At 56.0% G+C, this 69,544-nt stretch overlaps 2 protein-coding genes across 2 annotated transcripts; both read right to left on the minus strand.

Moving 5' to 3' along the window:
* Window positions 1-18,494: 18,494 nt before the first annotated feature.
* LOC125351719 (proline-rich protein 2-like) lies at window positions 18,495-25,871 on the minus strand. The gene is made up of 4 exons (XM_048346682.1): window positions 25,793-25,871; window positions 20,846-20,913; window positions 19,985-20,068; window positions 18,495-19,277 (listed from the first exon to the last, which is right to left on the minus strand). Exons 1-4 carry the CDS (start codon window positions 25,869-25,871, stop codon window positions 18,495-18,497), a joined length of 1,014 nt encoding a protein of 337 aa, XP_048202639.1.
* Window positions 25,872-42,952: 17,081 nt separating this feature from the next.
* Ets2 (ETS proto-oncogene 2, transcription factor) lies at window positions 42,953-57,526 on the minus strand. The gene is made up of 10 exons (XM_048346225.1): window positions 57,473-57,526; window positions 53,533-53,604; window positions 51,474-51,585; window positions 49,918-50,037; window positions 49,297-49,497; window positions 47,339-47,422; window positions 46,575-46,796; window positions 46,037-46,300; window positions 43,971-44,089; window positions 42,953-43,810 (listed from the first exon to the last, which is right to left on the minus strand). Exons 2-10 carry the CDS (start codon window positions 53,602-53,604, stop codon window positions 43,595-43,597), a joined length of 1,410 nt encoding a protein of 469 aa, XP_048202182.1. The 5' UTR covers window positions 57,473-57,526; the 3' UTR covers window positions 42,953-43,594.
* Between the last annotated feature and the right edge of the window lie 12,018 nt (window positions 57,527-69,544).

Raw genomic sequence — 69,544 nt, forward strand, 5'->3', positions numbered from 1 at the left:
GCCCTTCTGGGCTAGAACATTCCATCTTCACTTGGGAATGGACATTTTTCACTTACTCGTGTTGACTCTGTGTGTGTGTGTATATATATATATATATATATAGATATATGTACCCTATCTCTCTCTCTATATATATATACTATATATATATAGTGAATGCAAGCACTTATTTTTATGACCAAAAAAATGAAACCCCCTCTTATTCACACTAGAGCAGAAAAGATTGAACTCAGGACCTGAGCACTGTCTCTTAGCTTTTCTGCTCAAGGCTGGTGCTCTACTACTTGATCCACAGCTCTACTTCTGGATTTTTGTGGTTAACTGGAGATAAGAGTCACGTAGACTTTCCTGCCCAGGTTGGCTTTGAACTGGGGTCCTCAGATCTCAGTCTCCTGAGTAGCTTGGATGACAGGCGTGAGCCACCAGTGCTTGACAAAATCCTTGGTTGTTTTTTTTTTCCCCCTGGTCCTCAGGCTTGAACTCAGGGCCTGGGCTCTGTCCCTGAGCCTCTCTGTGCTCAAGGCTAGCGCTCTACCACTTGAACCGCAGCGCCATTTCCAACTTCTTTTTAGTGGTACTGAGGAATTGAGCCCAGGACTTCAAGCAGCTGGGCGAGCACTCTACCGCTAAGCCACATTCCCAGCCCCGAATCCCTGTGTTTGTTTGTATTGGTCTCGTTCTTGAACCCTCACACCCCCCTGGCATGGCAAATCTACACAAGATCAAGGGGGCAGAGCTGGGTGAGTTCAGTTTTGTGCAGGAACGTGGGCCCCTGGCGGACAGGGCGTGGATGGGTCCGCTTCTTTGGGGGGGGGGTGGGAAGAGGGCCGTCATCCCCTCCCCTCTCTGCCGGACCCTGGACCAGGATCTGCCCCCCTTCTCAGCAGCTGATAGCACAGGGCAGGGACCAGGCTCCTGACATCTCTGTATTCATGGAGACTGCACTGCCATGAGCCTCACCAGCATTTAGAAACTTCCAGAACTCTGCCTGCCTCTGTGTTATCGAGTGTCACCGTGTGACGCTGTGACATGTCTCTGACCCTCACAGCCCGGGGGTGGGGGACTGCCGGGAGGGACACGGAGCAAGGCACACGGGGCCTGGATCTGGAGCAGCTCAGCCGGCCGTTGGACAAGTCACTCGGAGGTCCGTGGCCTGGTTCTTCATGAATGAAACCCCAGCGTTTCCTGTGGGCCAGTGGCTCCCACCTGTCATCCTAGCTGCTCGGGAGGCTGAGAGCTGAGGATCAGACCAGCCTGAGTAGACAGATCAAGACTCCTATCTCCCATGGAGCAATCAAGCAAGCAAAAAAAAAAGTCAGACATGGAGATGTGGCCCAAGTGGTAGAGCACCAGCCCGGAGTGGAAAAGCCAACAGGGCTGAGGCCTTGAGTTCAAGTCTCAGTAACTGCGTGAAGAAAAACACTGCCTCAGGGAATTAAAACAAGGGAGTTCTAAATCTTTAACGCTACGGTTAGAGAAGTACGGTGTCTCACGTGCGGCGTTTGAGACGCCGACACAACCCAGATGTTCACCGCCCGTGGACAGACAGACCCGGGGGCGTCCCGCGTGCAATGTGAAGGGCCGCGGACGCGAGCTTCAAAAACGCTTCCGAGACGATGGGGGAGCGGAGAGACGGCTGGTAGCTGGGCTGTGACAGGCTGGGCCCCACCCGCGGGGTCCCGACATGAACGATGCCTGGCCCCATGGGGAACCGAATGGACGAAGGAACCAAGCTGCACACACAGGCGGGATTTCTAGGAGCTGCCCCGGAGGTGCGCTGTTCTCCATTCCGTGGTCAGCCCAGTGGCCATCACGTTGTTCTTGTTGTTTGTCTGTAGACCCAGTCTGGGAAACTGAAAGGACACAGGGGTTTACAAGTGGTGGCCCTTTACCTTACCTTACGAGTGCGCCCCACGGCTATGGCTGCTGCCTGCGGCTTGCTCGTGGGCCGGGCAGCTTGGGAAGGGGGGGGGGACACCTCGCCCCCACGGGGAATGGTCCCCCCTGGGCCTCTACCCGGCTCTGCTCTTCCTACCTGCTGGACCTGAGCGAGCTCCTTCAGGCTCTGTGCCTGGAGGCTGGGAGGGTGGGGCCTGCCGCAGGAGGGCGGGGCCTGCCGCAGTGGGGAGGGGCCTGCCGCAGGAGGGCGGGGCCTGCCGCAGGAGGGAGGGCCGGTTCCCAGCGGCCTTCTGCGGATGCACTTTGAATGGAGCCTGGCGAACTTTCAGACATTTTTTTTTTTCTCTGAAGATGGCTTACCTCGTACAGTTATTTCAGATAGTTTATTGCTAGAGTTCCGCGATTGTTTTTGAGGATTGTTAGCCTCGCACGCTTGGTCGTCATAAATTATTTTGTATTAACCTTGTTTTTAGTTAAACCTGGTCTGTTTTCCGCAGTTGCACGGAGGAGGTTCAACCTAACGTGCCCATTCATATGTACAAAGCATCTTAGGCTTAATTGCTTTTTAATGGGGAGTAAAACCTAGGGTTTTGGGAATGACAGTATAATGAAGTGCCGTGATTAAGAGCTGAATCACGGTTGTTTGAAGCAGGTGTTGTTATAGAACCAATTACAGATGCTAAAATTACCCCCGGTGCTCCTCCGCGCGAGTGGCCAAGAGGCTCTGCACGGCACTGGGTTGCTAAGCGAGAGATGGAGAGTGTGAGGGGGGAACCTGTCTGTGCTGGAAGCAGCAGGGGTGCACAAAGCTGAGGGCCAGCCTGGGGGACGTCACCGGTGGCTGGTGCCGGCGGCTGGCGACTGGCGTTAGCAGCTGGCACTTGCGGCTGGTGCTAGTGGCTGGCCCTGGTGCTGGTGGCTCGCGTCAGCCGCTGGCACTGGTGGCTGGCGCTTGTGGCTTTGGAGCTGGCACTGCCGAGGGCTCCGGTTGTGACTAGGACTCCGAGCGGAGGGCTGCTCGCCTCCTGCCTGGCTGATTAGATGCATTTCTGTGCTGTCTACAAATAATGGGAATTATCCACTTAATCCTTGGCACATGGTGCTGATCGTGTACTAATTAATGACTAATTAGGAGGATTTTTCCAGAACATTAGGTTCTGGGAGGAAATCTTCATGGCGAACCTTGCCTTTCGTCTCTCCCTGTCTTCCTGTGGTTTTCTGCCCCCCCGCAGGCTTCCAGCTGGGGGTGGGGGTGGTTTGTCTGAGCTCTGGAGGTGTGTGTGAGGGGGGGGGGGTGTCTCTACGCAGGTGGTCAAAGCTGGTCTTCCTGAAGCTGGAGAGGGAGACCTCCGCCGGCTTCCTTGCTGTCCCGAATCCCCACATGCTAGTCGGACCTGGGAAGCCAGGAAGGCCGAGACCCAGGGGTGAAGCGTGGGGAGGAAGGGCTCCCCTTGCTGCAGCAGGGACCAAGCCCCGCCCCCCCCCCCCCCCCCCCGCAGAGCAGACTCCAGGTGAGGAGGCCCAGGAGGGCGGAGGGGGCTGCCAGGAAGCTGCTCCTGCGTTAATGTCTTTGGAAAAGGAAGTGTGGGGTGTGTGTGTGCGGGGGGGGGGGGGGGGGGGCCGGGGGGGCTGAGCTGGCAGATAACTACTTGTGAGCCACTGTGGAATTGGGGGGGGGGCACTCCCCAAGTCCCACACCGCCCGCATCTCCAGGCCCGGCGCCCGGCTTCAGGACGCAGGAGTCTCCGTTTCTGTGTCTCCGTGGTGCGGCTCACGGCGACAGGGCTGTTGGCATTTGGGACCGGGTGTGAGCGTTGGGGGCTGTCCTGGGCGCGGCGGAACACCCGGCAGCACCCCAGGCCTGACCCCCTAGGTGCCAAGGGTTTTTGTTCGTTTTGAGGGCCTAGGTGCTGTTCCAGAGCTTTGTTTTTTGGCGTGTGTGTGTGTGTGTGTGTGTGTGTGTGTGTGTGTGTGGTTGATTGGAGATACGTGTCTCCCAGACTCTCCTGCCTGCTCTGGCCTCAAACCGTGACCCTCAGATCTCAGCCTCCTTCGTAGCCGGGATGACAGGCGTGGTCTGCCAATGTCCTTGCAGACGGGAGTTTTATCCCTGAACGGGGACAATTAGAGATGTCTCCGGGCACTGCCAGTGTCCTGGAGGGAGGGAGGGAGAGAGGGAGGGAGGGAGGGAGAGATGACCACCATGGGCACCACGGTTTAATAAAGCAGGCAGTGAAACGGATCAGCGAGCGTGCATCCCGTTCAGTGGAGACATCAAGTGTGTGTGTGATGAGGCCATGGGGTCGTGGCTGCTCTTTGCACACGGCCCCTGCCCAGCAGCCTCGGCGAACGCCCGTGAAGCCCTCCGCGGGCCCCAGACGGAGGAGGCGCCCTGCCGTCGAGGCCTTGGGGCACAGGCCGGGCCGGCGCAGACAGCCCAGGGCCCTTCCAGAGCACGGCTGTGGGTTCCGGGACCGGCGGTGGGCTCTGCGGGGCCGCTCCACGCACCGCTGCTCCGAGGCGAAGCGGTGGCTGGGGTTCCCTGAGTGGGGCTGGCCATGGCCCCCCGACGTGCGGGCTGACAGCGGCGTCAACACCGTGCACTCAGGCGGGCTGTGCTCCGGGTCCTGAGAGGCAGAGACCTGGGGGAGGGGGAGGGGGAGGGAGCCCTGCTAGTGAGATGGGGAGGGGCGGGTTCCAGGGCAACCAAGCGAGCAAAGTCAGGGCGGTGTGTTTCCTTTGGGCTTTTTTTTTGGGGGGGGGGTTGTGTCCTCCCATTAATGGACGGGTGGTGTGTACCCGACTCAGGATCCATCCAACCTCACCTCTCCAATGCTTGCTTGCTGCTCCCGGATACTGGCCTGCAAGGCGTGCCAGTAAGAACTGCGCCATCATCCATGCGGCTCTGGGTTCGAATCCCGCCTTGTGCCGCACGGACAGGGATGAGGGGGAGCCATGCTCAGCGGTAGAGCGCTTGCCTAGCGTACATGAAGCCCTGGGTTCCATTCCTCAGCACCACGGACACGGAAAAAGCCAGAAGATGAAACGCAAAATGACACACGGCGCCACCATACCGGTTCCGGACTCAGTTCATGAAGGAGGGTCCTAGTTCTCCTTTGGTACAATTAACTGAAACAGAGCTGGGTTTTAAACAACCACCGTGGTTTCCGTCCTGTTGATCAGATGTCATGAATTCGGTCTTGAGCCTCTACCACCCCGTCCAGACCAGGGCCAGGCCTCAACCCCCCCCCCCCCCCACCACTGTCCTATCTTTTAGCATCACTTCTGAGCACTAGAATGACAGACATAGAGGCATATCAGTGTTGTTTAATTCTTAATTTTCTTACCTTTCTGGACCTTTCTTACACAGATGCATGGATGGATGGATGGATGGAAGTATCTATGTCTGTATCTGTCAATCTCTCTCTAACTGCAGAACTATCTATCTGCCTGTCTATCTGTCAGTCCGTCAGTCTCTGCCCTTTTCTACCTACCTGTTATTTTTTGGTGTGTGCCAGTACTGGAGCCTAAACTCAGTGTCTCTTGGCTTTTTTTGTTGTTGTTGTTGTTGTTCAAGGCTGGCACTCTACCACGTGAGCTACGGCTCTCCTTCTGACCTTTTGCTGGTTCACTGGCGGCAGGAGTCCCACGGACTTTACTGCCTGGTCTGGCTTTAAGTCGTGATCCTCACATCTCAGCCTCCTGACTCGGTAGGGTTCTAGGCCTGAGCCACGGGCACCCAGCCTGACCTGTGTTCGAGTGAGGCGCACTGGCAATCTGACCTTTTCCTTTCTGGTGTCCTTAGGTAACCGATGTCACGTTTGTGACCGTTTGTGAAAGCTGGGAACCACTTTCCAGAAGAGGGTGGTGTTGAACGTGCCGGAAATAACACCCACAGGTAACGGAGGCCCCTTGACGCGTTGCGTCGCCTTTCGACGTGTTGCATCGTAGCCAGAGCAGAACAGGGCGGTGGGCGGGGCAGAGCTCCGGGTGACGGGGTTCCCCCGTGAGCCCCGCGGAGGTGCGGCCGTCTCTGAGAGAGGACCTGCGGCTGCTACGGCCCAAGCCCCAAGTCCCCCAGCACAGCCAGCGACTGTCACCTCCGCCCCCACTGGAAGGAGATGACGCCATTCACGTGCTTGCATGCTACCGAAAATGAACGGGATTCCTTCCCCCCCCCCCTTTCCTATTCAAGTCCCTGGATCCCAGTTAAAAGCCCTTCACCCCTTTCTCCTTCTGCCCTCCTCTTCTCCCTCCTTCCCAGGTAAGGACAGGAAGGGCTGGGCTGCCGTCCCAGAGCCAGAACCCTTTGTGGAATAACCGGAGATTAGATTCTACCGGGCCTTCTCAAAGGCCCGGTCCGCGGAGTGAACGGGGGGACCTCAGAGGAGGAGAAGATCTCACGTCGGGCGGGGGGCAAAGGGGGGAGCCCCAGGGTTCCCCTCAGTATCTCTCTCACCAACTGCTAGGTGGCTGTGAATGTTGTGAGGGCCGACATGTGGGACTGGCCAGAAGGGACTCGGGACGGTGGCACACACGTGGCCACACGCAGGTCCTGGGCCCCGCTGGCCGCCAGTGGCAGCGCTGCGGACTCCTGAGTCAGAGCTGAGTTAATTAAAGACCCGGCACCGCGCGCGCTGGTGCCACGGGGGGGGGGGGGGGTGATGGGGTGATGAAGAGGATGCCGGGCGCAGAGAGTGGGGGCGAGGCAGGAAGCTTCCGTCCTGTTGCCGGGGCAACCGTGCCTGCAGCCAATCAGAGGCGCCGTCTGGGGCTTGCCGTGTGAATGGGGCCCCGGCTCCGAGTCCTCCCGCGGCTTGGAGACGTCATCTGGAGACCACAGGGTCTATCTGTTGCAACGAGTTTAAATAGAATCCGACGGGGAGAGAGTCAGAGAGGGAGAAAAGCCAAAGGCAGATGGAGATCAGAGGGGCGCTCCGGGGCTGGCACCAGGACGGGGTGTTTCTCTGGCAGATTTTCCGCCCCTGGAGGGAGTGGGCTGTCTCTGCCTCTGTCTCTCTGTCTCTCTCTGTCTCTACCTCTGTCTCTGCCTCCGTCTCTGCCTCTCTGTCTCTTTCCATCTCTCTGATCTCTGTCTCTCTCCGTCTGTTTCTGCCTCTTTCTCTCTGCCTCTGCCTGTCTCCCTCCCTTCTCCCTCCTGCTCCGGGCCCTGCTATCGGTCATTTTTTTTACCAAAACCAGAGAAGCGGCTCCCATCAGCCCACAGTACCCAAGGCCCGCATCGAGGACCTTCCTGTGCCCGGCACCAAGCCACCAGCGCGTGCCTTCCCCTGGGGGGGGGGGGGGCGGACCTTGCTCGCGTGGACCAAGCACCGGGTGGGTGGCCGATGCCTGTCCCCGCCCGCCCTCCCCACTCAGCTGGGAGGGAGCTGTGGGTGGGCATGTGCGTGGCTGCCAGGAGCAGACGGGCCCTCAGAGGTGAACAGAAACACGACGGCCTTCGGCCCACACGTACAACGGGGAAATCAAAGAGGGTGTTGCGTGCGCTGACAGGTACGTCCTTGTGTAAGAGCGAGCCAGGTACGTGTGCAAGTCCAAGCACGGGTTCCAGATAGCGAGAGAGGAGAGAGGTTTAGGGTTCTTTTTTCCCCAAGTAGCCCCCACCCCCCCATTCTAAAATGAACTGAAGCTCACCCCCCCCCCAGCCTTGAGCACCAAAATGAGCACGCGGCTCATCGGCTCAGGCGGCAGAATGCTTCCCCAGCGAGGACAAGGTCCTGAGTTCAAATCTCAGTACTGCCACACACGCACACGCACATAGCTTTTGAGTTAAAGGGACACATTTGCTCAGCGACTGGGGATCCCGAGTGTGAGCAGGGAGTCCGCGCGCCTGATGGGTTTCCACGACCGCTTCCTCCTCCCCAGGCCCGGCAGCAGGCCGGCTCTCGGGAGCCAGGCCCGTCGTCTCTGGAGACTCACGGGAGGGAGAGCCGCCCCGGCCCGGCTCTTCTCGGCAGTCACGGCGGCACGCATGGGGGGGGGACGAGCCAGCCGTCCCCTCCGCCCGGCCACGCAGAGGTCAGCGGGGTCCTTGAGAGGCAATGGCGACCTCTCAGGACCTGCAAAGTGGGGGGGGGGAGGGGAATCTGGAAATGTCTTGGATCTTGGCTCGTTTCCTGGAAGCAGTTCCGGTCTGCTTTCGCGTCCGTAAGGAGAAACTCGGGACCTATAAAGGGAGCGCGTTCTGCCTTTTAAAGCTTTTATTATTATTATTTTCTTGGTTTGGTTTTGCCTGAAGGCAATTTACTGAACTGGGGGAGCAGAGACGAGGGTGGTCTGAGAAGGAATGCTTGGTGCTCCCCCGCCTCCGGACGGACTGTTCTAGAAGGACGTCGTGCACGCCGTTAATGATGTGTTAGTGGCGGAGGTCCCTGTGAGGGCTTCTTGGAGCCGTTCTTGAAAAGCAAGCTTTAAAGAAAGAAGGTCTGCTGGGCGGGGCGAAACCTGCCCTGTGACCTGCCGGGCTTCGGGGACAGGAGGCGGTGACAGAAGGGGCCACCTCACGCCAGAAGCAAAGACGGGCCTGGTCCGGGGGACTCGGCCTCACGGCGAGTTGTGCAAGCCCTGTGTGGCTTGCATGGGACCTAGCGCGTTGCTCAAGGTAACACCCCCTTCCTTTATCCCGGCGTTACCCCCCCCCCCAGTACAGTTATTTATTTGCGTATTTATTTATTTTGTGGTCCTGGAGCTGGAACTGAGTGTCTTACGCATCCTAGGCAAGACCTACATCCCAAACGCTTTCCCCAAAATTACCCTCGGGTAAGCGGCCTGGTGCTCCTTGGGTGTAGCCGAGTCGGGTCTCCCGGTCGGGTCACCTGTTCTCTCAGGCAGGCTGTCAACGAGAAGGAGTGTGGCAAGAATTCTGCCTGAAGGTGGACCGACACCCCTTGCCCCCTCCCAGGTAGGCCTGGGTCCCCATGCCGGGGACCTGGGAATCTATTGCTTTCATGGCAAAGGACGCTTTGTAGCTGGCATTCAGTTCAGGATCTTACGGTATGGGGAGGGGATCCTACAGGGTCTCCCAAACGTCCGCGTGTTATAGGCACGGTGCTCAGTCTCAGGGGCCACTGGGGGATGGGGGAGGCGGACCCTTCAAGAAGTAAGGCCTAGCGGAAGACATAAGTCATTAGCGTGTGCCCTCGCAGGGGATTGTGGGACTCCTTCCTGGCCACCATGAGTCACTGTAGCTTCCTCCACCACTTTCGCCCTCCACGATGTCTGCCTCACTTACCCCGTGCCTCAAAACCTCGGGGCCATGGACTGTATCTTCCAGTCTCCTCTTCCTTCCCCAGGCCCTAGCCGTGAGGCTTTGCCCCACCATGCATCGCCGCCATGACGCCCCGCCTCGTGGCGGAGACAGGAGCCACACCGCGCCCGCCGTGGGACCCAGAAACAAGGCGGCTTGAGGGACCGGTGACAGAGATGGAAAGCGAGGTAAACTTTTTCCCAAGAGAAAAGCCAATCGACTCACACGAATTGGATTTCGCCCCGCGGTGGGCGATTGATATTAGATCGATATCGATATTACAGGGCGCCGTTCTGTTGGATGCGGTGGCGATTGAGAGGGCCACGATGACACAGGAACTCTGCCTGGCTCCTGACATGGTCTTTCTTTCCTGTCCGGCTGAATGTGTGATTGTGTCTTTCGTCTTCATGCTTCATTTACTCACTCTTCTATGACCCAAAACATGAAAAAGTCCAACCATTTCAATAAAATCTTTCTTCTTAATAGCCGATGCTGCTTGGGCCTGGCCAAATATTTTTTTTTTTAATTGTTGTTCTTCTAGAAACTGCTGCTGATATGATATCAACAGTTGTACTTTCATGGAAGACTAAAAATAAACACTCGTGTCCCAGAGCGGTAGAGGTCATGTTACACTTGTTTGGTGAACAGGACTGGTTCTGAGCTCCCATAAGCGGGGTGGGGGGGCAGGGGTCCGGACGACGAGAGGTCAGAGGCGGACAGTTTCTGCCCTCCCAGATCGCTCCGTGCTGGGACCTCACTGAGTGAGATTTGTGTCCCCTGTCACACAACACACACACACGGCCCGTGACGATGTTAAGGGACCGTCCTGTGTGCGCGCGTTTTGAGGACGGTGGAGCAGCTGGAGTCTGTTAGAGAGGAAATCGCCCGGGGAGGTCTTGGGAAACGACGCTCGCATCGCAGGAAGGTCGGACGTCACGCGCGGCAGACGGTGTGGCCACGAGAGCCTTTGAAGTGCTCACCAAGTGGAAGGGCTCGTGGGTATGGAGACTCCGTCATGGCCGTCTGCCCTGGCGTTCAGGAGAGGGTAGGGACGGCGGGGAGGAGTGGAAGCCGGCGTGGGCCAGGCGGGAGGACCTCCCTTCCCCTCTCCCTTCCCCTCTCCCTCCCACGGCAAAGACTCTGCGGGTGGCGGTGCTGCTGCGAAATCCAAGGCTCTGGAGTCACTGGGGGGCCACGCCTAATCTAGGGCAGGGGGTGGGAGGTGTGACCTCGGAGGAGGAGGGCAGGTAACTGCCTCCAGGTGTGCCAGTTACCTAGGTAACTGGACTGGGACTTAAACAGGTGGGGGCAGCTGCAAGGAGCCCTGGTGGGTGGGGGTTGGGGGGGGGGGAGACTTTACACGGGTATGTGAAGAATGTCGCTGCCGTTTCAAGAAAGCCTCAAGAAAGCCGATTACCCACCTTACCCACCCGGGCCCATTCCGAGGTCCTAGGGGTTAGAACTCCCATCGATGGATTTCGGAGAATACATGCAGCTCTTAGCAACTGTGCTGTGTTAAAACGTTGTTGCTACGTCTATTTAAGTCTCCCTCCCCCACCCCCTCCTTTTTCTAGTGCTGGGGTTGGACTCCTGGCCTCCTGATACTCGCCGATGCTCTGTAACCGAGCCACATCCCCGGTGTTTTTGGTAAGGGTATTTTTAGACATACTCCTTTCTTTGAGTTTGGGAACTCTGACCGCCAGGTTTAAGAGGGGAGAATTTCAGAGGGAAAAGGAAAAAAGAAAAAAAACCCTGCAGTTCCAGGAAGTCCTTCAGCTTGAGACCTCAAATCCAGTCACAACCCATGCGCGAGGCTCCGGCGGCGGGGGGCTGGCCCAGCTCCCAGAAGCTCAGAGTGGCCCCAGGACCCAGGCTCACTGGCTCGTCGGTGAACTGCGGGGTTCACCCCTCGTATACCTCACCACCCCCCCCCCCCCCGCTTCTGTGTCGGATGGGCCTGGGCCAGCCAGCCAGCCAGCCTAATGGGTGGAAGACGCACCCCCGAGACTGAAATAGAACCTCCTTTGTTTCCCAACGGTCGAGGATCAGGGAAGGTGTTTAATTGTGAAGGGAGCGGAGCCAGCTTGGTGATGAGTTCCTTAGACCGCAGTTCTTTCTGTCTTTCCGTGGAAGGTGTGGGTGAGGCCCGGTGCCCCCGAGGACGGCGTGCTCCGTCACGTAGTGGCTGGAGGCTAGCCGCTTCCCCGTCCCCTCGGTTGGATGCCAGCGGCTCCTCCGCCTGCCGGGAATGAAGGCCTTCAGGGATGGACGGTGTGGAGCAGGGAGAAGGTCGCGCCCCGCCGGCCGCGGGAGAGTGCTCCGCCCTTATCTGACAGGGGTGTGTCTAAGACCCCCATGGGTCCTCGGAACAGACGCCGGCGCCTGGCCTGTGCGTACAGACAGCGACCTTGCACACTGATCTGATGACTGAGACGGCTCCCGACGGCAGGTGGCAGGCTGGTGGCTATCTAGACGCTGGCCGCCCCGGCCGAGGGTGAGATTTGGTCGCTTGTTGTCCCGAACGCTGCGAAGCGCAGGAAGCGCAGAACGACGGGGCGGGGGCGGGGGGGGGCTCCCCCCCCTCTTTCCTCCGGGTGGAGGGAGGCCCGGGAGTCCACCAGGCTGCCCTGCCTGCGTCTCCTCACGGCTCTGCCCAGCCACAGGGGTGCTCCCGGACCAAGGATGGCCGGGCGCCCTGTTCCTCCCCCCTGCAGAGCAAGGACAGCCATGTGGGCACCGTGGGAGTCGGCAGGCCTTTCCCAGGTGTTCCCGGGGTCCAGTTCTCCAGGCAGGTCTCACGGGGGGTGGTAATCTGGGCCCCTGCTCTGGATTTGTACTGGATCAGGTGGTACCCTTGCCAGGCTGGGCCACGGAAGAGCCCTTCCTCACGTGGCCTCCTGGGAACGGGCGGTGCTGGTCCCCTGTGCCCCCAGGGCCCTTGGCGTGGAGGGGTCTGGACCCTGGAAGGGGGAAGGCAGGAGGACAGGAGCCCTGGAGTCAGGGAGAGCAGCCCGGCCGGGCCTGGCTTCCACTGCCAGCGTGGCCTGCCTGTGCGTGCGGTGAAGTCAGGCTTCGACGGTCCCTGCGGCACCACAGTCTAGAGCTTTAGGGATTGAAATACACTTCAGTGGGAGACTTTTCTGGACCTTACCTTTGGTGACTCATCCAGCGTACATGTCTTTTAACACGCCATCCTGAACTGTGTAACGCACCTCAACACCGTGTGTGTGGCTGGGGCCTGGAGGCCCTTTCAACACCCAAGTTTTCGAAAGGTCTCCATGGCTGGCTCCTCTTTCGTTTGCTTATTGTATTTCAGCCTCAACCGCTAGAACCCTTGGAGGTTTGAGTTTAGTGTGGGCCCTTGTTCTTGAATTGATGACATGATGTGTTTTATCGGGGAGCAACGGTTGCTTTTTTATAGAGGCGTTATCTTGAGTTATCTCACAACAGCACTTCTTAAAGCCTTGGGCTGGCGATGGATGGCTGAGAATGGAAGGCTTGGTTTGGGGGGGGGGGGATTTTATGGCCAGGCCGCTTTGATCACTGGGGGGGGGCGCCTTTGACCATTTATTACAAAAGAACAAAAGGGGAGGTGTGTGAACTTAGGAACAGGGACAATAACTGAAGACAATCACTGGAGCCACTAAATTGATTCCCCCACCCCACGGGAGTTTGGGGTGGGGGTGGGGAGTCTGCCCTTCACCCCCTTCACTGAACAAGGTTGCTCATTTCTGTAGTTGCAGGAGGGAAGTCCAGCCAAGGTGCGGCTTACAGACGCCTCCTAGAAGAAACAGCCCATTTTATTGTGGTAAGGATCTGCATTCCATAAAATCCACCGTTGTAACTATTTTTTAACAGTACTACAGCTCAGTGCTACAAGCACATTTACCTTGTCATACAGCCAACCCCAGCGTCCAACTCCAATGCCTACTGGTCAGCTGATGCCCCCTACCCAGCCCCTAGCGCCCGCCCTTCGGTGCTGTCCCTGGGAGTAGGACTGTCGGAGGGGCTGGAGAGAAGCCGACCCGCCGGATTTGGTCTCTCGTGACCGGCTTGCTAGTGGAATTTCCTCGGTGTTGGTCTGTACGAGTAGCCACTGTCAGAGTCTGATTCCCTTCCAGGCTGACTCGCAGAGATGGCCGCCAAGAGGGCCGCAAATAGAGTGGGTGCTCTGGCCGAAGGGGTGATTCCCGCCCAGGCTCAATGGCCACCCCTGCCTTGCTGTGCCGTGTCCTCTCTCTCTCTGTCTCTCTTTCCCTCTACCCTTCCATCCCTCTCCCTCTCCTCTCCCTCTCCCTCTCCCTTTCCTCTCCCTTCCCTTCCCACTTGGGCTTGAGTCAAGGTCTGGGCACTGTCCCTGAGCTATTTGCTCAAGTCTGGTCCTCTACTACTTGAGTCACAGCTTCATTTCTGGCTTTTTTGCATGTTTGCTCGTTAGGGGTAAGAGTCTCATCGCCGTTCCTGGGCTGGCTTCAAATTGTGATCTTCAGATCTCAGCCTCCTGAGTAGAGGAACGACAGGCGAGAGCCACTGGCCACATTTTCTGAGTCACGATTCTTCGGACGTTGTGGTAAAGGCAGACTATTTTTTTTTTTAATTCCAGCCCCACCTATGAAACAAGACTAATTCCAAAGAACATTTTAAGCACTTTCCTGAATCTTTTCCCCAACCTCTTTAATCCTGTGCTAGAAATAGACCATGAAATTCAGAAGTAGTAGGCAGCAAGCATCTATTAGCTGCAGCGAGTGAGTAGATGGGAGGCACGCTCCCCTTGCCGGGGTGGATTTCTTTCTTCTTTTCGCTTTGTTGTTCTGGAAGAACACTGAGGCACCCAGTCTACGTTTTAAATAGAATTTATGACTTTAATCATCTTGACAGGGAGCACAAATGCCCCAAACAGCCTCTGTGTAGTCATTTCTTAGAGTCTAAGAGGAACGGGTTTCAGACAGGAGTTTTCTCTTCCTTGAGATTTGTTTTAAGACGTCCACGGGCGCACGAACGCAATGCCCCGAGCCGCAGAGCTGGGAGGTTCCTCCGCTGCGCGGATGGGGGGGAGGGCGGGCGCCGGGCAAGTGTTCATAGCCGAGCCAGGCAGAGAGCAGCCCCGGTAGCCGGGGCCTCTTCAGGGTCCCAGCTGCGGGCAGGATCCCCCTTCTCCAGTGTGCTCTTGGTCTTGAACTTTAGACCGAGGGAAACGCGGGACAGGGATCTCGGGGAGAGAGAGGTGAGACTTTCCACCGGGGAGGGCGGACACGTACTGTGGTCTTAGAAGGAAGATGAGAGCGTGGTGGGGTTTGTTTGGTGAAGAGAAAAGCCCCCCCCCCCCGCCATGTCCTGATACGCGAGGGCGGAGGAAAGCTGGGCTGTTGTGGGGTCCGCGTTGTGGGGTCCGCGGATCAACAGGCAGTGAAACACTCCATTAGAACAATTTTCAGAAGATGTTATTGAGCGAGAAAATACTGGCGTGCCAGGCCACCTCAGAAGGCTGCACCTAAACCCCCTGAACTACAGACAGGAATTGTCCCTTTAGCTTAACAATGGGGGCTTGTTACTTCAAGAGGTGTCAGTCACAACAGGTGGGGGGGGGAGGGTCTTGATCTTCACTGGAGGACCATTTAACAACCAGATGGCAAAACAGGATGGAACTCTGCAGGGGTGGGGTGGGGGGTGGGGGGGTGGGGGGTGGGGGTGGCAGGTGTGATCAGTGCGGAGCCAAACAAGTTCAAAGCAAGTTGGGTGGGTGCATGCAACCTCCAGAACTTTACAGCCGGGGCCAGCTTCAGAAACGCTTTCCGTGGAACGCGACGCGACGGTATCAGCAATACGACAGACAGCCACTCCATCAAAACCTAAGTGCCCGAATCGAATGACTCCCCGCTCCCCTCCCGTCCCCTACCACGGAATGACGCGGTACCACCCGCCAGCGCTCCCCCAAGCACACACGGATCATTTATTTGTACTAGAGGCCAATTACACCCGTGACCCTATCGGACCCTATCAGAAAACCCAGACACAGACGTTTCTTCGGCCGTACCAGGTGGGGCCCTCTCACCTGGGACTGTGACAGGAAGAGCACCCCAAAAACTGAGAGACGACATGGCATGAGTCAGTCATCAGGTCGTAAGCCTTGTCAGGAACACTGTCACAGCCCAGGACTTCCGCACCCCCCCCCCCCCCCCCCCCCCCCCCCGCTCCGGGACTCCATCCAGCGGAGGAGCTGCGTTTCTCCTGCCTGCGACACCCTGAACGCCATCTGCCACCCAGATGTGCATTTGACAGCTCCGCCCCTTGAACAGCTGTGTGCCTGCCGGAGGCTTTCAAAACCTCTTATCTGTCCCTGACAGAGACTTCTCCAGTGCGTCTGTCTGCGTTCTTCTGCCGGGCCCAGAAACCTGTACACCCCAGAAACCTGCGGCCTCTTTAACCCTTTCTCTACCACTCGCTGTTGTGATGGAGAGCTCGTGGGCCCTGGGACTTGGCACGTGAAAGCCAATTAAATTGTTGGGGCTGGTGGACTTCCTGTTACTCGATGAATTCGACGTCCCAGAGGCCCACAGATATGTCTGACTGACACAGCTCGTGGATGACGCGTGGGTGGAGTCTCCCCTGGAGTTCTGGAAGACTGGGGGAGCTGTCTGGGCTCTTTGCCTTTGGTCTTTGGAGTTGTTTGGAATCAGACCCTGCGCTATGACCGGCTCCTGAGTACCCACAAAGAACCACTGTTTTCCTTTTTTGGGGGGAGGGGGTGTCCCAGTACGAGGGCTTGAACTCAGAGCCCCAGGCCCCGCTGGTTGTACCACTAACCCCTACTTCCAGATGTTTGGTGGTTCATTGGAGATACAAACCTCGCAGTCTTTTCTGCCTGGACTGGCTTTGAACAGGATAGCATGCGGGGGGGGGGGGGGGGAGGGCATGCCCACCTGCCCGGCCCCCCTGGTCCCCAGGAGAGGGGCACCTGGGAGGTCAGTTGGGCTCCGTTTACGACATCTGCCAGAAGGCAGTTTGTTTCCCCATCTAATTGTCACCACTGTGTCTCCCAGAGCCCCGAGGCCTGCTTTGAAATCCAGACAAAGCCCTGCGGGCATCTTTTCTACCTTCTTCCTCCGGGGGAAGCAGACCCCGATTTGATAAGCAGCTGATGATGAGGAAATAGTCTGAGCTCAGGCCGCCTGCGGGGAGGGGAGAGCTCGCTCTGCTTAGCTGAGTCCACTGCTTTCCTGTTGAAGACCTTGATTTAGGTCTTGAAAGCAGAAGGTTCTAGAAATTGGGGGTTTGGAGGGAGGGCTCGTTCACGGCCCAGACTGTCCAGTGGGCTCAAGAGGAGGTCGCTGGCTACCCTGGGTACGGAGTATGGGAGATGGCGTCTGCCCAAGAAAGACAGTTTGGAAAAATTGATCGCCATGGCTTGCAATATTTTACTTTCCTTAACATCAAAAGCAGAGTACGTGTGAGAGCAGGAAAAAACAGAGGAGTGACGGAGGAGGGGGAATGGTAGCGACCTATGGGTATCATTCTCCCCCAAATTGCTTTTGATTTGGGGGGAAGCTGCCCGTAGAAGCTTCTCTGATTCCTCCTCCTCTACGGATGCTTTTGTTCACACTCTTCACCCAATTAACGGTGCCAGGCGCTCTCACCCCTGCAGCCGGACGGACGGACGGACGGACGGACTCAGTCAGCCAGCCCTGGTTTGAAATACTTTCCATCCTGGAAAATGAGAATTTCCTGACTCTCCCACCCCATCGCGGACAGCTGCCCAGAAGTGAACTCCTCGAAAGGTTCCCGTCTTCTCAAGAGGTCACCCACCGAAGGTGACAGGCTCTCCCTGTTTGGATTCAGGCAAGATGAGGTAGGAGAGTGAAAGTCACGTGGAGGTTTGCTGGTTGGAGAAAGGCGGCCCTGGCCTTGGGGGGTGAGGAGTCATGAGATGGACGGGTAACCAATTTCCAGGCCTGGGCTCCGGCCTACAGGGCTAGGTCACTGTGAAGTACCTTGGCAGCAGGTGTCATGGCTTGGCCTGCCTTGATCCTTAGGTAGGTGGGGACTAGAAGCTCCCGGGTCATCCCTGACTCCGTGGGCTGTTTGGATGCGAATGGAGGCGCCCCCCACTCCTGCCGTGAGCCGGGGGTGGGGGGGGGGGTTAGTGACAGTGTCTGCTGTTCTCAGAGCCCTTGTGGTCTCGTCCCTTGTGGGGTCACTCACGGCCGATGGCGAGCCCCTCCGTGGTGGTCACGCATGGCGGCCGGCCCGGGTGGACGCCACCCACACCGGACAACGCCCCGAGACGCGAGTCTCCTCGAGTGCGATGCTTGTGATCATTCGGGGCTTTAGCAGGTGGGTTCCAGGTCGGAGAGGAGAGCGAGACTCCACCTGGCATTGTTCTCAGCAGTGTCTCTTAGTCTTGCTCCTTGAAGGCCAAGGGACCCTTGGTCCCCTCCTGACTCAGAATCCACACTTCTGTAACCTCCCAGCTATCCGTTCGGTGAGCTCGCTAAGTCAAAGGACCAGTCTCCCCTCCCCTCCCGCCCGTCCCCCACTCCCCCCCCCCCCACAATGTGCAGATCACCAATTGAAAGTGGTGGAAGAAGGCAGGCAGCTTGCAGGCCTGTTTCACTAGATCCTCCAGACGAGCAACCCCTCCCAGGAGGCCCCCCCACCCCTTCCCCTCCCCTCCCCCTCCCCCCCCTCCAGGACAGTGCCACCATTTGTTCGGCCATGGGGACCCTGGAGTCAAGAGGTGGGGGGGGGGCCCTTACGTTGTGTGTATGTGGTGTGGTGTGTGTGGGGGGGGGGGGTTTGCATAGCACATTGAGTGCGCTGTACGTGCATTTCGTGTGACATGTGTGGACTTGTATGTAGCGTGTGGTGTGTGTGTGTGTGAGTGTGTGTGTGGCGTATGGCGTGTACTGCATGGTAGGTGAGCTGTTGGTGTGTCTTGTGTCTGGATGTGCGGTGTGGGGTGTCTGCTCTGTGGGGGCGTGGTGTGTCTGGTGTGTGTGTGTGTGTGTGTGTGTGTGTGTGTGTGTGTGCTGGTCCTGAGGCTTGCACTCAAAGCCAGCGCTCTACTTGAGCCACACCTCACTTCCGCCCTTGTGACCGTTGATGGGAGCCGAGGGCCCCATGGAGCTTTCCTGCCTGGGGTGGCTTTGAACCGGGTGATGTCAGTCCTCCTGAGCAGCCCTGCTCACTCTTTCGGAAGGGGGAGGGGGAGGCAGTGTGTGAACGGACAGGCCTCCTGCTTCTGTGAGGAAGGTGATCACAGTAATAGCTGATGATGATGATGAAGTCACGGCGACGGAGACGGCCGCGATTCCCACGGGGCAGGAAGTCATCACGGGGAGCTGACTTTCACCGGCCGAGTGGGGAGGCCCGGATGGCCGGGGGCGCCCTTGCCGTCCACGGGGGGGCCCGGCCCGGCGGCGCCTGGGTGGATTGCCGGTTCGGGGCCCGTGGGTTTCGTGGGCTCGGGACTCCCGGGGGGTGCTGGGAGCCCGTGAGCCTGGATCTGGGGCAGATCCGGCCGAGGCTGCTTTGCATCAGGCAGGGCGGGGTCACCGGGCGAGCCGGTTTCTTCCGGGAACACCGCTCCGGTGCCGGGCACAGGGCCGGCTTCCACCTGGCACCGGAGAGCCAGGGCGTGGCTTGTCTCTCGCACCGGAGGATGCTGGGAGAAGCCACGGGAGCCCCGTGGCTGCTTCCTGGTCCCTGGGGTGCTGGCCAGGTGCGGGCAGAGCGTCCTGGAGATGGCGGGGGACGGGGGGGGCCTTGGGGGCCGGCAGGACGTGGTGATGAGGATGACGACGCCCGCCGGCCTTGCCTTCCCCACGCGGCCCCGCGGCCCTGCCCGGCGCTGCCCATCGTGGCCCTCCGAGCCGCTGACTCCTCTGCAGGCTGCCGGTCCTTCGGGGCTCGTTTGTGGGGCTCCTGGAAACGGGCCCAGTGGCTCTGGGGGGGCGGGGATCCCTCTCTCGAAACGTGAGCGAGCCCAGCGCTTGGGAGCTGGAGGCGGGAGGACCTGGGTGCGAGGGCACACCGGAGGGGGCGTGATGAGGGCATCATGGGGCGCCCGGGGCTGTGGCTCACGTCTGTCATCCCAGCTACGCAGGAAGTGGACCTGGGGGGATCACGGCTCACAGCCGGCGCAGGCCGATGGCCGGCGAGACCCCATCTCCACCGACAGCCGGAGCGTGCCTGTCCCCCCAGCGATGAGGGAGGGAGGCTGCGGGGAGATCTCAAGTGTGGGCTGGCCCTGGGCAGAAAAGCAAGGCTGAGAGAGAGAGAGAGAGAGAGAGAGGAAGTGGCCACAGCCAACCAAAGGGCAGCATGGCGCCTGCACACTGTGGAGCCCAGGACGACTCCTCCTCCTCCTCCTCCTCCTCCTCTCCCCTCCTCCTCCTCCTCCTCCTCCTCCTCCTCCTCCTCCTCCTCCTCCTCCTCCTCCTCCTCCTCCCCCCTCCCCTCCTCCCCCCTCCCCCTCCCCCTCCCCCTCCCCCTCCTCCCCCTCCCCCTCCCCCCTCCCCCCTCCTCCTCCCCCTCCCCCTCCCTCCTCCTCCTCCCCCCTCCTCCTCCCCCCCCCCTCCCCCTCCCCCTCCTCCTCCTCCTCCTTCTTCTTTCCTGGGACTTGAACTCAGGGCCTGAGCACTGTCCCTGGCTTCTCTCTGCTCAAGGCTAGCACTCTGCCACTTGAGCCCCAGCGCCCCTCCTGGCTTTGGGGGGCACCCAGGCGATGCTCTAGCAGCCAGTCGACATGATTCTGGAGTTGGGTGACTCGGTTTCCCGCACGTTCCTCCGTCTCCTCGTGCCCTCGGATGCCCAACCCACCGCGTGGGAGAAACTGGGCTCAGGTCCCAGCGTGGAGCCGGGCTCGAGCTGTTCCGGGAAGCCCACGTCGGAAGGCCCAGCGGGCTTGTTGAGAAAGGGTCAGGGCCGTGGGTGCCTGCTGTCCTCAGCCGCAGGGCAAGATGGCGGCTGGATGGGAGGCCTCGGCAGGCACTGCTGATGGGCGCCGACGCGGCTGTCCGTGCTGCGTTTCCAGGAAGGCCCCGAGCCTGCCAGGCGCCCCCGATTACAGCGCGGCTCGGGGCCCTCGGGTGTCCCGTGAGCCAGGAAGGGCGGGGTGGGCGGGGTTGTAGAAGAGGCTGGTGCAGAGGTCCTGGGGAGCACAGACAGCAGCGTGGGCGCCCACAGCGGCCGCTGGGTCCCCCCGACTGGAGATGGCCACGGGGGGACCCCGGCCCCGAGAGGAGGAACGATCTCAGGCGACTCCTGTGGGTGACAGGACGAGCCGCTGCTCCCGTCCTGGGCACGAGAAGATCCCGCCGCACACACTTCTCCACGGGGGGGGGGGGTGGGGGGGGGGGCGGCGTGTGCTCCGTGAGGACCCTTCGCCAGTGTTCGCTCAGATTGTTCTAGAAGGCACGCACGTCGCTTCCTCTCTCTTGGTACAGAGTCTCAGGTGCTGCCGGTCCTGTGGGCCCCGCCCCCTAGTCCTCTTCCAGTGACACTGGCTGGCCCGTTTCACCACCTGCACTTTATATAGGAAGGACCACGGGCAGGGGCTGAGGCGGGGCCCCGGCCCCACGCGTGGGTTAACGGCGTCCTCCCCGCGGGAGGCTCGCCTCCTTACGTCGGTGAACTCCTGGACTCATCCCTGAAAACAAGAAAGCAGGGCCTAGGACGTACCGTGGAGTGTGTCACTGCTGTGGTCTCAATGGGTCCCCCCCGAACCTCTATGTTGGGAGCTCGACCCCCTGTGGGAAGGGGTTGGGCGGGTGGAGGGTGGGTCACGGGGCTCTGCCCTCCTTTAAGGGTTGCTGTCACCCCCAAAGGGGCAGGTTGGTGAGATGAGGGGGGTTTCGGAGCGGCTTTGCCCCCTCTTCCCGCTTGCCATGGGGGGTGGGTGACGCGGCTTGGCTTGCACTGCCGGACTCCAGGACTGCAGGCGGGGTTTGCTCCTTCGTAAGCGACCAGGGCCGCGGTATTTTGTCACAGCAACACCAACGGGCTGAGGCTGTCTAGCCGTTCCCTGTTCTCTCCCGGTCTCTCTTCTTCTCCCTGCCTGGGGTGGCTGGCCGGGTGTCTGCCCCAGCCCGGTGGAGACCGGGGTGGAGGGGGGCGGGGGTGGCTTCCTCTGTTTGTACCTACTCCCGCGTCCCTGGGTTGTCAGTCGGTTCCCCTATCATCAGCCTGCAAATCCTGGCAGCCGATAGGAACCGGCATTCCGTGCCGGGACTCCCCTTCTGTGAGCCCTTCTGTGGGGGGTGGGAAATAAGAATTCTGGATCAAAACTGAGAAACCAACCAATTCTGTATTCCGCCCCCCAGGGCACGGGGAGACTCGAACACGGAAAGAGCAGAGAAGGGCCCTCGGCTTCTTCAAGGTACTTCCGATCCACCGGCTCCGTGACGTGAAAACAGAACAGATCCACACAGCCCGGGCTCCACTGGAGATTCCTGGGCAGGAAGGGAGGGGGCCGGGGGCCTGGGAGCCCCTGGGGGTGGGCGGGGTGCTTGCGGTGTGGGAGGGGCGGCGGGCAGGGCGGGTCCCGGCAGGCCGCGGGAGCCTTTCCCGGACGCGCCTGGCATCCTCCCCGCACCCGGCCCCCCGCCGGCTGCCCGCCTCCCTCGCAGGGAGCCCGGCTGGGCCTTTTAATCTCCCGACACGATCGGCCTGGCGCGGCCTCTGTGCTTATTCTCGGGTGTAGACGCGCTCGGGAGCGGTGGCCGATGCGTTGGACCTGCAGGGGCCTGTCCCCAGTCGCCCGCTTCCTCGTCGTCTCCAGCGAGTTACGGGCAGAGCAGGAGGAGACAGACCTCCAAACCCCCGCAGGGCCGGGCTTGCTCTGAACCCCAGGGGCGTGGTACGCAGTGGGCACCCCGCCACGATTTGGGGAGACCGGGTCCCCTGCGGCGTGCAATGCCTGGGGGGAGCTCGGCCCGCAGCCGGGCGTTTCCTGCGTGGCTGTGATTCTCCTGGGGCCTAAAGCCCTGAGTATTCGGGATAGCACAGCGAACTCCCCGCGGCCCGGAGAGCCCCCCCCCCCCCCCGCAAAATGGTGCGATCAAACACAAGCCCATCCTTTGGGTGAGGGGTTGCCATCCGCGATGCGTAGTCCGATTCAAGGGCCAACTCTACGGGGGAGAACACCCTGCGGACATGATGTGCTTAGAAGGCTTCACGAGCGTCCTGGGCACCCCGTAGCCCAGTCAAGTGGACACACGAAACGAGCCGCTGCGGTGTCCCCGAAACGGGGTGACCGCTGAGGTGCCGGGGATGAAAGCCCCAAGGGGGGACCCCAGGGATGGACAAGGACGGCCACCCCCCCCTCCCGTGGGGATCTGTGCTGTGCTGAGCAAGACTGGGCCTCGGGGTGACAAGACAGCGCGGGCCCCGAGCCCCTGAGCAGCCCTGGGGGACCCCGAGGTCTGTCCTATGAGGTTTGTCCCAGGGGTTAGTAACCTCAGCCCCAGGGGCTCCTTAGACAACGCTCCTCATCTCTCACAGCGACACGCTACGACCTCCACCACTCGCGACCAGCAGCGAACCCCGCGGCCCTAACGCACTTGATTTTCCCGGCGGATCCGCGCGCAAGGACAGGACGAGGCCGCTCGAGCGCTCTCTGTCAGTTCCCTCTGTTGATGGGGTCACGTCCCCCGAGCCGGGAGGGAGGAAGAGCGGGCGGGCGGGGGACACGGGACGAGGGACCCTCCCCACCGCGCGCTGTCGCCACGGCGTCCGTGATCCCGGATGACCTCGAGGAGGACCCGCCGCAATAAATATGCACGCTAAGGGAAGGCGTGATTGTGAACACGTGGCAGTGTAATCCCTGCTCCAGTCAGCAAGCATCACGGTGGAAGGAGACCGTGTGTCAGAGCCCCCCCAGCCATGGCACCGAGGGCGCGGGCGGGTGCTGGCGTGCTAGCTGCGGGCCTGTGCTAGGGCAAAGGCAGGCCTGAATTCCAGTGTGGGAAACGCTGGCGTCGACTAATGCCTATTATTGCCTCATAGGTGTGTATCTGCCATCATTGGGGATGCTGTCACAAATCTCCTGGGACTGGGTAATTATAAACAACGGAAATTACCGCTCAGAGTCCAGGAGGGGGGAGGGGCCGAGGCCCAGACACCAGCAACCCCAGACGTGACCTTCCTCACCTGTCCTCCTGTGGAGAGGGCGGGGTGGGGGGGTGGAGCTCAGGCCTCTTTAATCCTAGGAGTCTCACCCCGAAGGGTACAGCCCTCCCGGAGGTCCCACTTCACAGTCCTGTCCTCTGGAGGGTCACATTCCAATAGGTGGATTCGGGAAGCACTGACATCCAGACTTTAGCAGTGTGAAGCTACACAAACACGCCAACGCAAACGCTAGATAATGGTACATATATGCATGTAATACATGTGCATCTGCACACACATCTATGTATAGACACACATATGCAGACATGGGTATATACATATGTATACACACATATGTATACATATATGTATCATATATACTGTTAATGCTGAGCAAATTATAATGTCCTTATTCACTAAGTTATAGGCTTCTTTATCCCTTGTTAAAAATCAGGTTATTTGGGTTTTCATAGATGAGTTATGTTATTTTTTTTTTTGCTTGCCTTTTCTCTTTGTTACCTTCTAAATTTACTGAGCCATTGTATCAGTTGTCTCTCTAGTACCCACCACAATATGTAATCAATATGTGTTGGGATTTTTAGCTTAAAGACTCACACCCTGTTGACTTTATTAAGATAATCCAGACAACCTTAGAAGTAGAGCTGTTGCTATTTTTGGTTTATTTCTGTGTTTGCTGTTTTGTTTTTGATAGGCAGCAGCTCTCTGGTTTGGGATTTGACCTTATGCTTTCTCAGTATGTTGATCTTTTGAAAAATGCAGGATATTTATTCACAGGTGTTTTAAGCCAGTGTTTCTCGAGTCTGGAAATGATCACAAACAGTACAGTGAATGGGAGGAGTTAGCGGAGCTGAAGTTGCTGCAGTAGGTGGTCTCCGCTAAGAAGTATTTACAGCCTTAAAGTCTAGAACATTCTGTGCTATCAACTCCCAATGTTTTCCTTCTCTTCAGAAGCTCACAAGACATTTCGTAGGGAATAATCAGCGCCCAGGGGGCAGGAGGAAGAAACAGAGATATTTTTGTTTGAAGATGAAATTTGTTGGCATCCATAGAGAGACTATTTGAGGCTTTTAAAACACCTTGTTCCCCTTCCAGTTTCGTCAGCCAGAAGCGTGATAAATTTATGTTCTCTTTGAAAGAACACCTGCAGAGATGCCATCTGCATTTTCTTTCATTTGTTTCTAGGTAGACCAGCCCGCTCAGGAGGCCAGGGGAGAAAGTACCACCACCGCTCAGCCAAGCTCTGTCAGAGTCGGGGCTGAGGCGGTGCACTGTGTTCTGGAAAAGTCTATCTATCCTCTGTGTGGCTGAGAGAGCCATCATGGAAATCTTTAAAATTATCTACAGCCAAGGAAGGATTAACTTCCAGTGGATAGATTTTAAATGCAAGCCAAGCCAATTCAAGTGTGTGTGTGTGCGTGTGCGCGCGTGCGCGTGTGCGTGTACGTATATATATTCTTATCTAAAAAGTTATAGGCTGAGTGTGGTGGTGTAGGTCTGTAGTCTCAGCTACTCGGGAAGAACTGGAGAACAGGGCAATTCAAGGCAAAAGGGTACCGAGACCCCATCTCAACAAACAAGCTGGGTGTGGTGTTGCATATCTGTAATATTTATTATATGTATTTATCATATCATATGTAATAAATATATATTATATGATATGAACATTTTTCTCATCCATCAGAAAGCATGGTGTCATTGGCATAGAAGTGCCTGGTCCTGGAAGAAAAAAATCATGTTGAGTGAAGGGAGTGAACCTCAGAGAGACAAAAGGAGTACATGTTCTCTCCTACGCGGGAGTTAGATCTAAAATGTAAACATATGAAAGCACACACAGGGCCATCTACGTATGTATGCCCAGGCAACCAAGCTGACTTGCAGGGGTGGTTCCCGTGGTGGAAGCCCTCTGGACCGTTAACGGACAGGGGAACACAATGAATACCAGGGGGGCTGGGGATATGGCCTAGTGGCAAGAGAGCTTGCCTCATATACATGAGGCCCTGGGTTCGATTCCCCAGCACCACATATACAGAAAATGGCCAGAAGCGGCGCTGTGGCTCAAGTGGCAGAGTGCTAGCCTTGAGCAAAAGGAAGCCAGGGACAGTGCTCAGGCCCTGAGTCCAAGGCCCAGGACTGGCCAAAAAAAAAAAAAAAAAAAAAAAAAAAAAAACAATGAATACCAGGAGTGGGGGTGGGGCTTGGCGGGAGGGGAGCGGGGAGGGGTGGGGTGGATACAGTCATTAGTCCATGACCGCCCATGAACTAGAAAACTTGAGGAGACAGGTGGAGCTGGGACAGAGGAGGGGAGGGCGGGGAGAGCGATGGAAGGAGTGACTGTGGTCAAGGCGTACCTTCAGAGCAGCCTGTGACTCGGAGAGATCAGCCAGCACCTTCCCTGCTGTCATGGGAGAAGCCATCATCTGCAGAACTTCTAGGCCAGATCCTGTTCTAGGAGTCTTAATTCAGAAGAGCTTCCAGAACCTTCCAGGAGAAGCCAGGTACCTGCCACCGAGCCCACACAGACCTCCAATCTCCCTGAGCACAGAGACTGGTCATACTGCACGTATGCTGCTAATCTCATGCGAGCATGTGGTTGGCAGAATCAATCCACATCCAGAACCTGTCCTGGGGTGTGTGTGTGTGTGTGTGTGTGTGTGTGTGTGTGTGTGTGTGTGTGCGCGCGCGCACATGCACATGCCAGTACTGGGGCTTGAGCCCCAGGGACTAGCACTCTTATTCAGCTTTTCTGCTTACTGGCTGGTGATCTCCCACTTGAGCCATACCTTGACGTTTACGTTTTGCTGCCTAGCTGGAGAGAAGGGTCTCTTAGATTTGTCTGCCTGGGCTGGCTTTGCACCACAATCCTCAGCTCTCAGCCTCCTGAGAAGCTAGGGTCACAGGCGTGAGCCACCAGTACCAGCAAGGTGATATAATTTATGGTACGGGACAGGGTCTTCTGTCACCTACTTGTTTCTCTAGGGCTCTGTCAAGAAGGCGTGTTCAGAAGTCACAATACCATCTTAGAGCAACTTGAAGGATTTTCCTACCTATCTCTTCTCCCTTCGAAATGTATTTTCTCAAGTCAAAGGTATAACAAGCAATCTCTCTCTCACCCATTCGTTTTTAAAGTTTCCACCTCTAGTGAAAAATGCAAGTCTGTGGGGGAGAGAAAGGAGAAAGAAATTGGGAATTCTCACCACCAACGTGGTAGAAAAGCAGCTACCCAGCTCCTGGGTCAGTACTCACCCTGTGTGTGTGCAGAACTGGTGCAAGGCTGGCTTTGAGGAAACCATTTGGCCTGCTTAAGGACGTTTGGAATAAGCTTCCTGTGGGAAGAATGGTAGGGTCAGTCCTAGGAGTTTATAAAATTATAAAAATCACTTCCACATTCTAAGAGGATATTCTTCCTTGGTGGGGGATGAAGAGGATTCAGGGCTGTGTAGCAAATCATGTTGAAGCAAGGACGTATCTACATACAAAAGAACACAGTTGGACCATACCTCACACAAGAAAGGCAGCTCAACACCAACTGCAGACCCAAGTGTAAGAGCTAACTGGGGAAAAAAAAAAACCCAACAAACCACCAATAGGCATATAAATTCAGCACCATCAGTATTTCCAGAAATCCGAATCAGAACCACCGGTGATACATTTCACAACTGCTGGGGCAGCTGGGTGGGGATAGGAAGGAAAGAAGACAAAGTCTGGAAGTTTTGTAAAGATCTAGACACATCTGAACCCTCATCCACCAATGGACAGGAGTTAGAACAATGCAGTTGCTTTGGAAAACATGTTGGCAGTTCCTCAAAAAACGAATTGTAAAGTTACCATAGGACCCAGCACTTCTGTGCTGTGACTACTGAACACATGTATCCACACTAAACTTCACACCGACATGTTTGTAGCAGCATGATTCCTAATAGCCAGAGAAGTAAATACGCATGCATTGGTGAGAGATAAACCAAAGGGGGCTCTCTCACTATAAAAGAAGAATGGAGCCCGGTGCCGGTGTCTCACGTCTTTAATCCTAGCTACTCGGGAGGCTGAGATCTGAGGATCACAGTTCAAAGTCAGCCAGGGCAGGAAAGTCCCTGTGAGACTCTTACCTCCAAATAACCACCAGAAAACTGGAAGTAGCACAAAGTCATAGAGCACTAGTCTTGAGCAAAATTGCTCAGGGACAGTGTCTAGGCCTGAGTTCAAGCCCCATGATTGACCAATTAAAAACAACAACAACAAAAAGCATGGAGTTCTGGTGTATGCTGAGAATGACAGATCTTGAAAATGATAGGGCAAGTGGAAGGAGCCAATCACAACACTGATTACTATAGGATTCCATTTATGTTACAGGTCCATACTAGGCAAGTCCATCAGCACAGAACACAAAGCTTAGAGGAGAGATATTTAGACCTACTTCTCATATGTATAGTGCCACGTATAGGGCTTGAACTCAGGGTCTGGGCACTGAGCTTTTGAGCTCAAGACTAGCATTTTACCACTTGAGCTACACCTACCTCCACTTCTTGGTGGTTAGTTGAAGATAAAAGTCTCATGGGTTTTCCTTCTCAGGCTGGCTTGGAACCGTGATCCTCTTGGTTCTCTGATCGCAGCTTCCTGAGTAGCTAGAGTCACAGGCCAGTTTTTCCTTTGGAATGATAAACGCATTCTAAAATGGTAGAGGTGCGATTATGTGACTCTGAATACATAGAACCCCCCCCCCCACTGAACTGTGCATTTCAAAAAAGGGGACTTGTGTGGTATATGAATTATATCTCCATAAAGTTGTTCTTTTAAAAAGTAATGTATAAGGGGCTAGGAATATGGCCTAGTGGTAAAGTGCTCGCCTTGTAAAAAGTAATGTATAAAATTGTTTGAATTTTACATAATCACTGCTTAGTTTAACACAGAGTTGTCTGTGATATTCTCTTTGAATAGCTTATTTAAAATTCTAAAAATTAAAAAAAAATAACTGAAGTTCCACACTAAAGACAAAAGCTTACAAACCAGCCACATAGTCATCAATCTAGCCTCAAGTCACGTAGCTGCCTTCCAAAATAAAGCCCAGGACTCTATAGAGGAGCTGGTCCCCATCTAGACCCAGAAACACACCACTTGTGGTGTTATGCCAAAACCCACAGGATCCACAAAAAGTATCCAGTAACTGGGAGAGAAACAAACTGGAAATGACAGAGATGGTGGAATTCACGGGCAAGAACGTCACAGCAAATGCTATCCCTGCATTTAAATACTTCAAAGAAAACAGACAACATAGTGAAGATAGAAATACAACAAATTCTAAATTACCAAGTGGAACTTAAGGTCACAGAAAGTGCTGAAATGGATATAAAAAACAGAGGGAAGGGGGCTGGGGATATAGCCTAGCGGCAAGAGTGCCTGCCTCAGATACACGAGGCCCTAGGTTCGATTCCCCAGCACCACATATACAGAAAACGGCCAGAAGCGGCGCTGTGGCTCAAGTGGCAGAGTGCTAGCCTTGAGCGGGAAGAAGCCAGGGACAGTGCTCAGGCCCTGAGTCCAAGGCTCAGGACTGGCAAAAAAAAAAAAACAAAACAGAGGGAAGAACAGTCGTAGGTTGGATCTTGTGCAAGGACCTGGCAGAGAAGTAGATACAGCCGTAGAGGATGGAGGCATGGCTCAAGTGGTAGAGCACAAGACTTATTGTCATCCAAAGTGAGAGAGAGGGAAAAAAACAGGAACTGAACTTCAGAGACTTATTAAAAAGAAAAAAAGTCCCATCATAATGTAAAGGAAAGCTCTAGAGATTCTAGAAAAAAATTAAGTTTTTTTTTTTTTTTTTTTTTTTTTTGCGCCAGTCCTGGTGCCTTGGACTCAGGGCCTGAGCACTGTCCCTGGCTTCTTCCCGCTCAAGGCTAGCACTCGCCACTTGAGCCACAGCGCCGCTTCTGGCCGTTTTCCGTATATGTGGTGCTGGGGAATCGAACCTAGGGCCTCGTGTATCCGAGGCAGGCACTCTTGCCACTAGGCCATATCCCCAGCCCTAGAAAAAAAATTAAGAAGTACTTATGTTTCCAAATTTGATTAAAAAAAATATTATCAGAGATACAAGAAGCTCGACAAATCCAACACCAGAGAGAGAGAGAGGAGAGGTAAACGTGATGATAACATAGTTCAAAACAACTGAAAAGTCTTGAAAGCAGGGAGGAAGTGAGCAGAAAGGGAAGAAAGTAGGAACGACTACTGACTTTTGATCAGAAACTATGAACCCTAGAAGATAAAGAAATGCAGACTGAGGTGTAAAGTTTGATGGCAGATAGATGGCTAGATATCAATGGATAAAATCCATCTAGCTATATGGATATATATGGATAGATAGATGGATGATGGATACATAGATTGTGCTAGCCAATATTGTATATTCATGGGAAATAATCTTCTGAAAATAGAAATAAAATCTTTTTCAAATGCAAGCTGCAGAATTCATTTTCATAGGACTTATCCTATAATAAACTTGGGTCACTTAAGCGCAGGCATAAGAAACTTATCACCACAAGGAACTTGAGTCTGTAGACAAAAATAAAATGCTGGAATGATAAGTATATGGGTAAATACGATGTCTGTACCCCATCAGAAACTCCTTTAAAAAGCATTTGAACGTTGTAGGCATAGATAGCGAACATTTATCAAGAGGTTATAATTTTATGAGAAAATGCGCATCCGTGCTGGGCTACAGTGACGCAAGGCTCTACAGAGTCGGGAGGCAGAGATCTGGGGATTGTGGTTTGAGCCCCAAGTTTGCAAGGTTCACCTCAACCAATGGCTGGAGCTCTGTGGTATTGACTGCTGTCTCCGCTACGGGGGCAGCACAGTGGCTTGGTGCAATGGTGTAGACCTGCACCCCCGGGGACACCTGGAAGGACACTCACGCATTAACACAACAGGAAGCAGGCAGACTCCTAGAAGCAGAGTGTTCTAAGAGCTGTACGCTATTCATGAAGTGACCGCGTGCGTTCAACTTGGGCTATGTTAAATAAAAGTTGAAGATTGTGAAGCTTACAAGAAACCACTTTAAGAGTAATGAAACAAAAGGAGATAGCTTATCATCTACTGGTGAATACAAATAAACCAGTAACAAATATAATCCAAAAGAAAGTTAGAATTGAGCAAGAACAGAAGTGTAGGAGGATTGGGACAAATGGAAGAAAAAACAAGATGGTCGATCTTTAAACAATTTAAAAAATTATCTTAACTAGTGGGACAAAGGGTATTCAGTTCCACAAGTCAGACATTAGCACAATGAATCTCGATCTGTGTAACCACTCCCGTGGTTTTCCCCATCTTTTCCCTTCAAAGTCCAAAGTCTTGATCACTGTCAACCTTTTTACCCCTCTTCTCTCCCAACACCATCCAGCTGTACTTCTAAATGCTGGCATTTAGAAAGCGAGAACGCCAGAAGAGTGGAGGAGTGCTATTACCAACTGGACTGGTGTGTATAAACACATCTCCCAGCAGCTGCAGAATGTCCACTATTTCAACTTCTCCGAGAGACGGCATGCAGGGCCGGAGAACAAGGCTCAACAACTCGAAGAGGGTTCAATCGTGCAAAGCTTACGTCCCTGCCCACAACAGAATGTAATGTCAACAGCAGAAGAAGCTGGAAAGTCCCCAACTATTTGAAAATTAAACAACATACTCCTAAAATAACCCACAGGTCAAACAAGTCCCAAGAAGGATGAAACATGTTTTGAACTAAATAAGAACAAAGACATCTAACATTAAAATTTGCAGGGTATGTCTAAGGAAAAAAAAAAAAAGACCCTAAATTTCTACCTTAAGAGGCTGGAACAGAAAAAAAAAGACAAATTAAATGCAAAAATAAAAAGGAAATGAAAGTAGACAACAATATGTTAAACAAAAACACAGCTAGAAATCCAAGTGACAATAATAACATACATGAATCCCACAGCTGACTCTTTGGCTGGAAATCAGTAAGATAGATTGAATGCTCAACTAGACCTGTTTGGAAAAAAGGAGAGAAAAGCCAAATGAAACAGAATCCAAGGACTCGAAGACATCAAGGAAGTGTTCTGACCAATTTTATTTCAGTTACTTTAGTACCTCAAATGCAATATGTTTTTTTGGTATAACGCTACTGCTCAGATTAGAAAATGCTTTGTTCTTAAAGATACATGTGGAATTTTTTTAAAACATATAACTCAGATTCCAAATACTTCAGACTCAGAATGGTGGAAGCAAGCACACAGTGTTTCTAGAAGTTTTCTTTGCCGTTGTGTCCCCAGTTGACCCTCCGTTGTGCAAGGTATGCGTCCTGGGATCTGACCAACTGCATGATGGAAAATGTTCAAGAAAAAATTGTAGCTGTACTGAACACACACGGGCTTCTTGTTACAGCTTGTCCTTGACAATACAGGAAACGGTTTACAGAGTGTTTACATTGTATTAGATAACATAAGTGATCTAAGAATGATTAAAAATATACGGGAGGAGGGCTGGGCGTCGTAATTGTGCAACCCCTGGCATCCCACTGTCTCGGAGGTAGAGGTTGGACCACAATCTGAGGACCAGCCCAGGAAAAACACGAGACCCTATCCAAAACATAAGCAAAGAGGGGGGCTGTATCTCAATTTTGCACGGTCGATGCTAGCAAGCACGGGGCCTTGAGTTCAAATCCTTGTACTGCCAAGAAAAAGTAACATAAATAATAAAATCAAATGTGCAGGGATGACACACTGAGGTTTTTTAATTCAATGACGTTGACATCTGACATGAAGGGACTTGGGCATCTTGGGACTCTGGTGTTGGTGCGATTGTCTTGGGGGGATTGGGGAGTGTCAGGGTGCAGGCCGTCACTGTGGGAGTCATTGGAGACGGGGTCCTGACCTTTTCCTCGCAGGGCAGGCTGAGATCTCCCCTCTGGGTCAGGAAGGGGCTTCCAGGTGACTGCCAGGAGCACCGGATGTGATCAGGGAGGGAGGACCCCAGGGTGTTGGGTGTCGGGACCCTTCGCTAGTGGTGAGGACCAGGAGAAGCTACTGGAGAATTTCATTGACTCCTTGAGCTCCTCGGCTCTAGCTGGGCTGAAAGCAACGCCCTGGGCGGAGTCAGGGCTGCTGCTCTACTCCGTAAACAGAGGCCTGACCTATTTAGTTCTTCCCAGAGGTTGGAAAGAGCTTGAATCACACAGCCAGTCACTGTGGCCTAATTGGATGCTAATTACTCAGAAGAGCTCTGTTTACTCAAACTTCCCATAAACCCTAAAATGAGAGCCTGCATAAAAAATGCAAGGGGTTCGTAGGAAAATGACATCAATAGATGTATCAGAGTCCTTCCGTCCCCCGCCCCGAAATAATATTGCTAATTGCACAAGAATAAACACTGAGGAGTGCATAAATCCCACATTTGGAGGTTGAGAGGAGCTTGCGTACATCTCCACGGAGCTGTACGTTGGAAATATTTGAAATGTGTGCGGCTACTGGGCCATCTGGAGCCAAGGAAACAAGCAGGATTTCCTGCATGTTGACAAATCTCTTGTGAAGAGAGCATCTACAAAGGAAAGCAAGCACTGTGTGCTGGCTGAGCTCAGTACTGCGTCAGGGAAAGGCGTCCTGGGGGGGCGGAGCTTCCGGCCATTTGACCAGTCCCAGCCTGGGTGTCTTCAGAGGTTTGTGGCTGCACTGCACAGCAGGTAGGAGAGTTAAGATGAGACCATGCACTCGGAGGCCTTCTGTACTAGAAGACCCGGAGGGAGGACTGACAAACACCTAGAGATTGTCCCGCCACCATCAGCCAACAGGAACGTGCAAATGAGACCCACTGGTGGGACACCAGTAGACAACCTTTAGAATGGCCAAGGCTGGGGCTGGGCTTATGGCCTAGTGGCAAGAGCGCTTGCCTCGTACACATGAGGCCCTGGGTTCGATTCCCCGGCACCACATATACAGAAAACGGCCAGAAGTGGTGCTGTGGCTCAAGTGGCAGAGTGCTAGCCTTGAGCAAAAAGAAGCCAGGGACAGTGCTCAGGCCCTGAGTTCAAGCCCTAGCACTGGCAAAAAAAAAAAAAAAAAAAAAAAGAATGGCCAAGGCTGAAAACTGACAACAGCAAGTGTTGGCAAAGATGGGGGGCTGTGGAGCCCTCCATTGGCTCCCCTCTGGGACATGACTTGGAGTTCATCGTGTGTGGCGTTTGCACCCAGTGGCTCAACACGCCGGCTTTCGTCCTGCACACGAAGCCCTTTCCACACCGCCCGATTCCATTCACGACACTACTACATTTACACATTGGCACTTCCAGTCAAACATCAAACCCCCGTGGGGACGGAAGGGATTCCTGTGGGCAGTAAAGAACACAGCTCCTTTTTATCTTAAAAAAAAAAAATTTATATAAAAAGACTGTCAGTCCTTTTGAGCCCTTTTGCTGGCAGCGAATACTACAGAGCCACATTTAACAGGAATTCAGCCTGTGATACTGGTTAGGTTTTGCACTAAAATTGTTGTTGTTGTTGCTTGTAGGTCTTGAACCCAAGGCCTGTCCCTGAGCTTTTTTGTGTGTGCAAGGTTAGCACTCTACCAGTTTTCTGCTCTTAGGGCCATCGGTATGTGTGTGTGTGTGTGTGTGTGTGTGTGCGCGCGCGGTTGTTTGGGGCCTAGGGGCCACAGGACACGGCCAAGCCTTCAATTCCTCTAGCTCTGCTTCCCAGGAAGGGTTGGAAACCAGGGGAAAGCAAGCCAGGGGTAGAGGGGGACCTTGGAGGAGAAGCGAGGCAGGTGCTGCTCCAAAGGGAAGCCCGCTCCAGCCAGCGGAGGCCAGGGGCCTTCTTCTCTGGTTTGTTCTGAGAGGCTCCTACGTAAGACAGACTTTGCCCATAGGGAGATTTGGTATCAGTGTTTTCAGTGAGAGTCTCCCAGTTCAACATGGCAGAAACCCAGAGGAGACCAGTCTGGGAAAATTCATAAGAGCTTCAGGAGCAGTTGGATCCAGAACCGGAGGGCGCGAAGGCGTCGGGATTCTGTAACTCTGCGCTTTCCTGCTTTCTCTACAGTGGCTCAATTCTCACACAAGACCTCCAGAGGGGATGAAGTGCCCTGGGGTGTCTGTACCCCCAGGATCCTTGGCTCTTTCTGATTTCAGGCTGCTCACCACCGGCTGTTTGAGGTCAGTCTCTGGATGTGCAGCATCGTTGCATTCAGGAGTGTGTGCTCGGCCCTTCTGGTCAGCAGATGTTTGAGAAGGAATACAGTGGATAACAAAGAAAAGAAAGGGCTGAAAGACCTTCTGCATAGACAGCTGACGACTCCAAGAACAAAGTGTTACCTACATCAGGACAATGGAAGGCAGGTCCCCCCTGGCTCCCGCCAGCCTGCCTCGAGGTGAGCCCGCCACCCTCGCTGTGGTGGTGGCATTTGAAGAGATGGCCCGCCCACAGGCTTTCTTTGTGAGACTGGCTACCTCTGAACTTAGTATTCAGATAAATAAAGGGCTCTGGGGGGGTGGGGCGGGGAAATTACCTGCTCTGAACAGCCTGTCATTTAACGCCTGCTTGTCGGGAGAACTGCAAGACGGAAGTGGAGTGGTAGAATTTTCCTATGGCATCTAGAACTTTCCACCTGGTTTTCAACAGACACCAAGCAGCACTTTTTTTTTTTTTTTTCAGCCACCTAAACCCTGAGACCCCAGGCCTGGCAATCCTGTAGAAAGCAGGGGTGTGAATCCACAGTTCCTCACAGACAGCTTTTGCTAAAGAGCACCAATTCAAGGCAGGTGCCGGTGGCTCACGCCTGTAGCCCTAGCTACTCAGGAAGCTGAGATCTAAGGATCATGGTTTGAAGCCAGCCCAAGCAGGAAAGTCCGCGAGACTCCTTTGTTTCCAGTTAACCAGCAAAACACGGGAAGTCGAGCTGTGGCTCAAGCGGTAGAGCTCTAGCCTGAGCAACGGAGCTTAGGAACAGTTAGCCAGCGGTCTTGAGTTCAAGCCCTAGAACCAGCACCCCCAAAAATGAAAATAAATAAACAAGCACGGACTCACTTTTAGGGAGCCCACAAATTAATTAATGAAGCACAGGAAAAGAGCTTGGGTCTCCATTTTGGATCTGTCTTTGCTCGGAGCCGTTCTCCCTGAAGTCACTTTGCAGTCGGCTGTAGAACCGGGAAGGACGGACCAGTGGAGACCACCTTGACACTGAGAGCCGACCTCAGCACCCAGGCCCGGTCCTCGGGGCCTGGCAGAGCCCCCCTCCCCCTCCAGTGAGGACCAAACCTCAGGGATGAGGCTGTGCCCTGGAGAGGAGGAGCTCGAATCGGGAACAGAGGTCACTTCCCGCAGGGGATGATAAACAGCTTCCGGGGGCCTGGGGCTAGGATGGTGGGTGATGACCAGGTCCAGCCGTGACCAGGGCAGTTCAGTGATGCACAGCTTCACCTCCAACCTCCAACCTTCCTCCATCGATGTCTACAGCTCTGTTTACGCCTAAAGCCACGCCCAGGATCTGGCTGCTTACATTGCTCATCCCCTTGGTGCATCCACGCTCCTGGGTAAAACTCCTTCCTCTGCCCTTCGCCACTTTATTTGATGTGTTGGGGTGACACGAGACATTAGAACCCCTACATTTGAGCCCTCAACCTTTAGGTTTTTTTTTGTTTTTATTTTTAATTTGTCAGTACCAGGTCTTGAACTCCAGGCCGGACGTTTACTTTCTTGATCAAAGTTGGTGCTCTCCCCCCCCCCCCCCCCGCCCCGAGCCAAGCCGCCAGTTGAGCATTTTACTGTTCAGTTGGAGATGGGAGTCTCTCAGACTTTTCTAAAGCCCAGACTGGCTTCTGATTGTGACCCCCCAGATCTCAGCCTCCTCAGTTGCTGGATTACAACTCTGGATTACAAGAGCCCGAGAATAAACTTGGATGGGGGGGGGGGAATACATTTTTATTGTTGTTGACTTTCAAGTGATCGGAAGCATTTTTTTTTTTTCTGGTATTACCGGAGGCAATGGAAGTTCTGTTTGGAGATTCTGAGGAGCCTCCACGCCGATTTTCGTCCCCCCCTTCTCCCTGCACCTGCAGGGGTGTGCAGACACACCTCATTTGGGGTTTGGGTCGCAACACTTCCCTGTTCATTAGTGATGGTGAGCGTTGGTTTTGAATATCCGAGGACCATTTGAATGTCTTCCTTTCAGACATGTCTCTACAATAGAGACTCTAGATCTTTCTAGCCGCTCGTCAGGAACAAGAGCTGGCCTTGGACAAGGTTCCAACCCTGCCAGTTGCCGTCTGGAAACGTAGGCGGTAGAGATGAAGGTTCCGAGTATTCTCCCGTGGAATGGGCAGGAAGGAGGTCCTGGAGGGTTTACACGGAAATGTCCTTGCCGTGGGTCCCAGGGGGATGCGGCGTGAGGGACATGCGGACGGCCTCCCTCCCCAGGACGGGCTCTGCGAGTGGGAGGGGCCAGCGGGAAGGGGTGGGGTCAAGGGATGGGGGGCAGCAGCGGCCCAAGGGGCTTGCAGTCGTGGGCTGAGTAAATATCCAGCAACAGCTGTGGGCTGGTCACTTCTCCTTTTCTCTTCCTCCATTTCCTGATCCCTTCTGGGAAATTAAATTCAGATAGCTCAGAACTTTTATCTCAGAACTTAAAAAAACAACAACAAAAAAAACCCAGATCCATTGTCCTTTTAAATTGAGCTGGGTGGTTTGTTTGTTTTTTGTTCTGTTCCTGAGGCTGGAACTCAGGGCTCTGTCCCTGAGCTTTTTTTTTTGCTCAAGTCTAGCACTCTACCACTTGAGTAACAGCACCACTTCCAGCGGGGTGTGTGTGTGTGTGTGTGTGTGTGTGTGTGTGTGCGCGCGCACGTGTGGTCAGTTGGAGTATCCTGGATTTTCCTGCCCTGGCTGGCTTTGAACTGCAATCTCTAGATCTCAGCCTCCCGAGTAGCTAGGATGACAGGCGTGAGCCACCAGCGCCCAGCTAAGACGTTGATGGCGCAGGGCGTGGAAACGCGGCTTCCCCCCGAGTGGGGGGGAAGGTGGGGGGAGCCCCTGACTGCCTCGACGGCCACCGGGGACGGGAGGGGCGAGGGGTGGCCCGTGTCCCTGCAAGCCTCCCACCGAGGGGCGGTTCTGGCTCCAGACCACCGACTGCACCCCTGCCCCTCCACGCCCCGGCCCCGCACACAGGCCTGCCGGACCGGGGGCCGCGGGAAGATCTGCGCCAGCCCCTCCGGTCCAGTCTCGCTCTCGGGGTTCCTCCTGCAAGACGGACGCCTCTCGAGGGTGACAGATGGGAGTGGACACGGACGCGGTGGCCCATCTTGCAGTGACGAGCGACACGAGTTGGCTTTTTCTTTGCTCTGCGGCTCTCTCTGTCCTCTCTCCCGGCCCCTGGCTCTCACGAGGCCCTGCCCGTAAGCTCATGCGTGGTGTGGCAATCCCGCGAGCGCAGCTCGGGGACAGGACGGTAACCGCACGCGCGGAGCGCAGGCCCAGTCAGTTCCAGTCCCCGAGGTGGCGTCACACCCGCCGTGACCAAACATGGCCTTTCCCCTCACGTGATTTCCCTCAGGACTCACAAGCCTGGCTCCACCCAGCCGTTACGACAGAATTAATTACCCCACGGGGGTTCCCCCCCCCCACCCCACCACGGGGTGGCTTCTCTCAGCCGCCCAGCCCTTCTCTCTCATTTCTGCAGAAAAGGCAGATTCACATCTGGCCCAGATGGCAGGATGCTTGCTTGCATCTGTTCAAACCAAATGGGCGGCTGCCAGCCACGGCGCCCAGGGCCTGCCGGAGTCCCGCTGGATGCTGGAAACTTCGCTCCAAGGGCGGTGGGCGTGGTTTTGTGGGAGGAGGGACTGGGGGCCCTGGGGAGCCCCTGGGGAGCTCTTGAGTCCGAACTCTGCATGTGTACAACTGGCAGAACAAGAGTCCCACAGGCCGGGCAAACTGTAAAGGAAAGCAATCGATTCTCACCGTGCTGGGATGTCCAGCAAGAGCTGGCCTGTGCTGTGTGTGTGTGTGTGTGTGTGTGTGTGTGTGTGTGTGTGTGTCTCATAGTGTGTGTATGGGGGGGGGGCGTTTGCGGGTGCTTCTTGCTGTGTCATCGCAGACCGACCGCACGCAGGAAACGCAGAGAGAAGTCCTGATGCAAACTCATGACAGCAGTTGAGAGACAGCGACAGCGGCCTTCAAAGGTCAACAGCTGACACACCGTGTTCTCCCAGGGGCTGACGCCGCCAGCCGACCCCATCTCCGCCCCTGCTCCCGCCTCCCCGCGTCCGTGCTCAACACCCAGCAGCTCACACATCTGTCGGCTGCCAGTGTCCATCCGCCCACCACTGGCAGCTCTCCGGTCTTGTTGCAAACGGGGACTGGGGGTGGGGTTGTGGTTCAAGTGGTAGAGCGCTTGCTTAGTGAGCCCTGAGTTCAAACCCAAATATTGAAGGAGAGAAGGAAGGAAGGAAGAGAGGGAGGGAGGGAGGAGGGAAGAGAGATAGGAAAAGCGGGAGGGAGGGAGGGAGGGAAGGAGGGAAGCTGGAGACACTGGGGGGGGGGGGCGAGGAAGCAAGGACGTGGTGTGGTCCCAGAGTAGCATCCTGCCCCTGTCACCCTCCACTTCCCCCCCCCCCCCCCCCGCTGCAGAAAGGCTGAAAGATGGAGGACAGACCCTTCACGCTGGCAGGATCTCAATTTGTGAAGGAAAATGACTTCTCTAAATCATTCATTTCCTTCCTTTCTTTTTTTTTGGGGGGGGGGTGTAATTTTAAAAAATTGAGATAATTGGGGTTCAAGTGTAGGATGCCTCAGTTGGTGACACCCTTAGAAACACAACTTCCTTACTGTAAAAATAGTGATCGATACTTTCCGGGAGGTTTGATAAAACCGGTATTTTTACAAGTGCATGATAAAAAGCCATCAATTCATTTTTGTGTATCTTCAGATACAACATTAGAGCTTCAAAAGGCACAGAAACGCGTAGCGTTCGCAGAATGGCTTCGCTTCCGCTCTGCCTAGAATGCCTCTCTCGGTCATGGTATCTTTGCCACCCCTCCTCTCTTCCAGCGGTTGCAATCAGGGCCTCGAGCTGAGCTAGGCAGGGTCTCCGTCACTTGAGCCAAGCCTCCAGCTCCTTTTTGTATTTGACTTGTTCCTGAGATGGCGTTTCCTTTCCCCACCCCGTGCCTACGTGGGATGTGATTCGGGGCACTCTCAGGTCACAGGTTATTTTTGTTGTTGTTGCCGTCATTGTTGTTGGTGGTGTTTCTTGAACTCAGGCCCTGGGTGTTGTCGCTGAGCTTTCCTGCTCAAGGCTAGCACTCTATCACTAGAGCCACAGATCCACTTCCGGCTTCTTACCGGTTCGCTGGAGATAAGAATCTCACGGATTTCCCTGCCTGGGCTGGCTCCAAGCTACGATCCTCAGATCTCAGCTTCCCGAGCAGTAGGATTACAGGTGCGCGCCACTGGCACCGGGTATCAGGTGATTTTCAGTATTAGTGCCGTACTGGCCTTCCGAATCGCTGTGTGGACGTTGACAGTGCAAAGGCCGGGGTAGCTGGAGCTGAAAACCAGCCAGGGCATTCATTCTTCACCTTCTGCCCTTGCTGGGGGGTGGGGGAGGGGGAGGAAGGGAAGAGCAAGCAGCACCAGCTTCTCACCAGATGTGCTCCGTGGAGCCCTAAAACCAACCAACTTGCCGCAGAGCACCTGTGTCCTTCGTCCTTCTAGTCTCCCTGTCTTAAGACACGGAGCCTGCTGCTTCCTGGAGTAGGGCAACTCCACAAGGAAGGGAAAGGCACGATGTGTTTGAATTACCAGCTAAACTAACCATCAGACTCACAGACAGCAACACGTCTGTCCGTCCGTCTGTCCGTTCAGGGCACTGGGCGTGACACTTCTCAAGAATAAATGAGGGAAGCACGTCAAAGAAAACCAATCTAGGGAGATAGTTGTTGCTGATAACCTTTGAATCTTTGAGGGGAAAAATGTAAATTAAAAAAAAAAACATATCGCTGTGAGCTCCGTGGTCCCTCACCCTCTTCTGCTGAGATCAGTGTAATCATGGGCTAACATGTTAAACCGCGTCCCCATTTTGAAGCGGTGTTCCCACGATGACAGATGAGTGGTTACAAAACCCACCCATGGACAAAAGGTCTACTTCAGGTCTTGGCTAGGCCAGGTGAAATTCAGTGTCCCAGTTGCAACTTTTAAGAAGTTGCTACATGTAAACTTTTGTGTCCCAAGAGTATCCGCAGCCATCTGATATGGTTGGCAAATAGACCTCCTGGTTTCCCACTCTGTTAGGTCAGATTTCCCTCATCTGTTCAACCAAAATTCGCCCGAAGAGTATAGAAACCGAACATGCAGGAGATTTTCAAAAGCATTAAAGAGCGCCTTCAAAGTATATTGTTGATGAAAAGAACAATGCTGAAGGCTGGCTGGGCATGGTAGCTCACACCTACATTCCTACCTAGTTGAGAGAGAGAGAGATCAGGAGGACTGAAGTCCAAGGCTGGTTTTCAAGCCCCCATCTCAACTAGTGGCCGGGTGTGCGTGAAGGCATGCCCCGGCCATCGCAGCCAGGGGATAAACCGGGTAGCAATCCAGGATGAGACCCTAGCTCGGCATTAACCTTAGCACAACAGGCCGGAGCGCCGCGTGGTAGTGCATCTGTCTAGCAAGTGCAAAGCTCTGAATTCAAACCCCAGTGATGCTAAAGGGGGAAAAGATGCGTTCATGCTAATAATACCTAAGTGATATACCCTGGAATGAGGATTTAAACTTTTGCATTGGCTTGTAATATGGCGCGATGGAGAGATACAGCCAGCTAGTTGTTGGTAAGCACTGGGAGGGAGGCTTTGTAGGGTCCTTCCAGACTTGGAAGACTGGAATATGAAGACTAGGACATGTGCCCCTGTTCCCCCCACCCACGGCAGCATGCTAGTCTCCGAGCCTGGACAGCCGTGGGATGAAAGCCCGAAGGTATATCATATCCCCTAAAAGCAGCACAAGCGCCCCCGTCTTTCCACGGGCACCCTTTGGAAAGGCCCATCTCCCCCCCCCCCCACCGAGGCCCACGGCCTGGCACTCCCTCAGAAGGGCAGAGCTGAGCCCTGTGGCTCCTACGTCAACTCGTGGCTGGGGCCGACGGTGTAGACTGGACTCTGGTGACTTAAGGCCAGGGGTGGGGAACGGGCCGGAGGGGGGCATCCTTGTGCCCTTCCTCCGAGTCAGGAAGGGGGGAGGAGACTGGGGGGGGGGGGAGTCAAGACCACCAGGAGGCATCGACATAAACCAAACGCTTTATTATTTCAGCAAGAAAAGGCCGAATTATGAAACCTGCAAACTTTCGAGTCACTCCTCGCCACGCCCAAGGCTTCCCTCACACTTCAGTGACATCCAACCCCAGAACACTGCCGCATCTAGCGGTAGAGAACGGCGTGCGGCGGGCAATTCCTGTGGCTCCCGTGGCTCGAGCGAGCGGAGGCCGCGGCTCGATTTGGTTTGGCGTTGCCGTGATCCAAGGCCGAACTCGAGGATAACACGCCCTACTTCCTGCAGTCCCATCCTGGGTTTGTAGGCAGAGTCCTCCCAGGACTGCCTTGGGGGTGGGGGGTGTCTCAGAACACCCCGCCCCCATGCGGTGGTCTCAACACACAGGAGACTTCAGAGAGATCAACCACTGGTCCACGGCCATCTTGCTAGTAACAAGCAAAGGCTGACGTCAAAGGCCACGTGACCAGCGGTTTCTAAAACACTGAGGCCCAGGAGAGACTTCGCCTGAATCCGGGCCTTTTCCTCTCGCCAGCATGTTCTCCATGCTTCCGGTCGTCCACGTCCAAGAAATCCAAGAGAGGAGGAGGGAAAAAAACACAGCCCAAAGCCACGCGCTCGGAACACGGAGGCCAGGCGGAGGGGGCCGCGGTGTCAGGAAGCCGGGCGCGTTCACGCGCGTTCGTTCACGCTTTAATGCCGGCTCGGCCCTGCCCCGCCAGCCCTGCACTCGATACATCCGTATCTCTATCTTTTACACCCAGCCGAGATAAAAATAGAGCTCTCGTACAAATTACTTTTTTTTTTTCTCCAGTGAATTACTTTTGCAGTAAAAATAGCTGCTACACAGATCCCTCCTGATCTCTGAAGAGGAGCTGCCTGTTTCCAAAAATAGTTCTCTTATTTTAATCACACAGGAGACCCGAGGGCACGGGGGGAGAGGAATCGGCAAAGCCAGGGAAAAAGGAGAGGTGCTGGGCGGCCGGGCAGAACGGGGCCACCAAAAAATAAAACGCATCTGTGTATAAACGGACTCGAAGGCATGCGCGCAAGTGGAAAACATAGGCCATTTGTCGAGAAAAATACAGCTGTACAGCTTCTTCTGCTTTACATACAGTGAGCGGGGCGCTGAGGCCAGAGGCCCCCTCCGATAATAACGTTAAAGTTTCTCGTAAAAAAAAAAAAAAATCCCCCAATGTACAAAGGCCTTGTCAGATAGGAACCAAGGCAGAACGAAACAAGTACAACAAAACAACAACAACAAAACCAGGGAGGAATTCCTGCAGGGGCACTGCCCGAGGTAAGCAACATGTTCTCGTTCTCCGCGGCCGGTTACCTCTTTGTAAAATTTGCTCGTTGTTACCTCGCCCCCCCACTCCATCCCCCCCCCCCCACAAAAAAAAAGGGAAACCCTGCTGGATGCCTGCATTATTTCAAATACAGTTACATATATAATTCTTTAAATTACAATATACAACTTCTGTTAAATAGAACGGTTAGAAGATTCTGATTCGCGACGCTAAGAACGACAATCCTATGTACACACTCCCTTCAGAAACGGCGGCGTCGCCTCCCCCTCCCCCTCCCCTCCCCCCTCCCCTCGCGAGAGAAGGCGGTTCACATTTGCTATTCCTGCCTGCAAGAGGACAGACAGCATTGGAAAAAAAAAAAAAATACATCGTCTCTTCAATGGCTGCGTGTCCACACACTCCCCACCTGCGGGACGGACCTCTGCTTCCGGAACTGTCCCCGTGCCCAGCCGCCTGGCCCAGGGCATGGGTCTCCCCACGTCTCCTCCCCGGCCACCCCCCGTGGAAAGTGGGGGAGGGGGCACTGCCCTTGGGCAGACCGGGCGATGGAGGAGCCAAGGCGGCCAAGTCCACTCTGCCCCCAGGAGACGGCCTGGCGGGGAAGGAAGGCCGCCGCTTCTCGGCGACGCCCCTGGACAGACGGGTGCCAAGGTCCCGGGAGCCCAGGTCAGGATGGACGGAGGGGGGTCTCCCGCTCAGCCCCCCGGGCCCCGGGCGGGCTCAGGGCGGTGGCCGCGGCCTCAGTCCTCGGTGTCGGGCTGCACGCCCAGGATGGCGTGCAGTTCCTCGGGCGTGAAGCCCAGCAAGTTCTGCAGGTCGCACACGAAGCGGTACACGTACCGCTTCCCCGACGTCTTATGGATGATGTTCTTGTCGTAATAGTAGCGCAGGCCCCGGCTCAGCTTCTCGTAGTTCATCTTGGGTTTGTTCTTCCTTTTGCCCCAGCGGCGGGCCACCTTCGGGGGGACACGGGTGAAAGAGAGGTCACGCTCCTCCCCTCGGGAGCGGCAAGTGGCCCTCAGCAGGGCCCCCCCCCCCCCCCGCACCCAAGGCGTCCACCTGTCAACGGCGCCCCGGCTCCGGGCCAGCTCAGCACGAGCCGGAGGCCCCCCATACCTCGTCGGGGTCAGCCAGCTTGAACTCCCATCCGTCCCCCGTCCAGCTGATGAAGGACTGGCACGACTTGTCGGACAGCAACTCCAGGAGGAACTGCCACAGCTGGATAGGGCCGCTCCCTGGGGAGAGGGGACAGCCACATGTTCTCACACAACCGGACAGGAGCACGGGCGGGGGGTGGGGGGGGAGGGCACCCAGCCTGAACCCAGCTCTGCAGCGGGGGTGGGGGTGGGGTCCCTGAGCATGCTGGAGCCAGGAGGGATGCAACACCCTCTCCTCCACCTCCTGCTCCCTCCTCCCCGACGGTTCCTCAAGGTTTCTGGCTGGGTTATTTTTTTTAACTGTATTTTTTTTGTCTTTTCTGGTACTGGGGACTGAACCCAGGACAACGCACTTGCTGGCTAAGCGCTTTGCTGATGAACTACTACATCCCAGCCCTCTAATTCCTTTAAAGAGTGCATTTAGGGCTGAGGTTTAGAAGTTTTTAAGTAATCACTTAGAATTTGTTTTTTTGTTGCCAGTCCTGGGCCTTGGACTCAGGGCCCGAGCACTGTCCCTGGCTTCTTTTTGCTCAAGGCTAGCACTCTGCCACTCGAGCCACAGCGCCACTTCTGGCGTTTTCTATATATGTGGCGCTGAGGAATCGAACCCAGGGCTTCATGGATACGAGGCGAGCACTCTTGCCCACTAAGGCCACATTCCCAGCCCGATCACTTAAAATCTTGATGACTAGAAGGAGAATGCCTTTCTGCTGGGCTGGGGCGAGGCCTGGAGTCAACTCCCACCGCCACAAAAACATAAACAAGTAGACTCGCTGGCAATCTGAGCAGTGTTGAGAGTATGAGGTTCCCTGGATTTGTTCCGAGTGGAGTTGGTAAGGGCAAAACACGTCAGCGGGCCTTCTGGCGGGAGCCGGCGAGGAGGCGCACGTGTCGCTGGGCCAGTGGCGGGATTGTACCATGAAGCAGAGGGGGTCGCACACGAGGAGATGAGGAAATAAATACAGGCCCCGATTTCCTGGGCCTCCGGCCCAGAGCTTCCGATCCCACGGAAGCCTCCTTCCACACAACGGGGGATTATTTCCCCTCGAATGCAAGGGCGCCGGCAAAGGGCAAACCAGCCAGGGGCCGGGCTCTCAGTCACGCCGCCAGCCGTGAAAGGGGCTCACAGGGTCACCGGAGCCTCCTACTACTCTGGCATTAAAAAAACATCCACAGTGGCTCCCTATGGTCAACATATTAAAAAAAAGCACATCTAAAACCAAGCAAGGGCAGGTAGGTACCAGTGGCTCACGCCTGTCATCCTAGCTACTTAGGAAGCTGAGAGCTAAGGATCACAGTTCAAAGCCAGCCCGGCCAGCAGTCTGTGAGATAGTTGACTCCAATTAAACACACACACACACACACACACAGAGCCAGACACGGAGCTGTGGCTCAAGCGCTAGAGCGTCCGCTAGCTCTAAGCGACAGAGCCAAGCGAGAACATGAGACCCTGAGTCCCGGCCCAGGACCGGCACCGTGAAACGAAAACAACCCTCACGCAGAAGCACTGAAAACAAGGTCCCAACGAGGTCCTGCTAGTTCCACCCTAGGATCTGGAAATAGCTGCTTTTTTTAAAAAACAGCTTTAATATTTGTCCTCAGCCTAGAATAGCCCTCATCCAAACCTGAAAAACACCGAGAGCCGGGAAAGGTAAACAGGGCCGCGAGTCGGGGACGAGTCCAGGACAGGACGAGTCCAGCCCCACGGCCCCTCCCCGAGCCGGTTCACATTCCTGGAGATCCTGGCTGTCGGGGGAGGGTGAGTCAGGGCCTGGACTGCACCCGCCCGCCGGCCCCGCCCACACCACGGGGGGGGGGGGGGGGGGGGGGGGGCCCGCGGCTGGGCTCCCGTCCGTCCACTCTGCTCTCCGGGCCCGTGCAAATTCCTACCCTGCCCGGCTGGCCTTTCTGGAACTCAGGGCTCGGCTAGCCGCGCGTAAAATGTGGGTGTCGACACCGGGCCGGTGCCCTCGGAAAACACCTGCGACCGACCGCACAGCCCGGGGACGAGGCGCGCGCCCTCACCCGTGAAGCCGGCCAGCACGGCGGCGGGGATGACCGGCTTGCCCTGCTCCACGGGGTCGCTCCTCTCCTGGATGTAGTCCTTGAAGGACATGGTGGGCTTGCCGAGGCCCAGGGCCTGGCCGCAGTCGTCCTCGAAGCTCTCGAAGGAAGGCACGCGCTGGACGTCCAGCAGGGACGACTGGCTGTTCCAGGACCGCAGCAGCGAGTCCGAGCTCTCGAAGCTGTCCGCGCTCTTCTCGGGCGAGTCGCACTCTTTGGGCTTCCCTAGGGAACACAACCCGGCCGATCCCATCATTCCTCGGGCCCGTGGCCGTGACTCGGTTCCCCCAGAGCGGTTTCACCCCCACCGCCCTCTCACAAACTCAAGAGTCCTTATTCCTTAGGACGATCGCACGCGCACGCGTGTGCGTGTCATCTCCCGCTCGCGGGAGCAACGGATGCTACGCGGCGATGGAAAAGAGCCAGCGGCTGCCACGGGAACGGACGGGTCCAGGGACGGCCTCCTCCTCCGACGGCTGAGCCCACATCGCCCGCCTACCTGAACCGCCGTGGAGCAGACTCGAGTTGCCGCCGGGGTAGTCCTGGGAGACGGCGCAGTAGTTGACGTTGACGGCGCCGAGCCGGGACTTGGGGAACATCTGGAAGTGCTGGTCGGGGCCGAGGGAGGCGGGCGCCGCGGAGGGCAGGCCCATGTCCAGGAGGCCGCCTTTGGGGTAACTGGGCGTCTGCATCCCATACGGAGCCTGTTCCATGCCGAAGCCTGTGGCGGAACCCGGGGAGGGGGCGCTGTTAACGCCGCGTGGGGGTCACGTGTCCCGCCCCCCACACCACAGACCACAGAGCCCACTTCCGTCTGCGCCTCGCTCTATGAAGGCCCTAGACCAGCAGTGACCCACAGAGCCCAAGTTCCGTGCCGCTCATCTGCCTTCACTACGCGCGCCGCAGCCCAGCGCATGGTCCGTCTGCCCCGGGGGGGCTTCCCTCAAAGGGCTGAGGTCCAGAAGCCGGTGCCGGTGGCTCACACCTCTAATCCTAGCTACTCACGAGGCTGGGACCTGAGGGTCACAGCGTGTGAAGCTGGCCTGAGCTGCCAAGTCTCTGAGATGCTTACCGGCCTCCCACAAACCACCAAAGAAAGAGCCTGGGGGTACAGCGGCCAGCCTTGAATGAAAAAGCTAACCAAGCGTGCCAGGCTCCGAGCTCAACCCTCAACGCTGGCGTCCACACGCGCATGTGCACGACGCGCGCACGTTCCCCGGGAGGATTGAGAAGGAGTTTCTCCAGCACACTGAGCAGACTCACCTAGGGAGTTGCTGTTAATCCAGTGGGGCACGGAGTTGAGGTGTGAGTTCTCTTCATACTGCTCCTCTGTCTTCTCCTGGTTTTCTGAAACGTAGAGCAAGGAGTCACACGATGTCATTCGGCTCCACGAGACGAGAGAAGCTCAAGAGCTAGGGCGACAAAAACGCACCCAGAGGCCCCCCATTTATTGGACCCAGTGCAGCCCAGCTCCTCGGGTATCTTTAGACACACAAGGAACGGCCGGCCGCACCTTATTCTACGAAGCGTTCCCAAATTAAGCGACATCACTGGCAAAGTGACGTTTCCCTGGTAGTGCGACACTCAAAGGACGCAGATGATGGAGTTAACGCGCTCCTCTGTTCAAGAAACCATGACGGGGGCTGGGGATATAGCCTAGTGGCAAGAGTGCCTGCCTCGGATACACGAGGCCCTAGGTTCGATTCCCCAGCACCACATATACAGAAAACGGCCAGAAGCGGCGCTGTGGCTCAAGTGGCAGAGTGCTAGCCTTGAGCGGGAAGAAGCCAGGGACAGTGCTCAGGCCCTGAGTCCAAGCCCCAGGACTGGCCAAAAAAAAAAAAAAAGAAACCATGACGGGGTGATGCAGGGGAGTTGTGGGGGAGCGGAGAGGGTTATTGTAATGAAAGGAACACAGCTCTGTGCCCTGGGCCTTGTGGTCCATGGCTCCAACCCTCCATCGGGCTTGCCCCGGTGTCTGGAGGTCCGGAAATGCTGGGGCGGGGCGGGGGGTGGCTGGAACCTCCTTGGGGAACCTCCACACCTTGTGCCTAACCACTGGGAAGCAACTGAGACCGGCCGAGTCCGCAGAAACCTGCGGGGGGAGGGGGACAGGACGACTCCCACAGGGCTCCCTGGCCCCCAAAGCTGCCATGAACAGGTGGCTGAATTCGAGTCTTTTGAGATTCTGAGCCTACAGGGAATGTTTAAGACTCAGCGTGTTTAAAATCCACCGAGACATAGTTTCGCAAAGCCAACAAATAAGTGTGCTTATTAATAACGCCCTTGCATTTTTTAACATTCTCTATTATATGCACTCTCTATACGTACTCGCTATAGAATGGACGCATAGCTAGAATACAGGTGTATGCGTAGGTGGATGAATATATATGCGTGTGCATACACACACACCACACACACATATGTAATTCTTTTTGAACTCAGCATCATCTTGGGCCTTTGCCTTCCTGCTTTGTAAGTTCCGACGCAGGGTTTTCCATGTATTTTGGTGACGGGCCCGCTGATCTCCAGGTGGTTTCGGTGCCATGTTTGCACCCGGGTGTAGCTGTACCCGCCACTTTTTCATGTCACTGCCCGGCTTTTCCACACGAGCCTGGTGTTCTACCCCCCGAGCCACACCTCCACGTCCAGCCTTCTGCTGGCTCGAGGTGAACCCTCTCTCTCCTCAGCTCTCTCTGTCTCTCGAGAAGCTAGGGTTCCAGGTGTGCGGGCCGGTGACTGCTTTCTACACGCGGGCAGCTCCTCCCCCAGCTTTCCTGGGTGTTCCTCGCCGGCCGCCGCGGGGCCACCCGCTGTGAAACCCGGGGGTGATCGGCAGGCTGCTTATCACGGGGCGGAGGGTGGCCTCCTCCACGCCGGACGGGGTGAAGGCACCGGCGCCCGCCCTGGCCTACATAGCCGAGTTGCTGGGGCTGTGGTGTGACCGGAGCAGTTTGGCGACGGTGAGTCACTGGTGACTAAGGCTACAGGTGGCCATGGGGCTCCAGCGGCAGTCCAGGCACGCCCCAAGAGGAACACACCCCCTGCACGTGCGTGGCCCGACTCCCTGGGGGTGGTGTACTCGGACCGTTTCCTTGGCCTCACTGATCACCGTCGGTGACCCTCAGGTGGAAGGGCCCGGCCTGTGTCCCCCACCCCTGCCCGACTCCCCTGGGGGGGGGGGGGTGGGCTCAGTGACCCGGGCCAGGTCTCCCGGGTACCTTTGAGCATCTGTTCCAGATGTTCCCACAGGATGTCGCCCACGAAGTCGGGCGCCAGCTCCAGGAACCGCTCCTTGCCGAGGTTGCAGAGCGCCTGGCCGTTCATGCCGAATCTCTGCAGGTTCACGTTCACCAGGCTGAACTCGTTGGTGGCCCAGAGCAGCCACTGGCACACCTGCTGCTCCGTCCACAGCCAGGGGTCTAGCGGAGTGGAGGGCGGCGCGCGTGAGACCGGGAAAGCCGCCCTCGGTGTCCCCCCCCCCCCCCCCCCCCCCGTCACAGCCGGGAGCCCCGCAGGGCGTGGGCTGCCAAGGCCAGGCACCGTCCAGGACACCAACGGGGCGCCCAGGGGGGTGTTTTCAGGGTGCTGGGTGTGTGGCTGGCTGGGCTGACGTGCAAATGGCCCGGGGCAACCCCACTATTCCCGTGACTCTGGACAGAGTGCAGCCACCGGCACCCTTGGGGGCACAGCCCAGGGACCCCAGTCTGCGACTCCCAGCCCCGGGCCTGCCGCCCGGAACCCCAGCCCAAGACCCTCTGCCCAGGGACTCCGGTCTGAGACCCCCCCCCCCCCACCCCGAGACCCCCAGCCCAAGGCCCAGAGCCCCGGAGCTCACTCACTCTTGGGAATGCCGAGTCTCCGCTGCTCCTTCTGGAAGCCACTGAAGGTGGCCTTCAGGGCCTGGCTCATCACAGCCTTGCTGCATGGGGTGAGCAAGGGCAGCTCGCAGCTGGCAGCGTCTGCAAGGAAACCCCAACACCACACGGGGTTACACACCTCCACAGGGGAGCCCCGCGGGGAACGGTGTCAGGAGTCCAGCTGCGTACAATACCGCCCCCGATGACACAGAACACCGACACAGGGCTGGGAGCTTGGCTCCAACCGCAGAGCCTTTGCTAAGAAGCACGAGGACCTGGGTCCTATCCTCAGGGGCGCCAAAATCCTCGTGTGTGCACGCACACGTGTTTGTTGGCACTGGGGCTTGAATTCGGGGCCTCGTGCTTTCGCATGCTCCACTTCTAGCGTCTTGCTAGTAACTGGAGCTAAGGGTCCCACAATCTTTCCTGTCTGGGCTGGCTTTGAACCTCGATCCTGAGATCTCAGCCTTCTGAGTAGCTAGGATTATAAGGTATGAGCCACCAGTGCTTGGTTAACACGTCTTTTTAAAAAGAAGTATAAATAGGGGCATAGCTCAGTGGTAGGGCACTTGTTTAGCAAGGAAGAAATCCTGGGTTCCTTTTTAGCACTGTTAGGAAAAAGATGCACAAGTCTATATGGGAACAAAAAAAAATCACATCTCAGGAACTACGCTTACAACTGAAATATCTAAAATTTAAAAAATAATCCAGCTCAATCTTATTTTGCAGTAAAATCTGGCAGGTAAAATTTCTTAGTTAAGTCGATTCTAAGTTTTTCCCCAGTAAAGGGTATTGCTGCTGGTCGAGGGTATAAAAGGCTCACGAGACAGGAGTTCTACTGCTCAAAGCAAGGCAGGCCAGGGGCCTGGGCCTCCCTGGCAGGCAGTACTTGACAAAGCACACTTCAGTTCTTACTGGAAAAAAATACAAATGAAAACCCTTCTTGGAAACTCTGAAAAACTTCAAGCAAGAGAAATGGCGGGAGCCAGATGCCGGTAGCTCATGCTTGTAGTCCCAGCTACTCAGGAGACTGAGACCTAAGGTCGGCCAAGACAGGAAAATCAGAGAGACTCTCATCTCCAATTAGCCACCCCAAAGTCCAAAGTGGAGGTTCAAGTGGTAGAGCACTAGCCTTGAGTGACAAAAGCTAGCAGACAGACAGTCTCTGGGCCCTGAGTTCAAGCCCAAGCCCAGAAAAATAAAATAAACAAGTAAAAAAAAAAATGTGTGTGTGGGTGATACCACAATACAGAAGCCTGCAGTCTGTCGTCAAGCTTCTGGGCTGCTCTCTAACATCTGCCTCACCCGACAAAGTCATCTCTGAACAGTGCCAGTCAGTAACGCCATCCCAGAAGGCTGTCCCAGGAACGGCGAGGACCCTGGCTGCCTTTCCAAGGAGCAAACTACGAATGTGCCGAGAGCCACAGAGACAGACACAACGGCCAAGACCCATGGTGCACAGAGGTGCGTGCGTGTGTGTGTGTGTGTGTGTGTGTGTGTGTGTGTGAGAGAATGGCTGGGCCTAACGAGTACATTACCATGGGAGATGGAGTCCAAGCCCGTGGGCACTTCTTGGAGTGTTTGCTCTTCACTGAGCGAGGGGAACACGGAGAACAGCGAGCCATCGAAGGTGTCAAAGGCAGGCTGGCGCTAGGGACAAAGAGGGAGAAACAACAGTCACTCGCTAGGCTGCTATTTACAAAGCGGCCAAAGGGGTCAGCTGACCACCAACCAACTCAACCCGGACATAAATAGGCGATTACCACCTACGGAGTTAACCGCCTTGTGCTGGAGAGAGAATTCCTAAGGCCAAAGGGATCACCCTCGATTAACCTCATGGGGTCAGAACGGCTGTCAGGTTATTTGGGTTGACCGAATCAACCTGAATAAATAAAAATAAACCTAAAAATAACCAGAACGTAGGACCACGCTGGGAAGAAAGTGAGACGGCCCCTGTTTACAAACCAGCAGGCCTCTCTCCCTCCGTGTGGCTCGGCAGGTGTGCAAGAACAACAGCCCTTCACAGAACTGGGGGCTTGGGGCGGGGTGTGGTCAGAGTGGGATTTGAACTCGGGGCTTCACATGGTTTGAAACCAGACCAGGCCGGAAAGACTCTTAACTCCAACAAACCACCAAAAAGCCTCCATGGGAGGTATGGCTCCAGTGGTAGGGTGACCCCCCCCCAAAAGAACCCCCAAATCATGCACTAAGGGGTAAGATTTCCATAAGAAGTAGGCTTTATGGTAAGGTGTCCATGAGGCAGGAAAAAAAAAAGAAACACGCCTCAAGATGGTTGCTGATAATTTACATATCACACATGAAAATCTGGCAAGACATACAGCAAAGAGGACTTCTGAATCGTCCCTTTCTGACCGGCTTAGGAAAATGTGAAGAAAAAGACTCATTTCCCCAATATAATATACACTGGAAACCCCTGTTATGTGTAATACAATGACCCATCTGCTGAGTCATGGATAAATAAATGTGTAACACATTTACGAATAAAGTAGGTTATAGCCTTTCTTTTTAGAAATGCGGAAGGGGTGAATGACACATTACGAAAGAAGCCAGGCAGAGCAGGGACTCAGCTCCCAGCCCCAAACCCCGGGAGTTCCGAGATCCTGGAGGGACCGTCCAACAAAACACCCATCTGGAGAGACGGGGGGCTTCACAACAGAACTAATTTTGGTACCAAAAAAAATAATATAAAAAAAATCCCAGCAGCAACATCCAGGTCAGGAAGTGCCTTTCCGGACTCAAGTTCTTTTTTTAAAATCAGGAAGCCCAAGAACAATACAAAGTATTTCAACACACGACTCTGTCTTCTCGGATCCAGATATCGCGATGAAAAGCACCACCAAATTCCTTCAGCTCCCAGAAAACTCTTTTAGAGAGGTGAGACGTTAATGTCAGAACCGCCACCTTGGGGTAACTGTCCCTACCACACTCAACACAGCCGGCCACATCGAACCAGAACCCTCATCCAAGTTCAAGATCTCCATGGACCACACCAAGAATCCCAATGGATTAGAAGGAAGCCGGAGCCCACACCAGGAGAACATTAACGTCAGGCAAGAGAAGCAACCCAGTCCTGTTGTCTCTCTAGAAGATAAGTAAAGGAAACAGGGTCCCCACTGGCACAGGGACCTGAAGTGTGTTTATCCAGGGAGTAGGCTCTTTGATCTCTTGATCTGGTCTCTGGCTTGCATAAACAGGCCCCACCTGCTGCTGCTGTACCAGGAGAGCAGCCTGGGAACACACCAGGGGCGTTCCCAATCCTGACCAGAGCAGCAAGCTTGCATCTCCATCCCTAACCGGCCTCTGGCCTGCCAAGCCCGCTCCTGGGTGTCTGCGAGGCCTCGCTATCTCCAAAGTTTCCCAACTGGAAGGAAACGGACAAGCACCAGCATATGCACTCCACAGGACCGCAGGCCAAGTCCCAGAGAGGAGGCCGACAGCCCAGTCACCCAGCCAGTGCACGAAAGCGGAGGCGCGGTCCGGCGCCCTGAGACCCAGCCCGGCGGACTCGACTCTCCTCTGAAGAGGCGACCTTTGCCCGTCTGTAAAGGACAATCTAGTGGAGACCGGCTCACTCACCTTGAGGGTACCTCGGAAACCGTTAGCCACGGGGGCCACCTGGTCCATATTCTTGAGTCCAAAATCATTCATCTTGAAAGAGAAAAGGAAACAAGAGTCAAAGAGGCCCCAGATACACGCATAGCCACACGTGCACACGTATGTGTGCGGTATATACCTGCGTAGTTTAAGAAGATACACATATAGGTACTTTTATTTGTCTTCTGGTAGTGCTGGGGGTGGAACTCGGGGCCTTGCACTAGGCAGGCGCCCTACCACTTGAGCCACGCCCCCCAGCCCTGCCAGCACATTCTAAGGAAGTCATCGCCGTCGGTGGCGCTGAGGCTTGACTCCGGGGAGTCCTGAGGTGGCAGGTGGTGCACCCTGTATACAGCCTAGGCTTATTCAGAAGGTTTTCCTCCCAAGGGTCGGCGGAGCGTGCCAGGGTGGTATTTAAATATTAACTAATAAGTTCGGATCCGCCCCTGAGTTCCCATAGCTGGGGGCTTCCCGTCTGAAGGACCCGGCCGGCTGGCTGGTCCCTGAGGAGGGGGCCGCCGCTTGCTTTCCAGGGACATTTCCCAGATCAGCTAGGGGGAGGGCTGGAGCCAGCGGGGGGGGGGGGGGGGCGGGCAGGCTCTCCTCTCCTCTGCAGCCCGGGAGCTCAAGGAAACCTACAGGGAGGGAGTCAGTCCTCTTCCCAGGCTGCGCTGACGGGACCCAGGTCAGGAAAGCCTAAGACCTGCCCCATTCCTCACCAAGGGGGGAAGGGGTCCACTCACGCCCCCTGTTCTGAGCCAAAGCATGTAACTTGGGTACATTGGAGATTTCACAGATTTAGCGGGGGGGGGGGGGGGGGGGGGGGGTAAAAAAAAAGAACACCATCATCTGTGGTAACTTATGTATCTGTTGTGTGTGCCTCCATGGTATTTTTGGGAAATGAAATCAGTTCCACCTGCTGCCCTGTTTGTACTAGGACCACTAGAAAAGTTTAAACCACGGTTGAATTTTAAACCGCCGGCTTTGCAAACAAGACTTCCTAGGAGGCCATCAGAGGCGAGTGTTTGGCCCAACAAGTTATATACCCGAGTTAAAAACAAACACTTGGGGCTGGGGATATAGCCTAGTGGCAAGAGTGCCTGCCTCGGATACACGAGGCCCTAGGTTCGATTCCCCAGCACCACATATACAGAAAACGGCCAGAAGCGGCGCTGTGGCTCAAGTGGCAGAGTGCTAGCCTTGAGCGGGAAGAAGCCAGGGACAGTGCTCAGGCCCTGAGTCCAAGGCCAGGACTGGCCAAAAAAAAAAAAAAAAAAAAACACTTGGATAGGACACTTGGATAATGCTGCCAGAGGGCAAAATTTTGGAGAAAAAAGAAAAAGAAAAAGGAAAAAGAGTCAAGTAATTGAACCTCATGGTCCAATAAGGAAGGCAACTTCACCTCCTGGGGTACCCCCCCATCCCCCCGCGGCGGGTAGACCTCACAGGCGTCACTGAAGCTGTGCTTTCTTGCCTTCTTTTTATGGTCAAAAGCCATGGCTCAACCCGATTGTGTCAACCAATGGGTATCCAACACACCCACACTTTGCATGCACTCCTGTGTACACGAATGTGTGTGCTTAGATACACACAGGCACGCCTTGACTAAGAAGGCCACAGGGCCAGTGGGAGGTACTGGGAAGGCTGTCGGGGTTCAGAGTTTCATGTAAAGGTCACCATGACCGTCACAGGGTGAGGAAGAGCAAAGAGGCACTGGTTACTGGGGGTTGGGGGGGGGGGAGGCTGTCCTGACTCAAAGCGGCCACCTGTGCTCAGAATGTACACTTGGTACAGGATGCCACTCCCTCGATAGCAGCCATGACAACCGCCAGGTCCCCAGGACTGAGGCCACCATGGAGGGGGGGGCCCTGGACCACCTCAATCTCCCCCCCCCCCACCTCCCAGTGAAGCATTGGCCTGGGACCACAGAGCTATGGTGGGGCCACTGCAGGGTTGAGTGGGGACCAGACCCGGGGAGAGAGTTCATGGTTTGAAGTCTTGTGCCCCACTGGACCGAGGAGGAACAGCCCCTGGCCCCTGGCCCCTGACATCCCGAGAGCAGAAAACACCTTCTCTCTGGTCTAACAGAAGGTGCTCATCAGCAGACACAGCGGGCCCTGTTACCTGTGGGGTGAAACCGAGCCACCAGCAGAAAACCCTACGACAGACCCCGGAGTGCTGCTAGCCTCCATCCCGCACCCGGAACCCGAGGAAAGGGCATTTCCTCGTCCCTCCACCGGCAGAGGCTGGCTGACTGACTTCTAGTTTCTACTCCCCACCCTCCACCCCAGCTTGGAGGATGGATGGGCCCAGGGTTCCAGGGAAGGCCCTGGAAGAGCTTAGCTGCCTTCTGTGTACAAACACCAGGAGAAAAGGCAGTCTGCCACTCCCACATAAAGAGCTGTAATTAGCAGCTACGGAATAGAATTCTTTTGTTGTCCAGCTTTTAATGAGTTTTCTAAAATCCTTGTAGAATTAAATGTGCTCAGCTGAATGGTTTCAGGAGCTCTCTCTCTTACACACACACATAGCTAATCAAATCTCAGTTCCTTTTATTCTACTCAATCTGCTGACATGTTCCTCTACATAAATTAATTTCAAAGGTTTAGATCCTTCGGTGTTGTAGGACTGACCCTGCTTTAGAACAAAAAGAGAAGGACAGCAGGAAGGAGGGGGAGGGAAGGAAGGAAGGAAGGGAAGGGACTTATGAGCCAGAGAAGGAGGAAGGAAGGAAGGAAGTAAGGAAGGAAGGAAGGAAGGAAGGAAGGAAGGAAGGGACCTATGAGCCAGGGAAGGAGGGAAGGAAGGAAGGAAGGGAGGGAGGGAAGGAAGGGGACCTATGAACCAGGAACAGTGGAACAGCTATTGGAACGAAGGAGTAATAATCACTTATGTAAGATAGGAGCACAGCTTTGTATCGGTTTTCCTGGGGGGTGGGGGGTGGTAAGGCAAGCCGGCGAAGGCTCGGGGAGGTCGGTTTGCTTTCCACGTGAGAGCCGTCGGTTTAGGGGTGAGTAACCGCGGGGCTGGGTTCCGGGCCTCCCCGGGGCGCGCGGAGGGGGCCGGGCGGCCGCGGTGGGTGGGTGGGTGGGTGGGTGGGCGGGCGGGCGGGCACCCCGCGCCCCCACGGCGGGCCGGGGGGCCGGGGTCAGGCAGGCTGGAGGAGTGAACTGGAGGACGGGGATCCCCGAAGCGGGACGACTCATTCTTCACTTTCCATACAAGTGGCGAGCCAGCCGACGACTACTCTAGGCCACCCGGGGAATCCAGTCCGGAAAACACAAGCCTCACGCGCCCCCCGCCCCCCCAAAAAAGACTAACAACAAACTAACCCACAAAACACACATAAACACACAGCCCGATCGATCCACACACGAGCGCGCGGACGTCCGCGGCCGGGCGCCCCAACACCCAGCCGCCCCACGGACCCCAGCGCGCCGCCGGAGTGCCCGGCCGCGCGCCCCGCTCGGGAGCTGCGGGGTCCCCCCCGCCCCCGCTCCGGTGGGCCCGGAGCCGGCCCGGCAGGTGCCACGTCCGCCCCGGGGGCGCGGCCTCCGCGGCGCTAGGTCCTCCCGGGGCCCGGCGCCCCTCCGCGGCCCGCCGTCCCCACCCCCCCGCCCCCCCCCCTCCGCCCCGGCCTCCTCCGGGGAGATCCGGCCCGCGGGCGCGCACCGGGCAGGACCCCGCGGGACCCCGGAAGGCCCGCATCTCCTTCCCCAAACAAAAGCCGACCAACCCGCCCGCGCCCCGGAGCCCCGAGACCACTCGGTGCCCGGGAAACGAGTCCGATCGCAGCCCGGATGCCAGACCCTCGGGGCGGCCGCCGCCTCGGCCCGACCTGGGCCTGGATCTCGAGGGCCCGGCCCGGCCCCCGAGGGGTCCTCTTCCCCCCCACCCCGCGCCCCGGAGGGGGGGTGCTTACCGCGGCCGGCAGGGCCCCCGGCCGGGGGGGGGGGGACGGGCGGGCGGGCGGCGGCTCCCGGGGTCCGGGCCGGCTGGGGCGCGCGGGGGGCGCTCGGAGCTCGCGGCGGCGGCGGCGGCGGGGCGGGCGCGGGGCTCGGAGCTCGCGGCGGCGGCGGGGCGGGCGCCGGCGCCGCGGTGGAGGGAGGAAGAACCGGCCGGGCCTCGCCGCGCGCTCTTCTGGAGCGGAGCGGAGCGGGGGAGGCCGGAGGGGACGGCGCGGGGCGGGCGCGGGGGGCGGAGGGGGCGGAGGGAGGGGCGGGGAGACGGGCCCGGGGCGCGGCGGGAGGGCGGGCGGGGGAGTGGAGCCGGGGCGGGCTCCTTCCGGCCCGGACCTCCCTCCTCCCGCGTCCCCGGCCGGCCCGGAGACGCCGCCCCGACACCCCGGCACCCGCGCGCGCGCGCCCGGGGCGGCCTGGTGGGGGGTGGGAGGGGGGGTCCCCGGAGTGGGGGGGAGGTGTGTGGCCCCCGGGCCCCCCCCCCAGCCGCGCTCCGAGGCGAGGTCCCCGGACTCGGCGGGAGGCGCGGCCTGATCCCCGCGGTGCGGCCCCGGCCCCTCGCCGCGCACGGACTTGGGGTTTCTGGTTATGAAATCTTGGGGTGGGGGGGTGGGGCGCGGGTCCCCCCGGGTCCCGGCAGGGCCGCCCCGCCCCGCCTTCCCCCCCCCGGGGGGGGGGTGGGGCCGACCACCCGCGCCCGGCTTCTCGTCTTTCCACTTCGCTTAGGAGGGAATCGAACCTCCCCACATAACCCGCCGGGCCCGCGGGGGTGGGGGGGGGGTGGGAACTGGGGGGGGGGGCTCCCGCCCCCCACACCGACGGGCTGTCCCGTAGTTTTAGGGCTGGAAGCTCCGTGCGCTCCGAGCCGGGCCCGACCCGCAGCCAGCGCCGAGCAGGAAAGTTGAGATGCCCGGTGCGGGGCCGGGGCCGGAGCCGGAGCCGGGGAGCCCGAGCCGGGGAGGAGCCCGAGCCGGGGGGCCCGGGGCCGGGGCCGGTCCTGGGGAGGGAGGGAGGGAGGGAGGGAGGGAGGGGAGCCCCGCTCCGCGGGCGCGCGGTTGCCACGGTGACGAGCGGCGGCCGGGGCTGGGGCTCCCGGCTGATCGACTCCCGGGCACCGCGGTTCCCCGGCCGAGCCGCTCGCGGGGGCCGCGGGGTGGAGCGGCCCGTCCTCGGACAGGGGACGGACGGACGGACGGACGGGCGGAGCCTTTCGGCCCGGGATCGGGTCGGGGGGAGGACCACGCGGCGGGGGCCCGCAGCCGGCCCCGGGGATGGAATTCGGATCCCGAGCGCGTTACCATGGAGACCGCGCGCGTGGGTCGCGGCTTGCTTTATTTTTAAATCGTGGCACCGGGTGTTGACTCTGGACGGTTAAGTTCATTTAATACAGCGACGCCCCCCCCCTCCACCCCCACCCCACCCCACTCCCACCGCAAGAGAACCGGGCATCCCCCCCCCTCCCACCCCACCAAGCCCGCATGGAGGCCCAGGGCCCTGCGCCCAGGTGGAACCTGCTCTGTGAGCCCAGAGAAGGGAGCTTTCCATGAGGAGCTGGGAGACAGAGGACCCCCCCACACACCTGGGCCCCCCCCAGGCCTGCGCCATTAGACTTTGGTTAGACAGTCACCCACATCTCTCAAGAGTTTTTCAGCGAGCTTGAGCGTATAGGAGAAGTAAAAATTATAGATGGATAGTTTTCCTTCCAAGGTTTTGGAGTGTATGTATGTGTGGACTATAGTATTAGGGCTTGAACTCGGGGCCGCATACTTGGACCTCTTTGCTAGTTAACTGGAGATAAGATTGTCTCGCAGATGTTTCTACCGGGACTGGTTTTGAACTGGCATCCTTAGATGTCAATCTCCTGAGTAGCTAGCATTGCAGACTTGAGCCACCAGTACCTAGCTCCTCTGATCACATGCTTGAAACACACACGCGCACGCATGCGCACACGCACGCACACGCACCTCCTCCTCCTCTGACATCTGGATGAATGACTTGATGTAACATGAGAGCAGTTAGCAGCTTCCAGGGGCAGAGCTAGTTTCCAGAGGTCTCTCCAAGTGAACTGGGCCTGGACTCCTGACCCCCACGGCACCCCTTTGTCTTCCCCATTCTCCTCTCTAGGAGGAGGCTCTGGGCTCTCCCCCCCCCCCCCCCGCCCCCCCCCGCCCCTGGCCTGGTCCTGCCAGGGACCCACCTACCTCTCTGCTGGACAATTTATTTTCTTGGGGCAACCTGACATGACTATTCTTGGTTGGGGCAACATTAGGGTTCCTTACATATTTTCCTTCCACTTATTAGTTGGTTTCCTAGTTACTCAGCAGAATGGAAACCCAACCCGGCTACGGCTTGCGATTATTCATCGACTATTATGGCACAATTCGCAGGGAGCACAGGCCTCATGGTAAATTAAACCTCATAAAAAAGTACCGTCCTTCTGCTCCCAGAGCAAAAGTTAATGGCAGGAGAGGAAATTGGAAGTCAGAAGACACGCCGGGCCAAGGGATCAGATGAGCCATGGCGTGAGGAAGACTTGAACTGGTCTCAATGAGGGTGCTCCCCGGGGGAGGACTGTGTAAGAAGTACTGAGCCCCTGGAGGGAGTGCAGGCAGAGTTCTTACCCCAAATCATTAACTCGCCGAGCCATCCTTTTACAAACCAGCATGACTCAATCTCCTCCAAAGCCCCTCTGTGTCCACCCCGAGATCCACTGTGCGTTTACACTCGGCTCCCGGGGGCTCCCAGGTGCTGGGTAAACTCACGTCATTCAGCCGGGGATGATGGGTCAGTTATTCACTTGGCAAACACAGTGTCCGATACTCAGAGGGCCCAGATGCGGAAGGCGTGGGGCCTGCCCTTGGAGAGGTGAAAACGAAATGTCCGGTGTTGGAAGAATCGCCTACTAAGTGAGACTTTGGGGAGAAGAGGTGGGGATGGGAGCGGAAATGAACTTACAGGTAGACATAAGTTGCTTTATGGAATCACTTGAGGCAGTGCCGGATTACAGAGGTACACTTGGGGTGGGGGTGGGGGTCAAGGAAAAGATAAAGTCAGCTTCCAAAGCAGCCGTTTCCCCCACTACTAAACCCACCCGGTGCCAGGAATTGTGGGCAAAGGCGGGGGCGGCGAGAAACTTCCCAGGTGGGTGCTTTGACCATTCAAGAGCAAGCGGAGTTGTCTTTGGGGTTTGTCTTTTCTGTGTATTATTGGTGTTGGCACTGGAGTTTCGCGTTGGGGACTGGGCGCAGTCCCTTAGCGCTGGTACGTGAGGCACTCTACCCTAGCTCCACTTCTGGCTTTCTGGTGGTTGACTGGACCCGAGTCTCATGGGCTTCCCTGCTGGAGCTGGCTTCGAACCTCAGTCCTCAGATCGCAGTCTCCCGAGGAGCCGAGGATTACGGGCCTGTTCTTTCCTTTCCCATCCTCCAGCAGCAAATGGCATCCAAACCCTGGGGCTGGAAGCCTTTTCCTCCCGGCCCTGCCCCGTTGTGTCTGCTTGTTGCAGTCTCCGGAGCCCCCCGGGGGCCCTGGGGCATGGAGACAGATCACTAGATAGCCCGTTCTCCCAGGCTGTGAGGGGAGCCTGCCGGGCCCAAAGGGCCCGGGGTCAGCCCAGCTCAGCCTCTCCCATAGGCTGTCCGGGGTGGGCCTGGAGCGAGCTCCCGAGCCTCCTCTCCACCTCGGTCCACTGGAGCAAGGCTGACACAGAATGAAGTCTTCCGTGTGTTCTAAGTAGCATTGGTCCAGAGCCCCGGGCTGAGCCTCCAGCTTCGCCTCCCTGAGTCACTCGGGTCCGCTGACCCCCTTCCCCCTCCCCCCTCAGAGCTAAGTCGCCGCTCCCAGCAGCCAGCTGGAGTCCGGGTTTCTCTGACTTAAGAAACCCAGGGAATGAAACACTGAGTATGGAAAACTAGGAGCCTGGTATGTCCAGAGAGTTGGCAAATGAGGCTAAGCAACCGCTGTTCCAGATGTGGAAACTGAGGCCTGAGGATGTCTGCTTTCTTGCCCAGGGGCGGTGTGGCTGTTTCCTGGTGGGATTGGGCCACTCCTGGCCCGCGACACCGTATCCAACACACTGCGGCCCGACCCAGCCACTTCCCTTATTAGGCAGTATTCTTGAAGTGCGTCACCCACCTTGGGAAGCCGCCGTGATATTAGCCTGCGTGGTGACGTGCCTTGGGCAGGTCTGGACAGCTGAGACCCACAGGGACCTGTGACGTTCCCGAAAGTTGGTAATCCCTAAATAAATGTGTCTGCACTGAGTCAGATGGATTGCTTTGGAGCCGTGCACTTTGTGTGTGTGTGTGTGTGTGTGTGTGTGTGAGAATTGCAAAGGTGATTCCGTGTGTGTTGAACGGAAGAATGCTCAGGAGGCTGAGATCTGAGGATCACAGCCTGAAGCCGGCCCAGGCAGGAGACTCCGTGAGACTCTTCCCGCCAATTAACCAGCAAGACAAAGGTGGATGTGGAATTGTGACTCCTAGCCTTGAGCCCCAGAACGAAGGGACACAGCCCCGAGTTCAAACCCCAGGACCAGCACCAAGGAAGGAAGGAAGGGAGGGAGGAAGGGAGGGAAGGAGGGAGGGAGGGAAGGAGGGGTTGGGTTGGCTCTTGAGGAAAGCTTTCTGAATTGCTGCGGGACATCCCCCCCACTCCCCCGCGTGATTTTGTGTCTGTGTCCGCTTCCGAGCCACTGAGTTCTTGCCGTGTTGTGGTGCGTTTGCTCTGCGTGTCAGACCTCATCACCGCGAACGCCACCTTTGGTGTAGGCTGAGGGCTAGGAAGATGGCCGCCCTTCACTCTGCAGGGAGACCACCGCCAGCCTTCCTTTTCCGGAAGGTTCTCTCAGTTCTCTTGCAAAGCATCAAAATTCACCTTAATTCTCTGCTGCCATCTTGGGATGCATAGCAGGTTTAGAACAAGAGGCCCCCTCGTCATTTGCATTGGGCTTCAAAATGGTCCCCATGGAACATTAACCCGGGTTTGGGGATTCAGGAAGCTCTAGGCCGCCAGCCAGCCGTGGGTGCTACCCTTGAGCTTCTTTTTCTCAAGACTAGTACTTTACCACTTGAGCCACAACTCCACTTCTGGCTTTTTGCTGGTTAATTGGAGATTAGAGTCTTAGGGTTTTTTTCCCTGCTTGGACTGGCTTTGAACTCACGTCCTCAGAGCTCGGCCTCCTGCGTGGCTAGAAGTACAGGGGTGAGTCTGTACTCGAGCCACTGGTGCCCACCGTGTTTGGCTTCTTTCGCCGATCCTGTTTAGGAGGTTTCAGCTATGTTGTTCTTGTGTGTAAGCACTTCATTTGTTTTTTTGGTTTTGGCTTGGGGTTTATTTTTGTCGGTCGTGGGGCTTGAACTCTGGGCCTGGGCGCCGTCCCCGAGCTCTTCAGCTCAAGGCTAGCGCTCTTCCATTTGAGCCACAGCGCCACTTCCGGTTTTCTGGTGGTTCATTGGAGATCAGAGTCTCCTAGACTTTCCTGCCCCGGCTGGCTTTGAACCTCGATCCTCAGATCTCAGCCTCCTGAGTAGCTAGGATGATAGGCGTGAGCCACCGGCACCCGGCTGCTTTATTTGCTCTTACGGCCGATGCCCGCTTTGTTTCACCCAAGACTCCCGTCTCTGTGTGTAGATATGTGTGGAGCTGCTGGCTGCGTCCGTCATGAATGGCATGGCACCTTCAGACCAGAACAGGGGAGCTTTCCCCGGCCCTGCCTCAGCCCTAGCCCTGCGAGGGGATGGGGGTGGGGAGGAGAAGAGGCATCTCCAGACATTTGCCCACCCCAAAACAGGCTCTGCGTGGGGAGAGATGAGGAAGCACCTTGTCACTGGGGGGAGCTCGAGCAGATGCGCTTCTCCGTCACGAGGACAGCGTTTGACTAAGCTTAGCCAGCACGCCTTCCTCCATTGTCTCCCACCTTGAGAGACGTCCGTGCGGAAAAACGAGTCAAACCCGCCCCCCCCCCCCGAAACAACACAACACACCACCTGTTGTACTTGAGGGGAGAAAAGAGAAACAAGCAAAATGGGGTTATGTGTGACTTGTGAACTTGACTACTTCTGCCAACGTCTAGAAGCTTCTACACCAAGGCCCCCTGTGCGAATGTGAGTCAACCAGCCCTTCTTTCAGCTACCACCTTCCTTCCAGTGGCCCTCGTGTGACTCAGAGAAAACCCCTGGGGTCCTGACAAGGGCCATGAGGTCCGAGGTGGCGGCCCCGTCGCGGCTGCGATCTCTCCCTCGGGGCTCCCCCGCCCCCCTGGACACCTGGCCTCCCGCACACAGCCCCCGAGCGAAGGGAAGGCTGCTTCCTGAAGCCATTCCCTCTCCCGGTGACACTTCCCTCACTTCTACCTCATCCCAGCTAGGTAGTCACCACCAGCCCTGCCTACCCCGGCCGTCCACCACCGAGGGAATGTCAACAAGCCATCGGACACGGCCTGTCCGCACGGCATTACTGAACGCCCTCTCGAGTGTGGGTTTCCCTGCCCTGTTTCGTTTGGATTGCCATACGGGGGATTAAACCCTCGTGCCGGCCAGACAGGCGCCCCACCACCCAGCTAGGCTCCCGCCCCAAACTTGAACCGGATTGTTAGCTCCGCGTGCAGTGTCTCCGCCCCGGGGCCAGGACTGCGCGTCTGTTTTGATTACTACATTTTTGCAACCCCTCATAACACAACACTCAGTAAACGTCTGTTGAATAAATGATGCTAATTCTAGAGACAGATTTTTTTTTAAAACATCTTTCAAGTGAGAATAGAAAATGTTGGCTGGTGCTCACCAACACATTGGTTAAAGTTCCGTGAAGTGAAGAGATGCAAATCCGTTGCATAAGCACCGTTTTGATGGGTTGCTATCCCAAGATGCTTTGAGGCTGGGTGGCCGGGTGGAGAGCTGGAAGACCACTGTTAGGACAGCAGGCACCGGGCAGAGACTCCGGGCTTCCGCACGGCGCTCCTGCGCTTTGCAGAGCCTGGCACCAGCCCAGAAGCCCACAGAAGCTCAGCCACTGGCCAGCAAGGAACCACGCAGCTTGCTCTTCCTTGAAAATCCAAGTTTTTGCAGGATTACTAAGGCTCTCCAGATGAGAGAGCCCTGGGTAATCATAGTGGACCCCCCAAATCGGACCTAACTGTCCTAAGAAGAGACACTGGGATGCAAAACACAGGGAGAAGGATAAGAGAAGGCCTTATAAAGATGGTGGCAGAGATTAGTGTAGTCACAAGCCCAGGATGTCTGGGGCTAGCAGAATTGACAGAGGTTAGTAAAGACACCCCCTGCCCCCCACCTCCCCGGGGGTGTGTTTTTTGTGGAGGGAACATAGCCTTGCCAGCCCCTAGGTTCAGAATTTTGGCTTACTGACCAGTAGAATGGTGCAGTTCTCTTGTTTTTAAAACACTGAGTTTGTGGCATTTTGTGACTACAACAGACACAGAAAACTAGTGTCATCGTCTCATAGGAGTCTAAAATAATGCAGGAAAGCTGGCAGAGGCGGGGACAAAGGATTGAAAGCCCACTCAAGAGAGCCAGGGATCTCGTCAAGAAACACTTGAGTCAGCCGGAAACACATGGGGTAAAAGAGAGTAACACGTAGAACAGACCTGGCCTTGGATCCGTCATTGTCTCCCTCAAAAGGAGACACACATCCTTCAGGGACAGCCACCAGTTGGAATGTTAAGTGTGATCCCTTGGGCCATGGTCTCTAATTCACGCATTAAAAACAAAAAAACGCTTCCAAAGTTTAACCATTCAGCAAAATGCCTTCCCAAGAGTGTGAGGTGTCGTCAGTGAAGAACCGAGAAGGAGCCGGAAGGTCACGGCTCTGTCGTCCCCGGGGTCTCAGAGCTGACTCTCCCGGTCCACTTCGAGGCAGAGGCCCAGAGTCCACCGTCCACCAGCCTTGTGGTGTGGCAGGGACTGGACTGCGCTCCGGCCAGCCCAGGGTCACGCCTGGGTCCTGAGGGTTCCCTGGCAGCCCCTCCCCCCTCCCCGTCACCTCGTCCCTCCGGCCCAGATGTTCCCCTCCCTGGCTGAGAAGTGCCGGGTCCTGCCATCCGAGGACTGTCCTGCAGAGCGCCCAGTCCCCGTTCCGTCTGCCTCAACCACACAGGGGTGTCCACCCAGCACATCCTCTGGTCTGGAGTGGGTCACGTGACCATCCGTCACGGGGCGCGGGACAGGAATGGGGAAGGGAAGACGGTGACCACACGCACGGATGGCTTGAATCGGCGTTTATGGCAGGGGTGGAGCAAAGGGCTCCCAAGAACTGGCCGTCATAACGTCTCCACTTGCTCCAGCCACAGCCCTGGGGGGCATCTTTGAGTCCCCCTTTTTCTCTCCTTCCCTGCACCCTTGAGAGATCTCACGGGCTTCTTTCCGTCATGTGGTGCACGTTGAGCCTCTTCCCTCTCTTTTTGCCACTGTCCCCTAGTTCTTCCTATGGCTGGCCTGGACCACGCTGCAGGCGCCTACATAAGAACGAATGAATGGATGAATGGCTGGATGAGCTACTGGGTGGGTGGACGGACGGATGCCTAATGAGCGGACAGATGATCAAATGGAAGGGCCCAAATCCAGGGACACTTCTCCTAAGCCCTCACCATCTGGAACTCATCCTTCACACAGCAGCCGATCCAACGTCTGAACAAGCCAGTCCTACGAAGCCTCTCTCCTCTCGGAATCCTCGGGGTCTTCCTACACAGAGGCCCTTTCAGAGCTGTTCCCCCCCCCCCCCCCGTTTTATTTCTACCATGCTGGTCCTTTTCCATAATCAGAGTTCAATGCCATAGGCAGTCTTTTGTTGTTGTTTTGCTTCATTTTATTTATTTTTTGTAATAGTGGAGATTGAATCCAAGGACTTATACTTTTCAGGATCTTATGCTTTATCCTGGGCCAGTTTGGGACTGTAACCTGCCTACTTCTGCCTCCTAAGTAGCTGAAACGGACAGCGTAGACTACCATGCCTTGCTTGTTTTCTTAAGGTAGCTGCTTTTTTGCCTGGGTTGTCCTTGAGCTATCGTCCACCTCCACCTCCCGAGTAGCTGGGCTCACAAGCACGCACCGCCACGCTAGGATCTGTGGACCGCCTTTCCTCCCCATCACTACCACATGCCGACAGTCCTGCCCCCAAGACTGATCTCAAAGGTGACCCTGCGAGCTCTGTGTTTTATTTCATTATCTGTCTCCCCGTACAAACACAAGCTCAACGAGGCAGGATCATGCCACGTGTCCCAGAAAAAATAAATAAAAAAAGAAAAAGTGAATGGATACATGCGTGGATGGATGAATGGATGAATGAGTATAGCATCAGATGTATGAATGAATGGATGAACGTATACGTGAATAAATGGATGTGTGGATATTTGAATGGATGAATGAATGGATAGATGGAGTAGGTGAATACGTGATAGGTAAATGTATGATTGAATGGATGAATAGGTGATACATGATAGATAAATACATGGCTAAAGGGATAAATAAATGGGTGGGTGAATAAAGGAGTGAACAAATGACAGGTAAATGTATGATTGAATGGGTAAAAAAATAGATGGGTGAATAAGTGGGTGAAAGGATTGATGAATGGATGGGTGAATGGAAGCGATCTGATTCAGGCTCAATGCCCGTCTCCCCCCTGTTCTTTATGACACTTGAGTTTCTTATCCAAAGTAACCTTCATCACCAACCAATTTGGGCCCACCTTTAACCCCAATAAGCTCTGAACAAACAGTGACTCAGGCAAGCCCACAGTGTGTGACCTGACTCCCTCTGGGAGCGATTAGCTCTTTTTGTGAGACTTCCCACGAAGACAAAAGACCCGGTGCTAAATATCCTGCTGAGAGCAAACAACATCTGCTGCCTTTGCCTTATCTACATCTCCAATAAACCTGCCCCGTACCCCATGTGACTTGCTTCCACAGTGTCCCAGTGACTCAAGGCCTCCGGTCAGAGGGTGTGTTCCCTGGCTTGCCCTGCAAGAGCAGACGGGGCCCAGCCACTCCTACCCAGATGCATGTTGCAGACCAGTGTGGCCTGTGTCTCTTGCTGTCATGTGCCAAGGACAGCTCCAGTTGCTCCTTACTTAATGCCACAGCAAGATACAGCGCCTGCAGCAGAGGAAGAGTGGCTTTCCTTTCATGTAGCACTAGAAACGAGTACAGGGTATATGAGGTAGAAGATTAGTGTTCTCTCAGAACACTTGGGGAAGCTGGCCCAAGGCCACCTTGGGTGTTGTGAGTCAGTGACATTAGAACCTGCGCTCCTCCTGTCTCACTACCCTATTCACATTCCTCTCTGAGGAAGGAAGGAAGAGAGGCAGAGGCATTGCTAGTTAAAGCAATGGCTGAAATGACTTGTGGCAGTGCCGAGCTTTCCCATTGGTCTAATTCAGTCACGTGACTTCGTGGCGCTGCAAGGCAGGCTGGGAGATGTAGTTTAGTCACCCGAGTCTACGTGGAGACTAGCATACAGCCCAGCAGAACAAGAAGAAAGCCCAGGGTATCCAGCCCTGAAGCACGTCCTTCCTCCTGGGCTTACCAGCAGCAATTCGTGGGCTCCTCCATCTGGAGTCTTTACCAACTCCCTGGATTTCAGCTCCTGAGTTTTAAAAATCATTAGCCTCCTTCTCCTCCCCTCCCCCTCCCCCTCCCCCCCTTCCCCTCCCTTTCCTCCTCCCTCTCTCTGTGTGTGTGTGGGGATTGAAGTCAGACTCTTGCACTTGGTTCTCCACCACTTGAGCTGTATACGTAGTTCTTTTTGCTTTAGCTTATTTTTTAGATAGCCCTTGAATTCTTATCCAGCTCAATATATATATATTTTTTGGTCATAAAATGATACTAACATATTTTCAGGGTTCCAGATGTCTCTTTTCTATGTGATTCCATGTGCTAATTTTTTTTAATCAGATTAGAAAATCAAAACTGAAGAGTACTTAAATACTTATTTATCAAACCCTAACAGGCCCCACACCATGAAGTGTTCGCTCGAAGGTCGTTTTCGATGCCAGGCTGTGTATTGTAGAATTAGGACTGAAGAGCCTGCGTGGAGCAAGGCATTGTGGGACATTTTTGCAGAACTTTCTTATGTCTGGCTTAAGAGCAGACAGATGAGTCTTCATGCCCACATCTGGAAGGATTTTCTCCTGAGGGGTCAATATCAGATACTTTGGGGAAACGTAGCTTCGTGTGTGTGTGTGTGAGGAGTTTGGGCCTCACAGATTCCCCCACAAGGGGTTTGGGGAACTCTGGCATCCCTAGATCATACGTTGAGCACCATCATTCCGGGCAATTCCAATCTCATTTTTCAAACGGGAAAATTGCACTTCCAAGTGGGATGACAGCTTCTTCTTCTGCCCTCAGCATGGGGTTTGTCTCTTGCTTCATCGCTTAGCACACAGTGAATTTCCAGGTGTCTCCTCCTGCCCCTACCAAAGCCCTGACCTGTGGAATAAGTTAAGCCCAGCTGAAGGCAGGTCTTGCAGGCCTTGGGGAACTCGGCGTTATCAGGTATTTGCTGTTCATGGGTGGCGGCTTACACAACACACCTTTGTGCCTGCTGAAAGGCCCCAGTGTTTGGAGTCATTACAATAACCGTGGCTCTTCGCTTTGATGAGCGGAGCAAAGGTGACTCAATGGGAACCTTGACGGTAGGAGGGGCACGAGCGGCCCCCAGCCAGCCTTCTGAATGGGTGCCCCTGGCACGCCCAGGCTGGGGCTGCCCGTCCACATGACATTCACAGGGGCTACCTACCGCGTCACCTTCGCCTCGAGCCCGCGAGCACGAGTGGGTCAGCGTGCCAGATAAGAGACCCCAGACTGGGACCTGGTGATGGCAGCCAACCGACCGAACTTTTATGATTCCAGGAAGAGGTGGCCCTGGGTCGACTGTGGCCTGGATAGACGTCGCCCCCGCGGAGCAGCAGCCCAGGTGTCGCAGACGTGAGTCACCGTGATGTTATCAGCAGGGAGAAAGTCCAGACAGGGCCACCAGTGAGTCACTGGGTCCCAGAAAAGACCCGCTGGGTGCGTGGAAAACAAGCAG

This window comes from Perognathus longimembris, chromosome 5 (assembly GCF_023159225.1).
Source record: "Perognathus longimembris pacificus isolate PPM17 chromosome 5, ASM2315922v1, whole genome shotgun sequence".
NCBI lineage: Eukaryota > Metazoa > Chordata > Mammalia > Rodentia > Heteromyidae > Perognathus > Perognathus longimembris.

Coding starts and splice junctions, on each gene's coding strand:
- LOC125351719 (XM_048346682.1), bottom strand. CDS start 25,871: ATGAGATTAGCAGCATACGTGCAGTATGACCAGTCTCTGTGCTCAGGG. Junction 20,069..20,845: donor CAGCAGTGACACACTCCACG/GTACGTCCTAGG, acceptor TTTCTCAACAAG/CCCGCTGGGCCTTCCGACGT. Junction 19,278..19,984: donor AGCCCAGTTTCTCCCACGCG/GTGGGTTGGGCA, acceptor TGATCCCCCCAG/GTCCACTTCCTGCGTAGCTG.
- Ets2 (XM_048346225.1), bottom strand. CDS start 53,604: ATGAATGATTTTGGACTCAAGAATATGGACCAGGTGGCCCCCGTGGCT. Junction 47,423..49,296: donor TCTGGAACAGATGCTCAAAG/GTACCCGGGAGA, acceptor TCTACGTTTCAG/AAAACCAGGAGAAGACAGAG. Junction 46,797..47,338: donor GATTAACAGCAACTCCCTAG/GTGAGTCTGCTC, acceptor GTTCCGCCACAG/GCTTCGGCATGGAACAGGCT.